Genomic DNA, 72089 nt, shown 5'->3' on the forward strand with positions numbered 1-72089 from the left:
ACTGAACCCCACTGAGACACGGGAGCAAGTGTCTCTTTCCGTGTGGACGGCACTTCCGAGCTACAACTGGCTGTGTTGAAGCCCAGGAAATAGGAGGGTGTAGGCAGAGGCCTACTGTATTTGGAATGTGGTGACAGCAGGAGAGACTGCCATCCACACAGCAGGGGATCAGCTGACGTTACTGAACCCCACTGAGACACGGGAGCAAGTGTCTCTTTCCGTGTGGATGGCACTTCCGAGCTACAACTGGCTGTGTTGAAGCCCAGGAAATAGGAGGGTGTAGGCAGAGTCCTACTGTATTTGGAATGTGGTGACAGCAGGAGAGACTGCCATCCACACAGCAGGGGATCAGCTGACGTTACTGAACCCCACTGAGACACGGGAGCAAGTGTCTCTTTCCGTGTGGACGGCACTTCCGAGCTACAACTGGCTGTGTTGAAGCCCAGGAAATAGGAGGGTGTAGGCAGAGGCCTACTGTATTTGGAATGAGGTGACAGCAGGAGAGACTGCCATCCACACAGCAAGGGATCAGCTGACGTTACTGAACCCCACTGAGACACGGGAGTAAGTATCTCTTTCCGTGTGGACAGCACTTCCGAGCTACAACTGGCTGTGTTGAAGCCCAGGAAATAGGAGGGTGTAGGCACAGGCCTACTGTATTTGGAATGAGGTGACAGCAGGAGAGACTGCCATCTCCACAGCAGGGGAACAGCTGGCAGTGCTGAACCCCACTAACACTTGAACGAATGTGTTTGGCTCTGTGGAGATGACACTTCTGAACACCAACTGACGCTGTTGGAGCCCAGGATTAGGCGTGGAGCAGGCTGGGGCCTACTGGATTTTGGCAGGTGTAGGCAGCAGGAGACTTGCCATCTCCACAGCAGGGGAACAGCTGGCAGTGCTGAAACCCACTAACACTCGAACGAATGTGTTTGGCTCTGTGGAGACGACACTTCTGAACACCAACTGACGCTGTTGGAGCCCAGGATTAGGCGTGGAGCAGGCTGGGGCCTACTGGATTTTGGCAGGTGAAGGCAGCAGGAGACTTGCCATCTCCACAGCAGGGGAACAGCTGGCAGTGCTGAAACCCACTAACACTCGAACGAATGTGTTTGACTCTGTGGAGATGTCACTTCTGAACACCAACTGACGCTGTTGGAGCCCAGGATTAGGCGTGGAGCAGGCTGGGGCCTACTGGATTTTGGCAGGTGTAGGCAGCAGGAGACTTGCCATCTCCACAGCAGGGGAACAGCTGGCAGTGCTGAAACCCACTAACACTCGAACGAATGTGTTTGGCTCTGTGGAGACGACACTTCTGAACACCAACTGACACTGTTGGAGCCCAGGATTACGCATGCCGCATGCAGAGGCCAATGGGCAGCGGTTTTTATGGAGGTTGTTGACTACTACTGATTCTAACCATGCTCCACTTAGGCCTCTGGCTCCACTGTCTCTACTATTTACCCTGGCCTCCAACCCCGCCAGCTACATCTCTGAAGTGGCGTCAGCACAATCTACACTTGTTCCTGTGTTACTGGTGCTCAGTCCCGTCAGTTGATCCCCTGATGTTTGTCCGGAAAGTTCGCCAGCTCTGTCCTCATTCCCACTACTGGTTATGGGAATGTGGACAGAGCAGGAGACCTTGCCGGACACACATCAGGGGATAAACTGATGGGACTGAGCCACAGGAACACAGGAACAAGTGTAGATTGTGCTGACGCCACTTCAGAGATGTAGATGGCGGGGTTGGAGGTCAGGGGAAATAGTAGAGACAGTGGAGCCAGAGACCTAAGTTGGGCACGGTTAAAAATCAGTAGTGGTTTGAATGTTGATGGAGCTGGTGACTTTGCCGTCCACACAGCAGGGGATCAGCTGGCGTTACTGAACCCCACTAACACAGGAGCTAGTGTGTTTCTCTGTGCAGACGACACATCTGAGCGACAACTGGCTGTGTTGAAGCACAGGGATTATAGTTCAGGTGGTAGAAAAATGAACACACCAGCAGACCTGGATCCAGTTGCCAACCACTAATTTAGTCTGTAAGAGGAATGGCAAAGTCTTTGGAGATCCAGGCCTTGTTCATTTTCAGAAAAGTCAGCCGGTCAACATTATCGGAAGATAGTCGCGTGCGACGGTCTGTTAGTACACCACCTGCGGCACTAAAGACACGTTCCGATAATACACTGGCAGCAGGGCAAGCCAGCACCTCCAATGCATACTGGCTAAGCTCTGGCCATGTATCCAGCTTAGAGACCCAAAACTTGAAGGGGGAAGAGCCATCTGGGAGTACAGCGACAGGGCAAGACATGTAGTCTGACACCATCTGACGGAAGCGTTGCCTCCTGCTGACTCGAGGCGTCGCTGATGGTGTAGACAATTGTGGTGGACACACAAAACTTTGCCACATTTGGGCCATAGTGGTCTTGCCTTGTGCTGTGGCGCTGCCTCTGCTCCCTCTTTGTGCAGAGTTTCCTCCACTGCCTCGACGCACAGAGCTGCTTTGTAAAGCACTAGCAACAATGCTGTCGGGTGGAATGGAAAACATTATGGACTGCACCAGTGACTCTTCGTACTCCCGCAGTTTACGCTCCCGGTTCAACGTTGGTATGAGCCTTTGTACGCTGTCCCGGTAGCGAGGATCTAGGAGGATGTACACCCAATAATCAGCCGAGACGAGAATGTGGGCGATGCGGCGGTCATTTCTCAGGCACTGCAGCATGAAATCAACCATGTGCTGCAGACTCCCAACTGCCAAAGAACCGCTGTCCCCTGTTTGAGGCGTGACCTCGGCCTGCTCTGCATCACCCCACCCTCGCTGTACATACTGAGTAGAGGTTTGTGTACCTCCCTCCTCTGGAGAGATGTCTTCCTCCTCCATCGACTCCTCCTCACAAAGTGTCCCCTGCCTAGGCCTTTGTGAGGAAACACGTAGCGCAGACTGTCCAGAAGCAGATGGCATTTGGGACTCCTCATCCTCCACCTCTTCCGAAACCTCATCCCTTAGTGCTTGCAGTGTTTGTTGAAGCAGGCAGATAAGGGGGACAGTCATGCTGACTAGTGCATCATCTGCACTCGCCATCCGCGTGGATTCATCGAAGGCACGCAAAACGAGGCAGATGTCCTTCATAGAGGCCCACTCAATGGTGCTGAAGTGTGAACGGCGCACAGTGCGACTTGTTTGCGCCTGATGCAGCTGGTACTCCATGACTGCTGCCTGCTGCTCACACAACCGCTCCAACATATGTAACGTTGAATTCCACCGGGTGGGTAGGTCACATATGATGCGATGTTCCGGAAGGCCAAATCGTCGCTGCAGAGCAGCGAGGCGTGATCTTGCCGTGCTGGAACGTCGCAAGTGAGCGCACTCTATGCGGACCTTGTGCAACAGTGCATCAAGATCCGGATAGTCCCTCAGAAAGCTCTGCACGACCAAGTTAAGCACATGTGCCAGACATGGGATGTGTGTGAGGTTGCCTAGGCCAAGAGCTGCCACCAGATTTCGGCCATTGTCACACACTACCAAGCCCGGCTGGAGATTCGCTGGCCCAAACCACACATCGCTCTCCAGTTTGATAGCATTCCAGAGCTCCTGCGCTGTGTGGCTTCGATTCCCCAAAGAAATTAATTTGAGTACAGCCTGTTGACGTTTGGCCACGGCTGTGCTCATATCGGTCGTAACAGGCTCCTGCTCTGCTGTTTCTGAGGAACTTGAGTAGGAGGAGGAGTCTATGTGTACAGACTGGAGTCCTGCAATCCGTGGCGTTGGAAGAACACGTACAGCGCCACTCTCCAGATCTGTACCCGGCTCCACAACATTGACCCAGTGGGCAGTGAGGGAAAGGTATCGTCCCTGTCCATGGTTACTGGTCCACGCATCGGTGGTCAGGTGGACCTTGCTACTAACGGTGTTTAGTAGCGCATGTTTTATTTTGCCCTCAACATGTTTCTGCAGGGCAGGGACGGCTCGCCTGCTGAAATAAAAGCGGCTGGGCACGTTGTATTGGGGGACTGCCAATGCCATTAAGTCCCGGAAGGTGTCAGTGTCCACCAGCCTGAATGACAGCATTTCAACTGCCAGAAGTTTGGCAATGCCAGCATTCAGAGACTGTGCTCGGGGATGGTTTGCCGAGTAAGGGCGCCTTTTATCCCATGCCTGTGCTACCGATGGCTGTGATGGATGGGAACGTGCTGCTATGGGTGGAATCTGACAGGGTCTCCGGACAACAGTGGCAGAGGTTCTTCCTTGGCGATCCTGTGAGGAAGCCGAACCAGCAGTGTGTGAGCTGGAGGAAGAGGCCCCAACACGAACTGAAGAGGTGGTAGGTGGTGCTGTACGTTGGCCTACGTCTTCAGGGTGTCTCTGCAACTCCAACTCGTGCTTGGTGCGCACATATTCCACATATTTGTGGTATTGAGGTTGCTGACATTTCTCCCTCTTTTGACTATCTGATGACACAGCTTGCATTTGACAAAGCAAATGTCATCTGCAACTGTGTCAAAAAAGGACCACGCACTGCAACTCTTGTGAGCGCCCGGTTTGCCTTTGGAATGAGGAATGCTCCTAACGGGTGCCGAAGTGGAGGGTACAGGCAACCAAGTCTTCCCCCTCCCTCTGCCTCCTGTTTTGGCCGGTAGGGGAATCTCTTCCTCCGAGCTGCTCCCACCACCTTCCTGTTCCTCACGCCATGATGGGTCAAGGACCTCATCATCTTCCCTCCCCTCTTCAAACAGCTGCTTCTCCGGGGTTGTCTCGCCAGCACCGTACGCACCAGAAAGTGGCAACTGAGTCTCGTCATCATCTGATGCGTACTGAGGTGTGCTGACCATAGGCACTGGCCCACTCGCCTCTTCAGATTCAGAGGGACAAAGAAGTTGAGCATCACTGCATACTCCCTCTTCTTCACAGTCAGGAATGCTGCTTGGCTGGCCCCCTCTTTCCAAGCCAACAGATTCCGAGAACAGAAGTAGAGACTGTGATGGCTCCTGTCCATGTCTCTCTGACTGCCTGGGCACTTTGGCAGGTGGTGAAGAGACAGATGGTTGCTCTTCGGTGCTCTGATCCTGAGAGGATGCGGAAGTAATTGAAGTCGATGCGTTAGCTGCCATCCATCCGACAACGGCTTCAATTTGTTCCTCCCGCAGCAGTGGGGTACGTTGAGGTCCTACAAAGCTGCGCATAAAGGACTGTTGCCTGCTAAAACTGGGGGATGCTGATCCACTGGTGCCCGCAGCAGGCCCAGAATCCCCACGTCCTCTCCCTGCAGAATCCCCACGTCCTCTCCCTGCAGAATCCCCACGTCCTCTCCCTGCTGAAACTCCACGCCCACGCGCCTTACTCCCTGCCTTCTTCATCTTGCCAGACTGCTTAAGATAGGCAGAAAAGTACAAAGGGGGGCCTTAGTGTGCTTATTCCTGAACAGCAGGTTACAGGTACAAGAAACACTAATTTTATGAAGTGTGTGTGTGTGGACTACACTTTAATAGGAGCTGATGTGGCCTACACAAGTTCCAAATGTAGTGTTTGGTGAACTTTTTTTGTGGTTTCTTTGTTGCAAACAAACTCAAAGTATGTGAACAAAGAATTGAAACTGATAGTATCACCAACTTTTTGGAGCTATTACAATGCAAGCAGGTAACCTACAATGCAAAAGATGAGGCTCCAAAAAAATTGGGTAATACTAATCTGGCTGCGCCGGCAGGGCACAAGCCAGAAAAAAAGGCTCCTCTATCTACTCCTATATAGTGTTTGCAACCAACCAATGTTGATGGATACGGATGGATGCACACTAATAGGAGAAGAAAAAATGAGCTGCACTCAAAGACAAATATGTGTGAGGCAGTGACGCACGTTGAGCGTCCTACAACCAGACGTAGCTGCAGGACACTCTACTCAGCGTGAGCTGCACTCACACACAGTCAGAGACCTCTCAGACAGCCGTGAACAGTGCAGCTAAGTGGGCACTGGCACTGACAGGCTGCAGAAAGGCTCCGCTGTGTACTCCTATATAGTGTTTGCAACCACCGTAGATGGAGACTGATGGATGCACACTAATAGAAGAAAAAATGAGCTGCACTCAAATAAAAATATGTGTGAGGCACTGACGCACGCTGAGCGTCCTACAGCCAGACGTAGCTGCAGGACACACTACTCAGCGTGAGCTGCACTCACACACAGTCAGAGACCTCTCTGACAGCCGTGAACAGTGCAGCAAAGTGGACACTAGCACTGAAAGGCTGCAGAAAGGCTCCGCTGTCTACTACTAGTGTTTGCAACCAACGTATATGGATACGGATGGAAGCACACTAGATTGAAATTATGTAAAAAATGCAGCTCAAAAAAATAAAAGATGTATGAGGCAGCAGTGATCACACTGGGTGGCCTACAGCCTGACGTGGCTGCAGGACCCACTCCACAGCGTGAGCTGCACTCACACAGCCCTTGCAGACAGCTGTGAACACTGCTGCTAGGGCAAAGAAGGCTACAGTGGTGGTTTATGTAGCCTGGGTAAAGCACTAGATGTTTGGTGGAATCGCTATTTCTAACTGTCCCTCACAGTCTTCTACAGCAGCCTGTCCCTAACTGAATTCACAGCAGAGTGACCAGAAATGGCGGCTGCGGTGGCTTTTATAGTGCATCATGACATCATTTCGGCAGCCAATCACAGCCATGCCAATAGTTAACATGCCTACATGCCTAACAGGATGTGCCCACACTTCGGAGGATTCCCATTGGCTTAATCAAAGCAAGCAGGCTCATAGCATGATGGGAACTTCCGATTCCGATTCCGGAATCCGATATGACAAAAGTATCGGAAGTCAGTATCGGAATTCCGATACCGCTAATATCGGCCGATACCCGATACTTGTGGTATCGTAATGCTCAACACTACCCCTCACTAAGGAGGGAATTCGCTTTATGTCTGATGTGTTTTCGCTCAGAGTGGGCGCTATTCATGTGGAAAACATAAGTTGTTTTGTGCTGGACAATCTACCTGCAGGGTTGGTGTTGGGCATGCCCTGGTTACAACGCCATAACCCAGTTATTAACTGGAAAACAGGGGAGATTGTTCAATGGGGGTTTAATGATTTTGAGTTATGTGATAAATCCGCACTGCTGGTTGAACCAGTTAAATCTGTGTCTGTATCATCTGTCGAGCTGGAAGGTATTCCGGAATGCCTGAAGGACTTCGAAGATGTATTCTCCGAAAGCGAGGCCGAGACGTTACCGCCACATAGACCCTTTGACTGCGCTATTGAGCTGGTCCCGGGGGCTAAATTACCCAAAGCCCGTCTGTTTAATTTGTCTGATCCTGAGCGCTTGGCTATGAAGGAGTACATTACTGAAAGTCTGCGCAAAGGACACATACGTCCTTCAGTCTCACCTGTAGCGGCAGGTTTCTTTTTTGTAAAGAAAAAAGATGGCGGGTTACGTCCCTGTCTCGACTTCCGGGAGCTTAATCAAATTGCTGTACGGAATACGTACCCCCTTCCGTTGATTCCCGATTTATGTAACCAGCTATCAGGGGCAAAGTGGTTTTCTAAACTTGACCTTCGGGGGGCATATAATTTGATAAGGGTCCGGGAGGGGGATGAATGGAAAACCGCGTTCCTCACGACCGAGGGACTATTTGAAAATTTAGTCATGCCGTTTGGTCTTACCAACGCCCCTGCCATATTTCAGAATTTCATCAACGTGGTATTCTCGGATCTCATTGGTCATTTTGTCATTATCTACTTAGATGATATTTTGATATATTCCCCCGACAAGTATTCTCATTTGGAACATGTACGAACTGTGCTCCAAAGGCTTAGAGAAAATCATTTGTATGCCAAATTGGAGAAATGTGTATTCTGTGTACAAGAGTTGTCCTTTTTGGGGTTAATTGTATCCGGTGAGGGTTTTCGCATGGACCCCAAGAAGGTGCAGGCCATTGCGGATTGGGTGCAACCCCGAGATCTTAAGGGCCTTCAGCGCTTCTTGGGGTTCGCCAATTATTACCGCAAATTTATCCGGGGGTTTTCGCAAGTGGTCAAACCTCTCACGGATCTAACATGCAAAGGTGCGGATGTGAGAAATTGGTCCTCGCTCGCAAAAGAGGCCTTTGCAACGCTGAAAAAATGTTTTATGTCTGCTCCTGTGTTAGTGCAGCCAGATCCGTCCAAACCATTGGTCGTGGAAGTGGACGCCTCTGAGGTGGGGGTGGGGGCGGTGTTGTCCCAAGGGCCTGCCACTCTAACCAACCTCAGGCCATGTGCTTTCTTTTCCAAGAAGTTCTCTGCTGTGGAAAGAAATTACGACGTAGGCAATAGAGAGCTTCTTGCGGTCAAATTGGCGTTTGAAGAATGGAGGCACTTTTTGGAGGGGGCCAGTCACCCGGTTACGGTGATCACGGATCACAAAAATCTGTCGTACATTGAGTCTGCTAAAAGACTAACACCCAGACAGGCCCGTTGGTCACTTTTTTTTCCCGTTTTCAGTTTACGATTACATTTCGTCCAGGGTCTAAGAATGTCAAGGCTGACGCCTTATCACGCAGTTTTCAGCCGGTGTCGCCCCCTGAACCACCGTCCTCCATTCTTCACCCTGGGGTTGTGATAGCAGAGGTCTCATCTGAATTGGAACGGGAGATTCTGGGGGCCCAGTCGCAGGCCTCGGCGGCCAAGCCGGAGGGGAAGTTGTTTGTCCCAGAGCAACTTCGCCTGAAACTCTTGCAGGAGTTCCATGAATCCAAGCTGAGTGCTCACCCTGGTATTTCAGCCACACGTCTGGCGGTGGCTAGGATCTTTTGGTGGCCTACCCTTGGTTCGGACATAAAAAAATTCATTGCTGGTTGTGGGGTCTGCGCTCGTTCTAAAAGCTCTCATAGCCGGCCGGCAGGGGAGCTGATACCCTTGGCAGTGCCCGAAAGGCCATGGACTCATTTATCCATGGATTTTGTTACCAATCTCCCTCCATCTAAGGGTAATACAGTGGTATGGGTAGTGGTGGACAGGTTTTCTAAGCAGGCTCATTTCGTACCCCTGTCCGCACTACCGTCAGCTGAGACGTTGTCCAGGTTGTTTGTGCAGCATGTGATCCGGTTGCATGGGGTACCCCTGAATGTGGTGTCTGATCGTGGTGTGCAGTTTGTGGCTAAGTTTTGGCGTGCTTTCTGCAAAAAATTAGGTATGTCTCTGTCCTTTTCGTCTGCATACCATCCTGAGAGCAATGGGCAGACGGAGCACACTAACCAGTCCCTGGAACAGATCCTCAGGTGTCTAACCTCTGCTAGACAGAATGACTGGTGCGATGCACTGCCGTTGGCTGAATTTGCCTTCAATAGTCGGGTGAGTCAATCCACTGGTAGGTCCCCTTTCTTGATTAACTATGGGTTCAGTCCTCATTTTGGTGAGTTTTCTCGTCTGGATTCGGGGTGTCCCGGGGCTGAGGATTCTGTTCAGCGGTTAAAAGATACATGGGCAGAAGTCCAGCGGCGTATATCTAGGTCTCAAGGCAGGTATAAGTTTTTCGCGGACAGGAAACGAACACCTGGTCCCATGTTTCGGGTGGGAGAGAAAGTTTGGCTCTCCACGCGAAACATTAAGTTAAAGATTCCGTCAGCCAAGTTGGGACCCAAATTCATTGGCCCGTACAAGATTGTGGAAAAAATCAATCCAGTGGCGTATAGGCTGTGCCTTCCACCCTCTTTCAAGATCCCTAACGTCTTCCACAAATCTCTACTGAAACCTTTTGAAGCAGTACGGGGAGACTCCGAGTCTGCTGCTCCTCCGGTTTTGGTCGAGGGGCAGGTGGAGTACGAGGTTGGTCATATCGTAGATTCCAGGTTGGTACGGCGGTCGGTACAGTACCTGGTTCATTGGAAGGGGTATGGACCAGAGGACAGGTCCTGGGTACCAGCCCGGTTGATGCATGCTGATCGCCTGGTGCGGGCTTTCCATGCTAAGTACCCGGGCAAGCCTGGGGGTCCAGAGGCCCCCCGTTGAGAGGGGGGTACTGTCATGATCTCAGTGCGGGTTTGACTCGCACACGTGGGGTTAATGTTTGGAACCAGTGCTGATGACTGGCATTTCTGGGGTTAAAGGTTGTGATCCTGGTGCAGGCTTACCTGCACACCTGGGGCTATGATTGTGGCCTCTCCCTGGTTCTGGGGGAGGCTTCTTATAGCCTCAGGACGCTCCCATCCCTGTCAGTTATACTCTTGCCCTTGGCATTGTGTGGTGACCCCTGAGTGTGTTTGTGCTGTGTTCTGGTTACTTGATTCTCTGTGTATGACTCGGTCTGTTTCCTGGATATCGCTTTGGATTCTGCCTGGTACCTTAAATGTCTGTTTGGTTTTGATCTCTGCTTGGCCCTGATTATCCGCTCTGTCTCCTCCCTGGTACTGTACTGTGATCCTGTGTATGACCTTTGGCTTTGTCTGACCTCCCATCTGTTTATCTCTCCTGTACCTCGCTGGTCTGTACTGTGCATAACCTCTGCTTTGCTTGGACTCTGAGTTCTCTTCCTTCTCTGTGTGCAGGACGCTAAGCCCCGCCCCCTTGTAGTCACATGACCATTCACATGACCATAGGTCCTATGCTGGCTTCCTAAACTTCAGCATCCACAGGTCCTGTGCATCGGTACTTTCTGGCTGTACCTGACCCCGGTACCCCTACATTGCGGGTGAGTCACTGCTCAGCGGAGGCTGCACGCTGGCGCTGACACTCAGGACACGCGCACTGGCTCAGTGAGCAAGTACAGTGCGGTGTTCCTGACACCCTGTACCAGACCTTGCCACGCCAACATTTTCTCTTGCCCCACGAGAAGCATCCTCCTCCCCTACATAATCATCCCAATCATCATCGTCCTCCTCCTCTTCCTCTTCTTCCTCCACCTCGTCCAGGAGAGGTCCCGGAGCAGACAATGGATAACTGTCATCAAGGCTTCCCTCCTCCTCTTCCTCATCCTCCTCGGCTGCAGATGCCTGCTTCTTAATGTGCGTCAAAGTTTGCATGAGCAGACGCATAAGTGGGATGCTCATGCTTATGATGGCGTCGTCTGCGCTTACCAGTCGTGTGCATTCCTCAAAACACTGAAGGACTTTACAGAGGTCTTTCAGCTTCAACCACTGCACACCCGACAACTCCATGTCTGCCCTCAAAGTGCCTGGCCGTGTATCCTCCCACAAATGCATTACAGCCTGCCTCTGTTCACACAGCCTCTCAACCATGTGCAGGGTGGAGTTCCACCTTGTTGCAATGTCGATAATTAGGCTGTGCTTGAGAAGTTGGAGCAATCGCTGCAGCTTCTGCAAACGACTGGAGTGTACGGGCGACCGGCGGATTTGCGAGCACAGTCTTCGGACCTTCTGGAGCAGGCCTGTTAACTCCGGATAATTATTGAGGAAGCAGTGCACCACCAGATTCAAGGTGTGAGCCAGGCAAGGTATGTGTCACAGTTTTGAAAGGGCTATGGCTGCCACAAAATTCCGGCCGTTATCACTAACTACCTTGCCTGCCTCAAGATGTAGACTGCCCGGCCATGGCTCAGTTTGTCTCTGCAAGTAGTCAGCCAGTACCTCCGCGGTGTGTCTGTTGCCCAAACACATCATCTTCAACACAGCCTGCTGACGCTTACCACTAGCTGTTCGATAGTGGGACACAGAGTGTGCAACACTGGCAGCTGCGGATGCAGTGCTCGTGCGACTGCGCTCTGTGGATGAGCTTTTGCTTCTGGAGGAGGAGGAGGAGGATCGAATGTCTACACCCAACTGTTTCCTATACCGTGGGCTAGGCAGCACTGTCCCACCACCGCTGTCCCCTGTGGACCCTGCATCCACCACATTAACCCAGTGTGCTGTGATGGACACGTAACGGCCCTGACCATGCCTACTGGACCATGCATCTGTTGTGAGGTGCACCTTTCCACTCACTGATTGCTTGAGTGCATGGACAATGCGGTCTTTCACATGAAGGTGGAGGGCTGGGATGGCTTTGCGAGAAAAGAAGTGCCGACTGGGTAGGTCATAGCGTGGTACTGCCATGAGTTCGCAGAAAGCTTTGCTTTCAACCAACCGGTAGGGCATCATCTCTAACAAGATTAGTTTGGCAATGTGGGCGTTCAAACCCAGTGTACGCAGATGAGAGGATGAGTACTTTCTTGTCCTACTCATAGTCTCTGGTAGGGCGAGCTGGACTTGAGAGCTGCATATGGTGGAACTAGTGGTGGACATGGCGGACTGAGAGAGGGTTGATGATGGTGATGGAGTTGGTGTTCTTTCTGATGGCCTAGATTCAGTCTTTCGTAGCAATAACATTGTGATTCCCTGACTGCTTTGGCCTTGCGACGACACCTCAACATTTGCTGCTGGTGGTGTGCTAACCGGTGTGCTTAAAGTGGGGGAAACGATGTAGCGTTGCTGACTACCTTCATTGGGAGCAGTTGCACATGTGGTACGTGAGGTTTGGTAGTTCGTCCATGCTTGCAAGTGCATGGTGGTTAAATGTCTAAGCATGCAACTGGTATTCAAATTTTTCCTTTGGCTAAAGGTCTTTGCGTACTTCTTACAGATAACCTTTGCCTGATCCTTCCTACTATGGAAGACATTTTGAGGCCTTGCATGCTGTGCTAATTTGACCGTCTGGCCTAGCTGTCCTGCAACTCTTTTGGTTTTTGTAACCAATTTTTGGACTGCTCCGGGCCTGCCAGATAACAACTGTTGCGATGTCGATGCCTGTTGCGGATGCTCCTCCTCCTCTTCTGAGCTATTGGCAGCGGCACCCTCTTCCCCCAATGGATGCCAATCTGGGTCAACAACTGAGTCATCCATCACCTCCTCTTCAATGTCATGTACACCTTCCTCTGTGTCACCATGTAAGGTGGTATAGTATGTGGGAAGGGGCACCTGAGTTTCACCAGGGTCAGATTCTGGCTCAGTACACTGCGAGGACAATGTAGTGCTCTGAGTGAATGTACCAGCAGATAAATCTAGCAGTGACTTTGCATCAGTGCACTCCTTGTCAGATTCTTCTTGGACTAGGTAATTCTTGATTTGACTTGATAACCCAGGCATGGTATGTGAAAAGAGTTACATGGAGTAATCTGTAGTGTGGGCTGCCGCATCCTTTGCTTTTGGTCGGGGTGAAGGACACAAGGAAAGGTGTTGTTCCTGACCATGAGCCTCCAATGACGACTCAGTGCTTTTATTTTTTGAAAGTTCAGAAGAGGAGGCGATAGAGCTGGAGGCTGTGTCAGCAATGTAAGCCAAAACTTGTTCCTGAAGCTCTGGCTTTAAAAGCAGTTTACCTACTCCCAGAAAAGGGAGCCTTCGAGGCCTTGTGGAGCCAGACGATGACGCAGGCTCAACACCTCCTGCATTAGGTGCTTTTGCCACTACCAGCAGATCCAACACCATCATTACCAGCTGGCAACCCCCGCCCACTTCCATGGCCTCTTCCAACACACTTCCTCATTTTTGGGAAAATGTACCCAAAATACCACCAGCAATATGGTACTGTAACACAAGGTGCAAGGTGTATATAGTATTTGGGAGAATTTGAATCTCCCTACAAACTTGAGGACACTGAACTATTATCTCAGGCCCAGTGTAGATTACACCTCAATATAACAGGCTGAAATTGGATGGTGTATAAAATGTCTATATAGGACTGGGGAGAATTTGAATCTCCCTACAAACTTGAGGACACTGAACTAACATCTCAGGCCCAGTGTAGATTACACCTCAATATAACAGGCTGAAATTGGATGGTGTATAAAATGTCTATATAGGACTGGGGAGAATTTGAATCTCCCTACAGACTTGAGGACACTGAACTAACATCTCAGGCCCAGTGTAGATTACACCTCAATATAACAGGCTGAAATTGGATGGTGTATAAAATGTCTATATAGGACTGGGGAGAATTTGAATCTCCCTACAGACTTGAGGACACTGAACTAACATCTCAGGCCCAGTGTAGATTACACCTCAATATAACAGGCTGAAATTGGATGGTGTATAAAATGTCTATATAGGACTGGGGAGAATTTGAATCTCCCTAGAGATTTTAGCAAGCTGACAATGATGCTCTCAGTCCCAAGTATGGCAGCAAGCAGCCTAATAAGCAGGACTGCTGCACACAAAAGTGTGGAAAAATGAATGCTTGGTAACTCGGCAAAAAAGAGGATGAAAAGTATTTTTGCTTTTAAAAAAGCAGTTTGCACAGCAGTGTGAAAACAGCAATGCAGCTATCAGGGAGCCTTATAAGGCAGCCTAATAACCAACAGAGCTGATGCACCAAAATATAGCCTCCCCTTGCACTGCACACTAACTGGTGTGTTGTACAGGCAAAATCGCTAGCAGCAGAAGCAGTTTTTTGTATCTTCCCTGCCTAACGCTCTCCCTACAGAATCAGCAGCAGCAGCAGCTCTCCCTATTCTGAAATCAGCAGAAGTAAGATGGCGGTCGGTGTGCACACCCTTTTATAGCCCCTGTGACGCCACACAAAGCAAGCCAATCACTTGCATGCCCTTCTCAAAGATGGTGGTGACCGCTGCCCATGTCATCGCGTTGCCCATAGTGTGTGTCCTCCATCATTGGCTGAAAAAGGGCGCTGGAAGCATCTTTTGAAATGCGACTTTGGCGCTCTGGTCACCGACCTCATGGCCGACCTCACGCTATGGTCGGGTTTCATTTCATGAAACCCGACTTTTGCAAAAGTCGTCGACTTTTGAATTTGACAGACCCGTTGCGCTCAACTCTAGTGCTCACTTTTCTCTAGTTACTAGAGATGAGCGAATTTGTTCGGTTCCGAATACCATTGGATTCGAATTTTGTTATTAGAGTCAATGGGAGTAGAAATTACCGACTATGTTCGGAACCGATCATACATTCGTCACGAATAGTATTGAGCATTCCAATACCACAAGTATCGGGTATCGGCCGATATTAGCGGTATCGGAATTCCGATACTGACTTCCGATACTTTTGTCATATCGGATTCCGGAATCGGAATCGGAAGTTCCCATCATGCTATGAGCCTGCTTGCTTTGATTAAGCCAATGGGAATCCTCCGAAGTGTGGGCACATCCTGTTAGGCATGTAGGCATGTTAACTATTGGCATGGCTGTGATTGGCTGCCGAAATGATGTCATGATGCACTATAAAAGCCACCGCAGCCGCCATTTCTGGTCACTCTGCTGTGAATTCAGTTAGGGACAGGCTGCTGTAGAAGACTGTGAGGGACAGTTAGAAATAGCGATTCCACCAAACATCTAGTGCTTTACCCAGGCTACATAAACCACCACTGTAGCCTTCTTTGCCCTAGCAGCAGTGTTCACAGCTGTCTGCAAGGGCTGTGTGAGTGCAGCTCACGCTGTGGAGTGGGTCCTGCAGCCACGTCAGGCTGTAGGCCACCCAGTGTGATCACTGCTGCCTCATACATCTTTTATTTTTTGAGCTGCATTTTTTACATAATTTCAATCTAGTGTGCTTCCATCCGTATCCATATACGTTGGTTGCAAACACTAGTAGTAGACAGCGGAGCCTTTCTGCAGCCTTTGAGTGCTAGTGTCCACTTTGCTGCACTGTTCACGGCTGTCAGAGAGGTCTCTGACTGTGTGTGAGTGCAGCTCACGCTGAGTAGTGTGTCCTGCAGCTACGTCTGGCTGTAGGACGCTCAGCGTGCGTCAGTGCCTCACACATATTTTTATTTGAGTGCAGCTCATTTTTTCTTCTATTAGTGTGCATCCATCAGTCTCCATCTACGGTGGTTGCAAACACTATATAGGAGTACACAGCGGAGCCTTTCTGCAGCCTGTCAGTGCCAGTGCCCACTTAGCTGCACTGTTGACGGCTGTCTGAGAGGTCTCTGACTGTGTGTGAGTGCAGCTCACGCTGAGTAGAGTATCCTGCAGCTACGTCTGGTTGTAGGACGCTCAACGTGCGTCACTGCCTCACACATATTTGTCTTTGAGTGCAGCTCATTTTTTCTTCTCCTATTAGTGTGCATCCATCCGTATCCATCAACATTGGTTGGTTGCAAACACTATATAGGAGTAGATAGAGGAGCCTTTTTTTCTGGCTTGTGCCCTGCCGGCGCAGCCAGATTAGTATTGCCCAATTTTTTTGGAGCCTCATCTTTTGCATTGTAGGTTACCTGCCTGCATTGTAATAGCTCCAAAAAGTTGGTGATACTATCAGTTTCAATTCTTTGTTCACATACTTTGAGTTTGTTTGCAACAAAGAAACCACAAAAAAAGTTCACCAAACACTACATTTGGAACTTGTGTAGGCCACATCAGCTCCTATTAAAGTGTAGTCCACACACACACACTTCATAAAATTAGTGTTTCTTGTACCTGTAACCAGCTGTTCAGGAATAAGCACACTAAGGCCCCCCTTTGTACTTTTCTGCCTATCTTAAGCAGTCTGGCAAGATGAAGAAGGCAGGGAGTAAGGCGCGTGGGCGTGGAGTTTCAGCAGGGAGAGGACGTGGGGATTCTGCAGGGAGAGGACGTGGGGATTCTGCAGGGAGAGGACGTGGGGATTCTGGGCCTGCTGCGGGCACCAGTGGATCAGCATCCCCCAGTTTTAGCAGGCAACAGTCCTTTATGCGCAGCTTTGTAGGACCTCAACGTACCCCACTGCTGCGGGAGGAACAAATTGAAGCCGTTGTCGGATGGATGGCAGCTAACGCATCGACTTCAATTACTTCCGCATCCTCTCAGGATCAGAGCACCGAAGAGCAACCATCTGTCTCTTCACCAACTGCCAAAGTGCCCAGGCAGTCAGAGAGACATGGACAGGAGCCATCACAGTCTCTACTTCTGTTCTCGGAATCTGTTGGCTTGGAAAGAGGGGGCCAGCCAAGCAGCATTCCTGAATGTGAAGAAGAGGGAGTATGCAGTGATGCTCAACTTCTTTGTCCCTCTGAATCTGAAGAGGCGAGTGGGCCAGTGCCTATGGTCAGCACACCTCAGTACGCATCAGATGATGACGAGACTCAGTTGCCACTTTCTGGTGCGTACGGTGCTGGCGAGACAACCCCGGAGAAGCAGCTGTTTGAAGAGGGGAGGGAAGATGATGAGGTCCTTGACCCATCATGGCGTGAGGAACAAGAAGGTGGTGGGAGCAGCTCAGAGGAAGAGATTCCCCTACCGGCCAAAACAGGAGGCAGAGGGAGGGGGAAGACTTGGTTGCCTGTACCCTCCACTTCAGCACCCGTTAGGAGCATTCCTCATTCCAAAGGCAAACCGGGCGCTCACAAGAGTTGCAGTGCGTGGTCCTTTTTTGACACAGTTGCAGATGACATTTGCTTTGTCAAATGCAAGCTGTGTCATCAGATAGTCAAAAGAGGGAGAAATGTCAGCAACCTCAATACCACAAATATGTGGAATATGTGCGCACCAAGCACGAGTTGGAGTTGCAGAGACACCCTGAAGACGTAGGCCAACGTACAGCACCACCTACCACCTCTTCAGTTCGTGTTGGGGCCTCTTCCTCCAGCTCACACACTGTTGGTTCGGCTTCCTCACAGGATCGCCAAGGAAGAACCTCTGCCACTGTTGTCCGGAGACCCTGTCAGATTCCACCCATAGCAGCACGTTCCCATCCATCACAGCCATCGGTAGCACAGGCATGGGATAAAAGGCGCCCTTACTCGGCAAACCATCCCCGAGCACAGTCTCTGAATGCTGGCATTGCCAAACTTCTGGCAGTTGAAATGCTGTCATTCAGGCTGGTGGACACTGACACCTTCCGGGACTTAATGGCATTGGCAGTCCCCCAATACAACGTGCCCAGCCGCTTTTATTTCAGCAGGCGAGCCGTCCCTGCCCTGCAGAAACATGTTGAGGGCAAAATAAAACATGCGCTACTAAACACCGTTAGTAGCAAGGTCCACCTGACCACCGATGCGTGGACCAGTAACCATGGACAGGGACGATACCTTTCCCTCACTGCCCACTGGGTCAATGTTGTGGAGCCGGGTACAGATCTGGAGAGTGGCGCTGTACGTGTTCTTCCAACGCCACGGATTGCAGGACTCCAGTCTGTACACATAGACTCCTCCTCCTACTCAAGTTCCTCAGAAACAGCAGAGCAGGAGCCTGTTACGACCGATATGAGCACAGCCGTGGCCAAACGTCAACAGGCTGTACTCAAATTAATTTCTTTGGGGAATCGAAGCCACACAGCGCAGGAGCTCTGGAATGCTATCAAACTGGAGAGCGATGTGTGGTTTGGGCCAGCGAATCTCCAGCCGGGCTTGGTAGTGTGTGACAATGGCCGAAATCTGGTGGCAGCTCTTGGCCTAGGCAACCTCACACACATCCCATGTCTGGCACATGTGCTTAACTTGGTCGTGCAGAGCTTTCTGAGGGACTATCCAGATCTTGATGCACTGTTGCACAAGGTCCGCATAGAGTGCGCTCACTTGCGACGTTCCAGCACGGCAAGATCACGCCTCGCTGCTCTGCAGCGACGATTTGGCCTTCCGGAACATCGCATCATATGTGACCTACCCACCCGGTGGAATTCAACGTTACATATGTTGGAGCGGTTGTGTGAGCAGCAGGCAGCAGTCATGGAGTACCAGCTGCATCAGGCGCAAACAAGTCGCACTGTGCGCCGTTCACACTTCAGCACCATTGAGTGGGCCTCTATGAAGGACATCTGCCTCGTTTTGCGTGCCTTCGATGAATCCACGCGGATGGCGAGTGCAGATGATGCACTAGTCAGCATGACTGTCCCCCTTATCTGCCTGCTTCAACAAACACTGCAAGCACTAAGGGATGAGGTTTCGGAAGAGGTGGAGGATGAGGAGTCCCAAATGCCATCTGCTTCTGGACAGTCTGCGCTACGTGTTTCCTCACAAAGGCCTAGGCAGGGGACACTTTGTGAGGAGGAGTCGATGGAGGAGGAAGACATCTCTCCAGAGGAGGGAGGTACACAAACCTCTACTCAGTATATACAGCGAGGGTGGGGTGATGCAGAGCAGGCCGAGGTCACGCCTCAAACAGGGGACAGCGGTTCTTTGGCAGTTGGGAGTCTGCAGCACATGGTTGATTTCATGCTGCAGTGCCTGAGAAACGACCGCCGCATCGCCCACATTCTCGTCTCGGCTGATTATTGGGTGTACACCCTCCTAGATCCTCGCTACCGGGACAGCGTACAAAGGCTCATACCAACGTTGAACCGGGAGCGTAAACTGCGGGAGTACGAAGAGTCACTGGTGCAGTCCATAATGTTTTCCATTCCACCCGACAGCATTGTTGCTAGTGCTTTACAAAGCAGCTCTGTGCGTCGAGGCAGTGGAGGAAACTCTGCACAAAGAGGGAGCAGAGGCAGCGCCGCAGCACAAGGCAAGACCACTATGGCCCAAATGTGGCAAAGTTTTGTGTGTCCACCACAATTGTCTACACCATCAGCGACGCCTCGAGTCAGCAGGAGGCAACGCTTCCGTCAGATGGTGTCAGACTACATGTCTTGCCCTGTCGCTGTACTCCCAGATGGCTCTTCCCCCTTCAAGTTTTGGGTCTCTAAGCTGGATACATGGCCAGAGCTTAGCCAGTATGCATTGGAGGTGCTGGCTTGCCCTGCTGCCAGTGTATTATCGGAACGTGTCTTTAGTGCCGCAGGTGGTGTACTAACAGACCGTCGCACGCGACTATCTTCCGATAATGTTGACCGGCTGACTTTTCTGAAAATGAACAAGGCCTGGATCTCCAAAGACTTTGCCATTCCTCTTACAGACTAAATTAGTGGTTGGCAACTGGATCCAGGTCTGCTGGTGTGTTCATTTTTCTACCACCTGAACTATAATCCCTGTGCTTCAACACAGCCAGTTGTCGCTCAGATGTGTCGTCTGCACAGAGAAACACACTAGCTCCTGTGTTAGTGGGGTTCAGTAACGCCAGCTGATCCCCTGCTGTGTGGACGGCAAAGTCACCAGCTCCATCAACATTCAAACCACTACTGATTTTTAACCGTGCCCAACTTAGGTCTCTGGCTCCACTGTCTCTACTATTTCCCCTGACCTCCAACCCCGCCATCTACATCTCTGAAGTGGCGTCAGCACAATCTACACTTGTTCCTGTGTTCCTGTGGCTCAGTCCCATCAGTTTATCCCCTGATGTGTGTCCGGCAAGGTCTCCTGCTCTGTCCACATTCCCATAACCAGTAGTGGGAATGAGGACAGAGCTGGCGAACTTGCCGGACAAACATCAGGGGATCAACTGACGGGACTGAGCACCAGTAACACAGGAACAAGTGTAGATTGTGCTGACGCCACTTCAGAGATGTAGCTGGCGGGGTTGGAGGCCAGGGTAAATAGTAGAGACAGTGGAGCCAGAGGCCTAAGTGGAGCATGGTTAGAATCAGTAGTAGTCAACAACCTCCATAAAAACCGCTGCCCATTGGCCTCTGCATGCGGCATGCGTAATCCTGGGCTCCAACAGTGTCAGTTGGTGTTCAGAAGTGTCGTCTCCACAGAGCCAAACACATTCGTTCAAGTGTTAGTGGGGTTCAGCACTGCCAGCTGTTCCCCTGCTGTGGAGATGGCAAGTCTCCTGCTGCCTTCAGCTGCCAAAAGCAACAGGCCCCAGCCTGCTCCTCGCCTAATCCTGGGCTCCAACAGCGTCAGTTGGTGTTCAGAAGTGTCGTCTCCACAGAGCCAAACACATTCGTTCGAGTGTTAGTGGGTTTCAGCACTGCCAGCTGTTCCCCTGCTGTGGAGATGGCAAGTCTCCTGCTGCCTTCACCTGCCAAAATCCAGTAGGCCCCAGCCTGCTCCACGCCTAATCCTGGGCTCCAACAGCGTCAGTTGGTGTTCAGAAGTGTCGTCTCCACAGAGCCAAACACATTCGTTCGAGTGTTAGTGGGTTTCAGCACTGCCAGCTGTTCCCCTGCTGTGGAGATGGCAAGTCTCCTGCTGCCTACACCTGCCAAAATCCAGTAGGCCCCAGCCTGCTCCACGCCTAATCCTGGGCTCCAACAGCGTCAGTTGGTGTTCATAAGTGACATCTCCACAGAGCCAAACACATTCGTTCGAGTGTTAGTGGGTTTCAGCACTGCCAGCTGTTCCCCTGCTGTGGAGATGGCAAGTCTCCTGCTGCCTTCACCTGCCAAAATCCAGTAGGCCCCAGCCTGCTCCACGCCTAATCCTGGGCTCCAACAGCGTCAGTTGGTGTTCAGAAGTGTCGTCTCCACAGAGCCAAACACATTCGTTCGAGTGTTAGTGGGTTTCAGCACTGCCAGCTGTTCCCCTGCTGTGGAGATGGCAAGTCTCCTGCTGCCTTCAGCTGCCAAAAGCAACAGGCCCCAGCCTGCTCCTCGCCTAATCCTGGGCTCCAACAGCGTCAGTTGGTGTTCAGAAGTGTCGTCTCCACAGAGCCAAACACATTCGTTCGAGTGTTAGTGGGTTTCAGCACTGCCAGCTGTTCCCCTGCTGTGGAGATGGCAAGTCTCTGCTGCCTTCACCTGCCAAAATCCAGTAGGCCCCAGCCTGCTCCACGCCTAATCCTGGGCTCCAACAGCGTCAGTTGGTGTTCAGAAGTGTCGTCTCCACAGAGCCAAACACATTCGTTCGAGTGTTAGTGGGTTTCAGCACTGCCAGCTGTTCCCCTGCTGTGGAGATGGCAAGTCTCCTGCTGCCTTCACCTGCCAAAATCCAGTAGGCCCCAGCCTGCTCCACGCCTAATCCTGGGCTCCAACAGCGTCAGTTGGTGTTCAGAAGTGTCGTCTCCACAGAGCCAAACACATTCGTTCGAGTGTTAGTGGGTTTCAGCGCTGCCAGCTTTTCCCCTGCTGTGGAGATGGCAAGTCTCCTGCTGCCTTCACCTGCCAAAAGCAACAGGCCCCAGCCTGCTCCTCGCCTAATCCTGGGCTCCAACAGCGTCAGTTGGTGTTCAGAAGTGTCATCTCCACAGAGCCAAACACATTCGTTCAAGTGTTAGTGGGGTTCAGCACTGCCAGCTGTTCCCCTGCTGTGGAGATGGCAGTCTCTCCTGCTGTCACCTCATTCCAAATACAGTAGGCCTCTGCCTACACCCTCCTATTTCCTGGGCTTCAACACAGCCAGTTGTAGCTCGGAAGTGCCGTCCACACGGAAAGAGACACTTGCTCCCGTGTCTCAGTGGGGTTCAGTAACGTCAGCTGATCCCCTGCTGTGTGGATGGCAGTCTCTCCTGCTGTCACCACATTCCAAATACAGTAGGCCTCTGCCTACACCCTCCTATTTCCTGGGCTTCAACACAGCCAGTTGTAGCTCGGAAGTGCCGTCCACACGGAAAGAGACACTTGCTCCCGTGTCTCAGTGGGGTTCAGTAACGTCAGCTGATCCCCTGCTGTGTGGATGGCAGTCTCTCCTGCTGTCACCACATTCCAAATACAGTAGGCCTCTGCCTACACCCTCCTATTTCCTGGGCTTCAACACAGCCAGTTGTAGCTCGGAAGTGCCGTCCACACGGAAAGAGACACTTGCTCCCGTGTCTCAGTGGGGTTCAGTAACGTCAGCTGATCCCCTGCTGTGTGGATGGCAGTCTCTCCTGCTGTCACCTCATTCCAAATACAGTAGGCCTCTGCCTACACCCTCCTATTTCCTGGGCTTCAACACAGCCAGTTGTAGCTCGGAAGTGCCGTCCACACGGAAAGAGACACTTGCTCCCGTGTCTCAGTGGGGTTCAGTAACGTCAGCTGATCCCCTGCTGTGTGGATGGCAGTCTCTCCTGCTGTCACCACATTCCAAATACAGTAGGCCTCTGCCTACACCCTCTTATTTCCTGGGCTTCAACACAGCCAGTTGTAGCTCGGAAGTGCCGTCCACACGGAAAGAGACACTTGCTCCCGTGTCTCAGTGGGGTTCAGTAACGTCAGCTGATCCCCTGCTGTGTGGATGTCAGTCTCTCCTGCTGTCACCACATTCCAAATACAGTAGGCCTCTGCCTACACCCTCCTATTTCCTGGGCTTCAACACAGCCAGTTGTAGCTCGGAAGTGCCGTCCACACGGAAAGAGATACTTGCTCCTGTGTCTCAGTGGGGTTCAGTAACGTCAGCTGATCCCCTGCTGTGTGGATGGCAGTCTCTCCTGCTGTCACCTCATTCCAAATACAGTAGGCCTCTGCCTACACCCTCCTATTTCCTGGGCTTCAACACAGCCAGTTGTAGCTCGGAAGTACCGTCCACACGGAAAGAGATACTTGCTCCCGTGTCTCAGTGGGGTTCAGTAACGTCAGCTGATCCCCTGCTGTGTGGATGGCAGTCTCTCCTGCTGTCACCTCATTCCAAATACAGTAGGCCTCTGCCTACACCCTCCTATTTCCTGGGCTTCAACACAGCCAGTTGTAGCTCGGAAGTGCTGTCCACACGGAAAGAGACACTTGCTCCCGTGTCTCAGTGGGGTTCAGTAACGTCAGCTGATCCCCTGCTGTGTGGATGGCAGTCTCTCCTGCTGTCACCTCATTCCAAATACAGTAGGCCTCTGCCTACACCCTCCTATTTCCTGGGCTTCAACACAGCCAGTTGTTGCTCGGAAGTGCCGTCCACACGGAAAGAGACACTTGCTCCCGTGTCTCAGTGGGGTTCAGTAACGTCAGCTGATCCCCTGCTGTGTGGATGGCAGTCTCTCCTGCTGTCACCTCATTCCAAATACAGTAGGCCTCTGCCTACACCCTCCTATTTCCTGGGCTTCAACACAGCCAGTTGTAGCTCGGAAATGCCGTCCACACGGAAAGAGACACTTGCTCCCGTGTCTCAGTGGGGTTCAGTAACGTCAGCTGATCCCCTGCTGTGTGGATGGCAGTCTCTCCTGCTGTCACCTCATTCCAAATACAGTAGGCCTCTGCCTACACCCTCCTATTTCCTGGGCTTCAACACAGCCAGTTGTAGCTCGGAAGTGCCGTCCACACGGAAAGAGATACTTGCTCCCGTGTCTCAGTGGGGTTCAGTAACGTCAGCTGATCCCCTGCTGTGTGGATGGCAGTCTCTCCTGCTGTCACCTCATTCCAAATACAGTAGGCCTCTGCCTACACCCTCCTATTTCCTGGGCTTCAACACAGCCAGTTGTAGCTCGGAAGTGCCGTCCACACGGAAAGAGACACTTGCTCCCGTGTCTCAGTGGGGTTCAGTAACGTCAGCTGATCCCCTGCTGTGTGGATGGCAAAGTCTCCTGCTGTCACCTCACAGTCGTACCACTACTGATTTTTAACCGTGCTCCAATTAGGCCTGTGGCTCCACTGTCTCTCGTATTTCCCCTGTCCTCCAACCCCGCCAGTTACAGCTCCGAAGTGGCGTCTGCACAATCCACACTTGTTCCTGTGTTACAGGTGTTCAGTCCGGTCAGTTAATCCCCTGATGTGTGTCCGGCAATGTCGCCTGCTCTGTCCACATTCACATAACTAGTTATGGGAATGTGGACAGAGCAGGCGACATTGCCGGACACACATCAGAGGATTAACTGACCGGACTGAACACCTGTTACACAGGAACAAGTGTGGATTTTGCAGACGCCACTTCGGAGCTGTAACTGGCGGGGTTGGAGGACAGGGGAAATACGAAAATCAGTGAAGCTTGGTTAAAATTAGTAGAAGTCTACAACCGATCTTAAAATTTCTTCAATGCAGCCTCAGCCTGCTCCGTGCTTGTCCCTGGGCTTCAACACAGCCAGTTGTTGCTCGGAAGTGCCGTCTTCACAGAGTAAAACACTAGCTCCTGTGTTTGTGGGGTTCAGTAACGTCAGCTGTTCCCCTGCTGTTTTGATGGCAATCTGTCCTGCTGCCTCCCAATTGACAGCACATCAGGCCTCAGCCTGCTAAGTGCTTGTCCTGGGCTCCAACATCGCCAGTTGCTGCTCATAACTGACTTTGGCACGGGTACTCCCTCCTGCCCAGCTTGGTTCCAGCCCTGCCTGCTGTTTCCGGGAAGTGTCAATGTCAGTTTGCCACCCCAAGTTGCCATGTCGTGTTGCGGTTGGGTTAGCCGAGGCTAGGGTGCCAGCAGTTTAGGTGCTTCCTATGTGGACTGCGGGTTCTGGTAAGAAAGGCTTGTTCCGTAGTGCCAGTAGGACAAGCACCCCCTGTAGGACCGTGTGATTCGGTAACTGCGGCCAGCTTGCGGCATGCCAACTTTGCTTTTCAGGGGTAACTTCTGCTACCCCTCCGGGTTCCAGCACCGTCAGCTGGTTCTCGTCAGAGCCTTTGGCCTAGGTGCCTCCATCTCGGTATCCGAGTTCCGGCAACGTCTGCTGGTCCTTGGTAGTGCTTTGTAGCACAGGTACCTCCTGCTTAGTAACCGGGTTCCAGCACCGTCAGCTGGTCCTCGGTTGTGCCATTGGCTCTTATTCCTTCTGCTGCCCCTCCGGGTGCCAGCACTGTCAGCTGGTCCGCGCTATTTCCATTTGCTCTTGCAGCTTATGCTACCCCTCCGGGTTCCAGCACCGTCAGCTGGTTCTTGTCAGAGCCTTTGGCCTAGGTGCCTCCATCTCGGTATCCGAGTTCCGGCAACGTCTGCTGGTCCTTGGTAGTGCTTTGTAGCACAGGTACCTCCTGCTTAGTAACCGGGTTCCAGCACCGTCAGCTGGTCCTCGGTTGTGCCATTGGCTCTTATTCCTTCTGCTGCCCCTCCGGGTGCCAGCACTGTCAGCTGGTCCTCGCTATTTCCATTTGCTCTTGCAGCTTATGCTACCCCTCCGGGTTCCAGGACCGTCAGCTGGTTCTCGTCAGAGCCTTTGGCCTAGGTGCCTCCATCTCGGTATCCGAGTTCCGGCAACGTCTGCTGGTCCTTGGTAGTGCTTTGTAGCACAGGTACCTCCTGCTTAGTAACCGGGTTCCAGCACCGTCAGCTGGTCCTCGGTTGTGCCATTGGCTCTTATTCCTTCTGCTGCCCCTCCGGGTGCCAGCACTGTCAGCTGGTCCTCGCTATTTCCATTTGCTCTTGCAGCTTATGCTACCCCTCCGGGTTCCAGCACCGTCAGCTGGTTCTCGTCAGAGCCTTTGGCCTAGGTGCCTCCATCTCGGTATCCGAGTTCCGGCAACGTCTGCTGGTCCTTGGTAGTGCTTTGTAGCACAGGTACCTCCTGCTTAGTAACCGGGTTCCAGCACCGTCAGCTGGTCCTCGGTAGTGCCATTGGCTCTTGTTCCTTCTGCTGCCCCTCCGGGTGCCAGTACAGTCAGCTGGTTCAAGAGGACAAAGAACAGGAAGACAACCACCAAGATGCAGAACAACAAGAGAGAGAAGACAAAGAAGCATAAAAAAACAAAGCAGAAGAACATTAAGCATAAGACTAATACTCTGAGCAAATTATATTATCTTATTTATAAGCAGAAGAAGACTAAGCAGTGTATGGGGGTGAGTCCGTTCCTCCTCGTGGTGCCCCTGGAAAAGGCCTGCTGCTGCAGGCCAAACTGAACGCGGACAAATCCTGTTGTAAATCTTTTGTGACAGGCAGAACTGAAGGTGTAAACTTCTAACTTTTCTAGATAACAACTACAGGAATGCCTGACACAAACAAGAATATGATGAAGAAGAATAGGAAGAAGATGAAGAAGTTGAATATGTAGAATAATAATTGTTGAATAAGAAGAATATGAAGAATGTAAGAAAAGGAAGAAGAAGAATGTAAAAAAAGGAAGTAGAAGAATTTAAAAAAAGGAAGAAGAAGAATGTAAAAAAAGGAATAAGAAGAAGAATGTAAAAAAGGAAGTAGAAGAATGTAAAAAAAGGAAGTAGAAGAATGTAAAAAAAGGAAGAAGAAGAAGAAGAATGTAAAAAAAGGAATAAGAAGAAGAAGGTAAAAAAAGGAAGAAGAATAAGAAAGAAGAAGAAAGAAGAAAGAAGAAGAAGACATACATGTCTGGCAAAATATAAATGAGGCTAACATAGTCAATATCTTTGTAACTCCTAACGTCTTTGAAAAAAAAGTTTAATTCCTGCTATTCCATTTGATTGGGCTAAACCTCTATGGCTTTAATGTCTCCTCCACCTCCCACAATACATTCTACATTATTCTTAGTTGTTTTTCTTCATGTAGAATTAACCTACAAGGAAAGAAAGGGTTTTTTTTAATTCCGATATTTTGGCCCCATTGACTTGCATTGGTTCCCGGTATCGGAATCGGCGATACCGATCCTTTTTTTTAAGATCGGCCGATCCATTCCGATCCGATATTTTCAAGTATCGGCTGGTATCGCTCAACTCTAGTCACGAATAGTGTTCAAATATGGTTCGAATATGTGAAAATCAGATTCGGGGACAAAATCTGAACAAATTCGCTTATCTCTACTAGTTACCAACAGTTACTTTCCTTTTTTTCCAATCCAGAGGTTGGAGTTACTTTGACAATAATAAGGCTGTGCTTGTATTAAAAAGCATGAAATAAGTTCTATAAACTCCAATGAGACCTGCAAGTGTTATACATTTGCTTTTATGGCAATTAGAGGCTTGCAGTATTGCTATAAATTCGCAGCAAATCAAGTAATTTTGGAAAAATCGATGAATTAAAATTTCCAATGTTCATCATCTCTATATTACAAATTATGCATTATTTGCAACTTTGTATTAAGTGATCTTAGTTGTGTTCATTTAGATAATTCAGTAAAATTAGTCCTGACACTTTTCACCCCTTGAAGTCCTTGACCTGTAGAATGATATCAGGCATACTCACTTTAAGTGGTCCAGCATTTAAGCACTTTGTACCTCTTTGCGTCTTCCTGAAGGCCCTCTTAACCTCAAATACAAATTGCCTAAAAGTGCTATTGATAACATTCACAGATATGTATAAATGGACAATGCTTGGCATGACACACTGCAGCTCAGCTTAAAGCACTATGTGACGAGAGCAGCTATTTCATGACATGCAGAAAGGACGATAATTTTTCTGTGACTATTAAGAAAGGATTTGGCTGTGCCCACACTGTCATGTCCACCAAGCTGGAGTTGACTGAAACTTTTTAAAAGAATAACGGTTTTTGTTGCTCATAGAATCTTTTTTTTTTTTTTTTTTTTTTTTTAATATTCTGATCTTGAAAAATAAGTGTTGTGATTTGTTGCTATTGGCAAAAAAGAGAGTTATTCTTTTAGGCAATGTCAGTATCACAAATGTTGCCTCCATGTCTTAGGTTTTGCATTCTGTCCTGATTAATTTCTCAGTAGATCTTCATAGCAACCAGAGTTATATTGTTTTTTAAGGAAAGCCCTAAATCAGCTCCAATTATTCAAGCTCAATGTATGAGCTAACCATAAGGTCCATTTTTATCAAAGAGTATAAAAACCGCATTTATCACCTACAATGTCCACAGGAAAGGTGATAAATGTACGGTCAATGAACTGCTATAAACATGCCTTGAAATAGAATTTTTATGAACACGGTTTGTGTGAACCTTGCCTTCTTTTGGTCCAGGAAGAAGCATATTTACCAGAACTTATCCCAAGAATGAGAACTCAGTGTCCCCTCTTTGCTGCATTGCTCAAACATGCATATAACTACTTTATTCAATATCTATGCGACTGATGGAGACTATAGAGTGCTGCTCTTGATTATCGGCATCAGTTCCACTACTCCATTCAAAAAGGGGACATACACCCTCCCAGTTCTCGTGGTCATTAAGAGTCTCAGATGTGTGACCCCCAGTGAAAGGACCATCTTTCTCGTGAGTCTTGTTGTTCCTAGTAGTTTAATGCCCAATAATTATACATAAATAATCTATTCACAAAATAGCTGATAACTGTTTGCAATCAAACCCCTTTGTGTAAGGAGAGGATATGTAGAGATGAGACAGAGAAATTAAAGTACTGAAGCTATCAAGATGTGTCAAGAAATAAATTAGTATGTAATGTTTGATTGGGCAGTTCCCTAAATAAGCATCTACAGTTTGCAGTATCACCTCTATGCCAATGACACGCAGATCTACCTATCTGGACCCAAACTCGCCTCCTTACTGACTAAAATCCCACAATGTCTGTCTGCTATCTCAGCCTTCTTCTCTGCTTGCTTTCTCAAACTGAACATGGACAGAACAGAATTCATCATCTTTCCCCCATCTCACTCTACCCCTCCACCAGACCTATCCATCAGTGTCAATGGCTGCTTTCTTTCCCCAGTCCCGCACGCTCGGTGCCTTGGGGTGATCCTCGACTCTGCGCTCTCTTTCAAACCACATGTCCAAGCCTTCGCCTCCTCCTGCTGCCTCAAACTCAAAAATATTTCCCAGATCCACTCATTCCTCATCCACGAGACCACAAAAGCACAAGTGCATGCTCTTATCATCTCCCGCCTCAACTACTTCAACCTCCTACTCTCTGGCCTCCCCTCTAACACTCTGGCTCCGCTCCAGTCCATCCTACACTCTGCTGCCCGACTAATCCACCTGTCTCCCCACTATTCCCCAGCCTCCCCCCTATGCCAGGTCCTACACTGGCTTCCTATTGCCCAGAGTCTCCAATTCAAAACCCTAACCATGACATACAAAGCCATCCACAACCTGTCTCCTCCATACATCTGTTACATGGTCTCTAGGTACCTACCTGCATGCAATCTTCGATCATCTCAAGATCTCCTTCTCTACTCCCACCTTATATCTTCTTCCCACCACCGCATACAAGACTTCTCCCGTGCTTCCCCCTTACTCTGGAACTCTCTGCCGCAACACATCAGACTCTCACCATCAACGGAAACCTTCAAGAAGAACCTGAAGACCCACCTGTTCTGACAAGCCTACAACCTGCAATGATCCTTGGTCTACTGAACCACCGCACGACATGCTCTACCCTCTCCTACTGTATCCTCACTCATCCCTGTAGACTGTGAGCCCTCGCGGGCAGGGTCCCCTCTCCTTATGTACTTGGGTGTCCCTTGTCTTACACATGTTTATTATACTTGTCTATATTTCCCCTTTTCACATGTAAAGCGCCATGGAATAAATGGCTCTATATAAATGCATAATAAGAATAATAATAATAATAATAATAACTGTCATGGATTGCAATTATTGGTGAGCTAATGTGCTTGGATAAGGTGTTATATGATCACGGTCATGTGCTAATCGATTGTCTTCGGCGTTCTCAAATAATATGTTTGCGTCCCCGCACCTGCATGTCTTTTGGCTGTTTCACAGCTGCAACACATGCAAGGATTGCCTATCAAACAGGCGATCCCTACATGTGTTGGGACTGTTGAACAGCCGCAAGATATGCAGCCGCAGTGACCCGAACATATTTTTCGACCACGCCGTAGACACACGATTAGCACACGAGCATGCTCGGATAACAACTTACCTGAGCACATTCGCTCTTCACTTATTACTATAAATCTTTTTACCTCCAAGCAGTAAGCAGGTAAAATTACTACTTACTGTCAGCTGTAGTTACATTTGGTTAACATTATACACCCCATAACTTTGCAGAACTAACTTGTAGGGATGAGCGCATCCGTGGAAGTTCGGTTTCTGATACCTGACATAACTTTATGTCCAAAGTTCGGTTCGGATACCATAGCTTTACCTAAACTTGAACATGAACCCAAACCGCATTGAAATGTATGGAGATCCGAACTCTGGAACTGGGAAATTTTTTCTCTCTCCTTCCCCCAGATCTCCTAACATTAAGTTTGGGTCCGCTCATCTCTACAAACTAGTCCCTCTTTTTCCTATTCTCATGCAAAAATATTAAATTGATTAAAAAAAAAGGTGAAGTTAGGCATTGACATAACTTATCTGCGCTTGCCCTTTCTGGCGCCATGGGAGTGATTCAGAAACGCTTCAGGTACAATTTGCATTTAAGGTGGTCTTGCTTTTAATACATTTAGGAGGCCGTAATGGCACAGCAAAAATAAAAAAAAGTAGAGTAGGACTGCCCCATGTGAGAATGCCTTGGCATGGTGGGGTGGCTCAAAGAATTGATCAATGATTTACTAAATGTCTCATTTTGAAATACAGTTAGAAATCAATATGTGCATATGCACTTTCTGTATTGTGTTCTGGCCATAGGCATTTCTGGCTTCTCTCTCTTTTTTATTTGATATTGGTTGTGGTTGACCACCACTGTTGCCGAGCATGCTGGGTTATGCACGCCATACTTTCTGTATTCATTGTGATTGATCTAGGCTGCTGTACACACATACAGCAGCCCTGCCCTGTCCCAGGCTCTGTTTGATTGTGCACCTGTGTCTGGGCCTGTTTCACCCTTCATCTGTGGTTGCTGGTCAGGCAATATGGAGGTTGGTCCTGAAATGTCTGTCTGGACCTGGTCAACCTTTATCTGCGTCGTCCTTTCTGGCACCATGGGAGTGATTCAGGAACACTTCAGGTACATTTTGCATTTAATGTGGTCTTGCTTTTAATACATTTAGGAGGCCATAATGGCACAGTGAATATAAAAAAAGTAGAGTAGGACTGCTTCATGTGAGAATGCCTTGGCGTGGTGGGGTGGTTCAAAGAATTGATCAATTATTTGCTGAATGTCTCATTTTGAAAAACAGTTAGAAATCAGTATGTTCATATGCACTTTATGTATTGCATTCTGACCATAGGCAGGGCTGGCTTCTCTCTCTTTTTTATATGTTTTGCCTTGAAGTATATACTCTTTTTACCATTTTTGTATAGATCCAAAAATGGTGGTAACTTGTTGCTTGTGTACCCAATGCAACACTGTAACAGACTCCTCAGCTACTTATAATTTATAGTACTGGTCTCCTCAGATTGAGTAGAGAGACTATTTGGCCCCTCTTGTATTTATGTCACTGAATCCCTGTGAACAAATTCATATCCCAGACCCATGGGCACACTAAGGATAACTTCATAAAAAAATAACCAAGTTCTCTTCATATTTTTGGATGTGGGACAAACAAATGTGCAGAAGAAACCCTAACAAATGTAGAGCAGATTAAAACTCTACGCAGATGTAGCCTAGGGATGATTCGAATCCAGGACCCATTACTGTGTTTTGATCTGCCATAGGCTGCATGCATATTTTCTACAGGTTTGTTGCACTAGTTTTCTAGTGGCATATCTACAGCATAATTCAGTACCAGCAATGCGGATGAACTGACCTCATTTTCATGTTGTGAATAATTTCTGCATGTAAATTTACAGTATGCTAATTTTTTTGTGGAATTTATTACGGACCCTTACAATAGTTGGGATGATAAACAATAACTCAAGCACAGAACACATAATAAATGGCAAATTCCTAATCTTCACTACCTAAGATTGGGTAAATACCCTATGGAGCTCCTCCTAACTGAGAAACACACAAAGCAATGGAGCCTCTAATCCATAATAAAGAGTCTGCATAATTTCATGAGGTATGAAAATATTTTCAATTATATAAATACAAGTAAGCAGACAACAATTATTTAATTCATGTGATAACCAAAACAGAGAGCTGATGGTGTAAGTCAAGGTACACCGGTTAAGAACATAAGCGTACTCCTACATGGACCTACAACACAGGCAAAAAGATCCCCACCCAAAGATGTAAATGCATCGTGAAAAGTTCACATATTATATAATGCTAGTGCCATGTTGAACATCACTAAATAAACAGAAAGGGAGGGGGGGAGGAAAAGACCACACTATACTTTATTCCCACCAAAATAATTCATCCTGCAACTCGTGACAGATTGTCTCCTCCCATCAAGAATTCTGCCACTGAAAGTGACCGTGGGGTAAAAAAAGTAAGAGGGATAGAGGCGATCTGATGGTCAATTACCTGTGCTGGAGTCCATGAATGAGCACGCGCCCCTACGAGCGTTTTGCGTTTGCTTCTTTGGGGGGAAAGGAAAACCGGGTATGCTGAGTGTCCCTGACATGCCTCTTAAATGCCCGACCCAACCGTACCTTGGTGGCGCGTGTCACGGGTTTGCGGGGGCGGCACAAAGCGACACCCCTGGCGTCAAAATGGTGGCACGGTCCACACTGCGCCTGCGTGAACCATGACGTCACAAGAAGACACTGGAAGTGACGCTGGCCACAACGTCCGCACCCGGGGCACGCTCACTGGTGAGGGAAATAGTGCGCCGCCATATTGTTTAAGGGCAAATAGTGCCCACTATTCATCCGAACGCTAAACAACAGCACAGAATCAGAAACTTTAAAGATAGATACAGATCTATCTAGTTAAGAATGTAAAGCGCCACCATGTTGTTTAGGGGCACACAATGCCCACCATTCATCCAAACAGTAAATAGCAGCACAGAATCAGGAACCAAAATCTAAATACATATCCTCAATATTAGAGGGGGCAAATATCAGTTATATTTCAATTAAATAATCGCAATAAATAATGCATATTAAAAATGTATAGAAAATTTTTTTAAAAATATATAAAGATGCAGGAAATACATATAATCTATCATTCCTGATGAGTCCAGCTAGAAGATAGAATATTAGAAGATTCAGGCAACTCCATCCTCCATCATTTCAAGGATTTCAAAAGGCCAGGCAAGGAGGAGATTCCAAAAATATAGTATCACAGACTAAATAAAGTAGATAGTTGGGATGATGCCTGGTGTATGTACAAGGAGCTTTAGGGCTTGTTCCAGCATCTATTCTTTCAGCATTTTTGCACATTTTCCCCATTGAAGTTTAAGAGGCTTAATGCCAAAAAATGCATTATAGCACATGACAAAAGCGCATAGAAAATGCATGGAATTTCGGCTGAGATTTTCTGTCAATAGACTGCATTTTACATTGAACCACAGAAAGGGAGGAAGTGTATAGACTACCACCAAAGAGTATAATCCTTTAAAAATTCAATTTTATTAAATAAACCACTAAAAAATTGGTCATGAATAAAATAAAAGACTGCTGGACACCAACAAACTTGGACAGATGTTACCCATACAATACAGAATGCAAAAAAAAATCCAAAAATCAGATAAGTTAATAGTTAAATGTGCAACCAAATGCAAGGTAGATTTAGCAGCAAAGATTGAAAAAAAGTGCAAATTCAAAAAATCAATTGATGCAGGGTAAGAATGATATCAGATAGAAACAATAAATCGGATTGTAGGATGCTAATGGAGCAAATCACGAAGTAACTGCCTGAATGGAAAAGGGGAGCACTAAAAATTAAGACTATTGCTGGGTAGTAATACTAGTCCAGACAGTGGCTAATGAAGCCTTACCAAAGATACACAATGCTAGCTACAAGGAAAGTGCACAGTCCTGGAAAGAAATAGTCAAAAAGTGGGTTGCAAGTGCTAGACCCACATACTGGCTAAGACAAAACCTAATAAGGAAATAATACATAAGGCAGAAAGATAAACTTACTGATTTGGATCTGGCAAAAGAGATGTCCCCGCCTCCCCAAAGCACGTTTCGTTAAGAACTTCTTCAGGAGGTGAAAAAGATGTAGAAAAAAATGTGCCAAAAACTGTGTGAACATACCCTTAGTGTGATTGCACACAGTAAGTGTGTGTTTCATGCATTTTGTTACACCAAATCCAGAAGTAATTCAATAGGAATGTATGGCAAGGATTATGCTCTGCCTTCCTTCTGGATTTAATTGTCAGTTTTTATTGAGAATGTTGTCTTCATCAAAAAAGTTCTGGAGTGAAATACACCAAATTTATAACAAAAAATGCCTATTCAGTCAAATAAACTTTCTACATCTTCAGCTGTCCACCACGCACAAGACATTTCTAGTAAGTTATTTTGGCACCTGATAGTGGTCATGCCTCTCCCACTAAGATCTGCAGAAGGCAATAGAAAAATTTCAAATTTGAAGTTCAAGAATAACTTGCAATAATTCACACTGCTTTTTAATACTATAGTTGTAACTCAAGGCCTTTGATAAATACATTTCTCTATGTAGAAACAGGAAGTCTCTTTTCCCTGTATGAGTAGGTATATATTCCGAGTTAAAATCAAATAGTACATGGACCAATGATATTGAATAGGGCTGTTCGCATTTTTTTTAAACAGACCAAACATCCAAGTGGAAAAAGGTCACAGTATGCACTGTACTCTTTCACAATTTGGATGAGACTCGTCTATATTTGAGTCTATGGGTGAGCAAAAAATAATCTAATCCCATTCTAATCTTCCATGAAGAATCCAATTATTATTGATACATTGCCATTATTTCCATAAGAAACTGTATTTGATTATGTACATTTAAAACGGTTACTTTATAAAATGTTTGCCACATGGTTGTAAAAATGGATTAACAGATTACACATGACTTGAGTACAGATGACAATGTGGGTCAAAATCTTCCACATTTTTTTAGAAAACACATCTTCACACGTCTTTTTTTTATGTCCATATGCAGTCCATTTTTTAAGGACCGCAAATATGAACACATGCACATCAATTGTATTCAATGGTTGTGCGCACATGTCAGTTTTTTCACATAGACAGTGTATCTGTGTGAAACACCCGCAGATATTTCCTTTTCTTAATGCACCACACACAAAATATGTGCTGCACACATGCACTCTGATGACATACATAAGACATCCATGTGTCATCAGTGTGACAGTTAACAGCGCTTGGGAAAAGCAGTACAATTAGCACTGTTTCCAAGCACCAGGTGCTGAATGCAGCTCTTATCATTGTCACCTTGTCTCCCTGTAATCAGCCAGATCAGGCGATGCTGATGGGAGTCAGCACCCACTGTGCGTGTATATGATGCATTGAAATAAACAATCATAATTTTAAAAAAATGGCTGGGGTTCCTTCTTCATTTTCCTTACCAGCTGAGGAAAAATCAACAGCTTGTGGCTGGTGTTAACATTCTGGGAAAGGGCCAATAGCACGCAGCTGCATGTGGCCAGCGGTGATGTCATTAAGGTTATGCCTGTCACAGGCAGAAGTTCTCATGCTCAGCTCAGTGTGTTCTAGCTGGCATGGTGAGAGGTTGCATCACTGATGTGTCTGCTCACGAAACCATCCAGATCGCCGTGGGACATGGGCATTAATGGATTATTGGCAAAAAGGTGAGCATAAATTTACTTTTTTATTTTTGTTTTTTGGTGAATAAATGGGTAAAAGAGGGTCAGGGAGTGTTTATTTCAACTAAAGAGCTTTACTCTGTTACTTTAATAAATTTGACCATGGCAAGAGGAAGAGCGGAAGGTATGTGACAGATATTGTACATCTAATAGATCCAATATTTCTGAGGTGGCCGAGGGCTGAAATTCTTAGTCTGTGTGGGGACCAATATCCATGGTAGCTTCCTAGGCTATTAATTTCAGCCCACAGCTGTCTATTTAACCTTTGCTGGTTAGTAAATATAGAGGAGACCCACATCATTTTTTTGGGGTCGATCTCCCCTATAATAACCTGTAAAGGCAAACCAAACACCTGTGAGTTGACATTAACAGCCTTTATGACTATTGGCCCTTCCCAGAATATTAACACCAGCACTCAGCTGTCGACTGTCCCTCAGCTGGTTATGAAAATTAAGGGGGACCCCACGCCATTTTATTTACACAAACAGCACATGAACCCATCGGTGTCCCACGGACACAAACCATGGATCTCACGGATCTGTTTTTTCCTGGTACAGGAATCACCAATGATGTGTGAAGGGACCTTAGGCTGGTTTCACACATCAGTTTTTTTTATTCATATCCTGTTTCTCATTTGAAAAACGTCCTTTTTCTCATTTGGAAGAAAAAACACTAAACACAGTAAAATATGGAAAGCACATGGATATCATCCTTGTGCTATCCATTTTTTTTTCACTTGGCCATTAACTTGCATTGGCGAGTTTGATCAGCAACACGAATGAAAATAAGACGGGTTCATTTTTCTCTCTCTACTCTTTCTCTCTAGCATCGGACACTAACTGTCCGATATGCACACTGAACTTTTAACTTCAGATCTGGTCATCCCTATGTGCGATGCATCAGTGAAAATATTTGATTGAACAAATATCAAAAGAATTAATTTGTGAAACCCGCTTTACACACAAAAGAAAAATCAATTTAATTGAAAGTATTATTAGCAGAATATAAATATATGGTAGAAGACATTTTTGGTTTGGATTTCACCTCTATTCATTATGGATTGTATGTTAGACACATGTAAGAACAGCTTGATATTGTGGATAAAGAGAAAGAGGCAGATTGTTCTGTTTTTAAAATTCCACATGGCAACTTTGTATCAACTCATAACACTCAACGTTGCCAGAGTTCTGTCAAAACTTTATGTTTCCTTTGTTTATCCTGAGCAGCATTGAAAGGTGTGTGTGTGTAGCGCTATTTGAAATATTCCCTGAATACCGCACACAATGGCTCCGGCAAAGGTTCCACTCTGCTCTTTACAATCTTTCAATACCTATCTCCGTGCACAGGTGCAAGGGAATTATCTTAAGCAAATCTCAGCCTGTTTACCTTTTGTGAGACTGCCTGAGAAATCACAGGCCGGGACAATGACAACTGCCTTGGCTGGTTGACAATGAATGGATTCCTAACAAGGGAACAGATTTCTGGAAGAAAAGACAGGCAGAGAAAGGAAGTTTCTTTAAATCACATTGTAAAGCAGCGCCACAATGACACATTCTAAAGGAACTTATTTGCTTTTTTTTTTTTGTGAAAGGCAATTGAAAAAAATGTTCTTTCTCTTTCCCTATTGCAGTCTTAGGGTACATACTCATTTGCGAGGAATAAGGACAAGTGCAATCCAATAAAAGATTGGATTGCACTCGAACCAATGTTATTCAATGGGTCACATCTCATCTGCGATTTTTTTCTCAGCTGAAATCGGACTGAGAAAAAAATTGCAGCATGCTGCGTATTGCTGTATGTCTCAGATGAGACTCGCCAATGCAAGTCAATGGGTGCGAGAAAATAATCGCACAGCACTCGCACCATGCGAGTGCTGTCCAATTTTTACGCACCGGTGTCATTTGAAAAGAAAGCAATTCATGTGCGGTGTACAGTAAAATCACACGCAATCAGACGCAGAGCAACTGAAAAGATGCTGGAAGAGTGCCTAATGCCATCTGTCAAGCATGGTGGAGGTAATGTGATGGTCTGGGGTTGCTTTGGTGCTGGTAAAGTGGGAGATTTGTACAAGGTGAAAGGGATTTTGAATAAGGAAGGCTATCACTCCATTTTGCAATGCCATGCCATACCCTGTGGACAGCACTTGATTGGAGCCAATTTCATCCTACAACAGGACAATGACCCAAAGCACACCTCCAAATTATGCAAGAACTATTTAGGGAATAAGCAGGCAGCTGGTATTCTATCTGTAATGAAGTGGCCAGTGCAGTCACCAGATCTCATCCCCATTGAGCTGTTGTGGTAGCAGTTGACCGTATGGTACGCAAAAAGTGCCCATCAAGCCAAACCAACTTGTGGGAGGGGCTTCTGGAAGGTGAAATTTCTCCAGATTACCTCAGCAAATTAACTGCTAGAATACCAAAGGTCTGCAATGCTGTATTTGCTGCAAAGGGAGCATTCCTTGACGAAAGCAAAGTTTGAAGGAGAAAATTATTATTTCAAATAAAAATCATTTTTTCAAACCTTGTCAATCTCTGGACTAGATTTTAAATTCATTTGGCAACTCATTTGATTAATAAAAGTATGAGTTTTCATGGAAAACACAAAATTGTCTGGGTAACCCCAAACTGTTGAACGGTAGTGTATGTGTATATATATATATATATATATATATATATATGTCAGTGACACACACACACACACATATATATATATATATATATATATATATTGATATATTGTCACGATCCATTTTTGGATCTGTGTCAGTCTGGACTCTCGTATATAAACCTTTCTCCTTTCTTGTCCTCGGGGGTTAATATGGGTTTTTGCCCCTGGTGGCCGCTGGTGTTACTACAAGTTTAGTGGGTCTGCTGCTGGGTTTTCCCCCCTGGTGGCCGCTGGTGTTACTACATGTTAGTCAGTCAGCAGGTGGGCCAATCCCTCCCTCCTATAAAGGGTCATCAGGTGCTGCACTCACAGTTGGTGATATTATTCCTCAACCAAGCTGGACTCAGCAGACTGTGTTGTGGTGGAGCTCCAGCTATCCCCTTGTTCTGGTGCCTTACTCTGCTGCTCGGAGCATTAGCAGCAGAGAGAAGCTAAGTCTTGTTTTTTAGTTTGTTTTACCCTTAGGTGTCTGTCATATATATCCTTGTTTGTTATTTGGTGTAGTACATGTTTTCCCTGTCTCACCTCCTGGGGAGGGGGATGGGGCTTTAGCTCTGGGCTAAACAGGAGACAGGGACAGGTCGGGGACTTGGATCTCACTACCATCAAGTGTACCCCCAAGTTAAGGAGAGTCAGGGCACCCCTTAGCCTGAGGGGTATTTCAGGGGCCCAGGTTCCACGTCTCCTGTTTTCCCCCTTCTGCCCCATGACATATATACCGCATATACTTGAGTATAAGCCTACCCGAGTATAAGCCGAGGCCTCTAATTTTGCCACAAAAAAAATGGGAAAACTTATTGACTCGAGTATAAGCCTAGGGTGGGAAATGCAGCAACTACTGGTAAATTTAAAAAATATAAATAGATACCAATAAAAGTAAAATTAATTGAGACATCAGTAGGTTAAATGTTTTTGAATATCCATATTGAATCAGGCGCCCCACATAATGCTCCATAAAATTCATGATGGCCCCATAAGATGCTCCATACAAAATATGCCCCATATAATGCTGCACAAAGGTTAATAATGGCCCCATGCAATGCTTCATAGAATAATATGCCCCATATGCTGCTCCATAAAGGTTATGGCCCCATAAAATGCTCCATAGAATAATATGCCCATATGCTACTCCATAAAGGTTATGGCCCCATAAGATGCTCCATAGAATATGCCCCATATGCTGCTCTGTTGTGAACTCATTTTCTGGTTTACCTCTGGCTTCTGGTGAGGGTGGTGGAGCTGGCTGTGTTGACAGAGGAGTTGTGAGTTCCCCATCCGGGCTCCCTCTAGTGGTGACAGTAGGTAATGAAGCTGATCTAAATGGCAGAGACCTGCCACCTGAGGAGGAGGACTGTGAGTGGACATCAGGAGTCTCTGACTGGATTTAAGACAGCCGACTCCCTAATTTTGTGCAGGTGATTTTTCCTGCTCTGAGGTCCTGGTTTCCAGTTCTGTTCCTGCCTTCTCAACTAAGTGTGCTCTGCTATTTTTTCACATGAGATTTGGTCTGGTTTACTCAGTTTTTGTGGTCAGCCAGCCCCTGCTGGGGCTGTGCTGAATTTCCATTCATATGTCTCTGTTTTTGCCAGTTTGCTATTTGTCCCTGATCAGATTGGTCTCTTTTTGCTCTGTCTTCAGAATATACCAGAGTGCTGATATATGGAATTGAAGTCTAGCGACTTCAGGGTTTTTGTTATCTGAAAGTGTTGGACATTTTTTGGCAGGGTTTTGTGCGTGATTGCAGACAGCATCTTTCCTTTCCTGTCCTTTCTAGTTAGTGTGGGCCCCATCGTTTGCTCAGCCTATTTTTCTATCTGTGTTTGTGTTTTCATCTTGTCTTACCGACAATACATATTTGGGGGCTGTCTATTGCTTTGGGGTCTGCTTTGGGGCAGTTTAGATTTCCCCTTTTCTTGCTTTAGGCTTATTTAGTTCTCCGGTGGTGACGAGGCGTCTAGGATCATCGTAGGTACGCTCCACGGCTACTGCTAGTTGTGTGGATAGGATCAGGGGTCTGCAATCCGCTTAGTTACCAACCTCTCTGGTTTTCTGTGGCTTAGATTGTTTTTGTTTTTCCTCCTCGGTGACTCAATGATAACAGAATCACCAGCCATACCGCAGATTCTAGGGTACTCAAAAGCAGGAAAAAAAAATTGTAAAAAAAGTGTCAGAATTTTTTTTTATAAGTATTTTTTCCTCTTTTTCTCTTGGGCCATAGGAGGATCTTTTCCTTAATGGAGATTAAGCAATTGTCTGATCGTGTGGCGCAGCTCGCTGTTGAAGTGCGGGGAATTTTCGTCTATCTCGCTCAATCACATGCTGTTGAACCAAAAATCCCTACTCGATGTATTTTCTGGGGATCGGTCTAAATTTTTGAATTTTAATAATAATTGTAAATTATTTCTTGCCTTGAAGACTAACTCATCGGGGAGCTCTGCGCAGCAGGTTAAAATTGTCATCTTCTTGCTGCGCGACGATCCCCAGGATTTGGCGTTTTGTTTGACACCTGAAAATCCTATTCTGACTAATGTGGATGCATTTTTTCAAGCCTTGGGGTTGTTGTATGATGAACCTAATGCTATTGATCAAGCTGAGAAAGCCCTGTTGGCATTGAACCAGGGTCAGGATTCTGCAGAGTTATTGTCACGGTCATGTGTGTCTGGACGCAGCGAGTACCGCAAGGCGAACCCATGACACGCGTGACCCTGGATACACCGCCTCCAGTAGGGCGAATTTAAGTAATAAAACGTGCAGCTGGATACACCGCCTCCAACTGGCAAATTTAGGTAATACATGTTATATATACAGTAGTCTGGAAACCCCGCCTCCAGTAAGGCGAATTGAAATAATAAAGGGGAAACCTGGGTAAGAATAACAACGGAGGGCCCTGCGGTAGGGAAACGGGGAAGTGGAGACCTCCTGCACTCCCCTGAGCCAGAGTCCCAGCACTCCTAACGTTCCCTATGCAGTTTCCGCTCTGGGCGGCGCACGCGTACCTTAAAACCCTGACTTGCCCTGCACCTAAACCCTCACTAGGGAATTGGTCGGTGTGGAAACTAATCCCACCACTGCACTAAACACACATAAGGGAAAATGACAAAACAGGGGGACACCACTTAGCTTTGCTCTGTTGCTTACGTTCCCAGCAACAGAGTCCACCACCTGCGTGCATCTTCTTTTTTTTTAAGTTTATGCTTAGAACACTGCCCTTCACCTCTCCAAACAAACTTATTTCAACACCCTCATCATCTCACTGTCCAATAACCAGAAGCGTCTCTTTGACACTTTTCATTCTCTACTCAATCCAAGAGTACAGGCCCCAACCACGGAGCTCCGAGCTGACGATCTGGCCAATTACTTCAAAGAAAAAATTGACCAGATCCGACAGGAAATTATCTCCAAATCCCCTCATACCATGCACTGTCCTCCCTCCCCCACTGCATCTAACTCACTCTCTGATTTTGAACCAGTCACAGAAGAAGAAGTAAGCAGGCTCCTTGCATCTTCTCGCCCAACTACTTGCACCAGTGACCCATTTCCGTCACATCTCCTCCAGTCCCTTTCCCCTGCTGTCACCCCTCACCTAACTAAAATATTTAACCTCTCTCTCTCTGCTGGTATTTTTCCCTCCTCATTTAAGCATGCCATCATACATCCACTACTTAAAAAACCATCCCTCGACCAAAACTGTGCCGCTAACTATAGACCTGTCTCTAATCTTCCCTTCATCTCTAAACTCCTGGAACGCCTGGTCCACTCCCGTCTTATCCGCTATCTCTCAGAAAACTCTGTTCTCGACCCTCTCCAATCCGGTTTCCGCTCTTTACACTCCACTGAAACTGCCCTCACTAAAGTCTCTAATGAACTGCTAACAGCTAAATCAAATGGTCATTACTCCATGCTAATTCTCTTGGATCTCTCTGCAGCATTCGACACTGTGGATCATCAGCTCCTCCTCACTATGCTCCATTCCATTGGCCTCAAGGACACCGTTCTCTCCTGGTTCTCCTCCTATCTCTCCGACCGCTCTTTACTGTTTCTTTTGCCGGTTCCTCCTCCTCTCACCTTCCCCTTACTGTTGGGGTTCCTCAAGGATCGGTTCTAGGCCCCCTCCTCTTCTCCTTGTACACTGCCCCTATTGGTCAAACAATCAGTAGATTTGGTTTCCAGTACCATCTCTATGCTGATGACACCCAATTATACGCTTCTTCTCCTGACATCACGCCAGCCTTTCTAGAAAACACTGGCGATTGTCTAAATGCTGTGTCTAATATCATGTCCTCACTATATCTGAAACTGAACCTGTCAAAGACTGAACTCCTTGTGTTTCCTCCCGCTACTAATGTACCTACACCCGACATTGCCATTTCCGTCTGTGGTTCCACTATTACTCCCCAGCAACATGCCCGCTGTCTTGGGGTCATACTTGATTCCGAGCTTTCCTTTGCCCCCCACATTCGATCACTGGCTCGCTCTTGTCATCTGCACCTCAAAAACATTTCTAGAATTCGACCTTTTCTTACTTTTGACTCTGCAAAAACTCTTACTGTTTCTCTTATTCATTCTCGTCTCGACTATTGTAACTCTCTTCTAATCGGTCTCCCTCTTACAAAACTCTCCCCTCTCCAATCTGTCTTGAATGCTGCAGCCAGGATCATATTCCTCACCAATCGTTACACCGATGCCTCTACCTTGTGCCAGTCATTACACTGGCTACCCATCCACTCCAGAATTCAGTATAAACTTATTACCCTCACCCACAAAGCCCTCCATGGCTCAGCACCACCCTACATCTCCTCCCTTGTTTCAGTATACCACCCTACCCGCGCCCTCCGTTCTGCTGATGACCTGAGGTTAGTATCCTCAATAGTCAGAACCTCCCACTCCCGTCTCCAAGACTTTACACGTGCCGCGCCAATTCTTTGGAATGCACTTCCCAGGTCAATACGATTAGTCCCCAATCCCCACAATTTTAAGCGTGTCCTGAAAACGCATTTATTCAGACTGGCCTATCGCCTCAACACATTAACCTAACCTATCCCTGTGTGGCAGAGCCAAAAGTTTTACCATAACCAGGTTCCCAGCATCATGTTCCCACATGCTTTATGCATCCATTAGCCCTCTGTGTCTGTACTGTTACACACTTAACATTATGGCTGGTCCATACAATCAGGGCAACTGTTACCACCCACCTTTCGTGTCTACCTCTTTCCTCATAGACTGTAAGCTTGCGAGCAGGGCCCTCACTCCTCTTGGTATTTGTTATAATCTACTGTATGTGATTATTGTTATGCTGTAATGTCTATTGTCTGTACAAATCCCCTCTGAAATGTAAAGTGCTGCGGAATATGTCGGCGCTATAAAAATAAAATGTATTATTATCTTCTCCTCCAACCGGATCCATCACCATAGCCGGATCCATCACCATAGTGCAGCCTTGGATCAGAGTCCACCACCAGTTGCAGCTGTCCAGTAAACAGTGTCCCAAAGATGAGTCCAGCTTCTGCCAAAAAGTCCAGCATGCTTAAGTCCAATTTTTCTGCCAATAAGTCCAGCATGCTTAAGTCCAGTTTTCAGCAACCAAGCCCAGCATGCTGAGTGCAACTCTCACCATAGTTGCCACTCCACCAAGCCATGCAAGCACTTCCTGCTGACACCATAAACTGCGACTCCACCACGCCATGCCAGCCCTTCTTGCAGACCACATCATTGGACTCCACCAATCCATGCCAGCACTCCCTGCAGGCTCCATAGCTGGCACTCGTCCCCTCTCCCCTCTGGCTGGGCTGCCCAGGACTCCTGTTCAGCTCCATCTTTCACCCAGGCTTACTTGTGAATAACTAGCTATCACCAACAGTGATCAAACACACCTGACACTCTTTTATAGAGCATCACACCTGTTTTATAATTACGTGCACATTAAACCAAAGAAACTAAAGTGCACTACCGCTCACCACCACCGGGGCAACTTAGAATGAACGACACCACGTGTAATAATTCTAATGGCCACTGGGGGCAATCACACCACTTTGGCACTCAGCCAAAGTAAAAAAAAGTTCACTTTGTCCATTTACTTGTCAGATCCACCTTGGATCATCACAGTTATACTGTCAAAAATTCCAAAAGTGGGCGGTCCTTACTACATGGAATGATGGTGCCTTGGCAGCTCTCTTTCGCAAGGGTTTATCAGAAACCGTAAAAGATATTATGGTGGGATTTTCTGTTCCCTCTGGTCTTGACAATTCTATGTCATTAGCCATTCAAGTTGATCGGCGTTTACGTGAATGTAAAACTACACGAGAGGTGTTGCCACCTTTTCAACAAATGTCTGAACCTATGCAATGTGATAGAGTTTTGTCTAGGGGGCAACGTCAGGAGTATAGAAGGCGTAATAAGATGTGTTTTTTCTGTGGAGATGCCTCATATTATTTCTGTCTGCCCTAAATGAGAGAAACGTTTTGCACACACATTTGCTGTGGGTGGCGTACAACCTAAGTTTCTTTTGGCAATTACTCTGATCTGCTCCTTATCCACAATTTCCACAAAGGCTTTTGTGGATTCAGGAGCGACTTTGAATCTGATGGATTTGGATTTTGCTAAACGTTGTGGTTTTCCCATGATACCTCTGCGGACGCCTATTCCTTTGAGGGGTATTGATGCTACTCCTTTGGCGGAGAATAAACCTCAGTTTTGGACCCAGGTGATAATGTGGGTCGCCCCAGACCACCAAGAAAATTGTAGATTTTTGGTACTGGATAATTTGCATGATACTATTGTTCTTGGTTTTCCCTGGTTGCAAATCCATAATCCAGTTTTGGATTGGAAATCTGTGTCTGTGGTGAGTTGGGGCTGTCGGTGTGCTCTTGGTGACACTCCTGTTTTCTCCACCTCTCCCCAGTCTCATGATGTTCCTGACTATTTGGCTGATTTTTATGATGTATTTAGTGAGAGTAAGTCTGCGTCCCTGCCTCCTCATAGGAGTTATGACTGTGCAATTAAGTTGAGGCCTGGGTGTAAATTTCCCAAGGGTCGGCTTTTCAACTTATCTGTACCTGAACACGAGGCTATGCAATCTTATATTAAGGAGTCGTTGGAGAAGGGTCATATTAGACCATCCTCTTCACCCTTAGGTGCTGGTTTTTTTTTCGTGACTAAGAATGATGGTTCATTAAGGCCTTGTATTGACTATCGTTCCCTTAACAAGATTACGGTTAAATATCAGTATCCGTTACCCCTGATTTCTGATTTATTCTCCAGAGTTAAAGGTGCCTGCTGGTTTACTAAGCTTGACCTCAGGGGGCGTATAATCTTATTCGCATCAAGCATGGAGATGAATGGAAGACCGCGTTTAATACTCCGGAGGGACATTTTGAGTACCTGGTGATGCCTTTTGGGCTCACTAATGCCCCTTCTGTCTTCCAATCCTTCATGAATGATATTTTCCGGGACTTTGTGGATACGTTTTTGATCATCTATTTGGATGATATTCTGATCTTTTCCAGTGATTGGGATTCTCATGTGGAACATGTTCGGACTGTGTTCCGGATTTTAAGGGAGAATTCCCTGTATGTTAAGGGATCCAAATGCCTTTTTGGTGTACAGAGAATTTCATTTTTGGGATTTATTTTGTCTCCGTCAACTATTGAAATGGACCCGGCCAAGGTACAGGCCATTTATGATTGGGTTCAGCCCACTTCTTTGAAGGCTCTCCAGAAGTTTTTGGGTTTTGCTAATTTTTATCGTAAATTTATAGCTAATTTTTCTGGTATTGCCAAACCACTAACTGATCTGACCAAGAAGGGCGCTGTTGTGCTGAATTGGTCTCCAGAGGCTGTTTTGGCATTTCAGGAGCTGAAGCGGAGGTTCACTTCTGCTCCGGTTTTATGGCAACCTGATGTCTCACTTCCATTTCAGGTAGAGGTAGATTCTTCAGAGATTGGTGCAGGAGCTGTTTTGTCCCAAAAAGATCCGGTGACTTCTAAAATGAATCCCTGTGCCTTCTTCTCCCGAAAGTTCTCCCCATCTGAACGCAACTATGATGTGGGGAATCAAGAATTGTTGGCCATGAAGTCGGAATTTGAGGAGTGGAGACATTGGTTGGAGGGAGCTAGACATCAAGTTGTAGTCCTCACTGACCACAAGAATTTGATTTACCTGGAGTCGGCCAAACGCTTGAATCCTAGACAGGCTAGGTGAGCCTTGATTTTGTGGTCTCCTTTCTTTCGGGCACTAAGAATGTTAAGGCAGACACCCTTTCTAGGAGTTCCTTTGCTGATTCTCCTATTGTGACCAAACCTACTACCATCCTAGGTGAGGGTGTAGCTCTTTCTGCCATGTCGCCCGATTTGAGACGTACCCTGTAAGAATTTCAGGAGGACAAACCTGAGCGTTGTCCTAAGGGAAAATTGCATGTTCCTGACCAGTGGAAGAAGAGAGTGATGTCTGAAGTTCATTGCTCCGTGTTGGCTGGTCATCCAGGTATTTTTGGTAGCAGAGATTTGGTGAGTCGGTCTTTTTGGTGGCCCACCTTATCTCGTGATGTCAGGAATTTTGTGCAGTCTTGTGGGACTTGTTCCTGGTCTAAACCCTGTTCTCGTTCTAGTGGGTTGTTGATGCCCTCACCGGTGCCCAAGAGGCCATGGACCCATATCTCAATGGATTTTATTTCTGATCTTCCTGTCTCTCAGAGAAAGACTGTTATCTGGGTGATTTGTGATAGATTTTCTAAGATGGTCCATCTTGTACCACTCCCAAAGCTGCCATCTTCCTCAGAGTTGGTGCCCTTGTTTTTACAACAGGTGGTTCAGTTGCATGGGATTCCTGAGTACATTATGTTGGACAGAGGAGTCCAGTTTGTCTCCAGATTTTGGAAAGCTTTTTGTTCCAAGCTGGGAATTCAGTTATCCTTCTCCTCTGCGTTTCACCCACGGACCAATGGGCAGACTGAGAGAACAAACCAGACTTTGGAGTCCTCTTTGAGATTTTATATCTGCTGATCAGGATGATTGGGTCTCATTTTTGCCCTTGGCTGAATTCGCCCTAAATAATAGAGCTAGGTCAGCCACATTGATGTCGCCCTTTTTCTGTAACTTTGGGTTTCATCCTCGATTTTCTTCAGGTCAAGTGGAATCTTCAGCCTTCCCAGGTGTTGACACTGTGGTAGAGAGAATGCAGCAGATTTGGGACCAAGTGGTGGATAAGTTGTCCCTCTCTCAAGAAAAGGCCCAGCGGTTTTCCAACCGGCTTAGGACCATTGGTCCCCGGTTTAAGGTGGGTGATATGGTTTGGCTGTCGTCAAAAAATATCCCTATGAAGGTTGCGTCTCCAAAGTTCAAGCCAAGATTTTTTGGACCTTATAGAATTTTGGAGATTCTTAGCTCGGTTTCTTTTCGATTGGCTCTTCCAGTTACGTTTAAGATCCATAACGTGTTTCATAAGTCTCTGTTGAAGAGGTTTGTTGAGCCAGTGGTTCCTATGGCGGCACCTCCTGACCCTGTGTTGGTTGAAGGTAACGTGGAATATGAGGTAGAGAAAATACTTGATTCTCATCTGGCTAGACGGAGACTCCAGTATTTGGTTAAGTGGAAGGGTTATGGCCAGGAGGACAATTCTCGGGTCTCTGCCTCTGACATTCATGCCGATAGATTGGTTTGTGCTTTTCACCGGGCCCATCCTGATCGACCTGGTGGCGTGGATGAAGGTTCGGTGACCCCTCCTCAAAGGGGGGGACTGTTGTGAACTCATTTTCTGGTTTACCTCTGGCTTCTAGTGAGGGTGGTGGAGCTGGCTGTGTTGACAGAGGAGTTGTGAGTTCTCCATCCGGGCTCCCTCTAGTGGTGACAGTAGGTAATGAAGCTGATCTAAATGGCAGAGACCTGCCACCTGAGGAGGAGGACTGTGAGTGGACATCAGGAGTCTCTGGATTTAAGACAGCCGACACCCTAATTTTGTGCTGGTGATTTTTCCTGCTCTGAGGTTCTGGTTTCCAGTTCTGATCCTGCCTTCTCAAGCTATGTGTGCTCGGCTATTCGTTCACATGAGATTTGGTCTGGTTTACTCAGTTTTTGTGGTCAGCCAGCCCCTGCTGGGGCTGTGCTGAATTTCCATTCGTATGTCTCTGTTTATGCCAGTTTGCTTTTTGTCCCTGATCAGATTGGTCTCTTTTTGCTCTGTCTTCAGAATATACCAGAGTGCTGATATAGGGAATTGAAGTCTAGCGACTTCAGGGTTTTTGCTATCAGAAAGTGTTGGACATTTTTTGGCAGGGTTTTGTGCGTGATTGCAGACAGCATCTTTCCTTTCCTGTCCTTTCTAGTTAGTGTGGGCCCCATCGTTTGCTCAGCCTATTTTTCTATCTGTGTTTGTGTTTTCATCTTGTCTTACCGACAATACATGTTTGGGGGCTGTCTATTGCTTTGGGGTCTGCTCGGGGGCAGTTAGATTTCCCCTTTTCTTGCTTTAGGCTTATTTAGTTCTCCGGCTGTGATGAGGCATCTAGGATCATCATAGGTACGCTCCGCAGCTACTGCTAGTTGTGTGGATAGGATCAGGGGTCTGCAATCTGCTTAGTTACCAACCTCTCTGGTTTTCTGTGGCTTAGCTTGTTTTTGTTTTTCCTCCTCGGTGACTCAATCATAGCACTGCTCCATAAAGGTTATGGCCCCATACGATGCTCCATAAAGGTTATGGTCCCATAAGATGCTCCATAGAATATGCTTCATAGAATAATATGCCCCATATGCTGCTGCTACTGCTATTAAAAAACAGCCTTAGAATCACTGGGATATGTTTAAGTGTTCCAGAATTATTACCACAAAGGCAGGATATTGCATTGGATGCAATATGCTAATAACACTCAGCACCAGCTCTGATATGATCGGGAGTTGAGTGTTAGTGTACTGTGCTCCGATCCTCTCACATGAGAGAGGATCACAGCACAGCTGCAGAGGAGACAGAGAAATTAATTTCTCTTACTCCTTTAATGCTGGTGTCGACGGGAATTTCACTGCACTAGGATGGTATGCGAGTGCAGTGCTATGTTTCACACACATCCATAGGCTTATATGGGTGTGTGCGATCCGAATTTAACATACAATCATAGCATGCTGCTTTTTTTTCCCTGTCTGATCGCGATACGATCTCAGCAGGAAAAAAAATGCCTTTAAGAGTAGAAGCACAGGATTAAATTGGTATGACTGCAATCCGATTTTTGGTCAGAATTTAACAAGCTGGAATGGTAAATAGGGTGAAAATAGGCTGGGTGGTGAAGGGATCAAAATACAACTCACTAGCAGCAATAAAAAAGAATGCTCATAGTGATGAGTGAACGTGCTTGGATAACATGTTATCCGAGCATGCTCGGGTGCTATCTGAGAATTTTGGGTGTGCTCTGTTAACATGTTCGAGTTACTGTGGCTGCATGTTTTGCGGCTGTTAGACAGCCACAATACATGCTGGGATTGAATATTTGTTAGGAGTTAATTGCATATGAACCCTGCTCAACTTTACCACATCACTGTGAGGCACTGAGCTGAGCAAGCATGCGCAGCTCAGTGTCTCTGCTGGATGGAAGGTTGTATAGTTGCATCATGCAACAATGCAGCCTGCCATCTAGATGTAGCAGAGCTAGAAGAGTCATGGGAAAATTGGATTATTACCTTCTCGCCGAACGGGTGAAGAATATGTTTATTTATTATTTTAATCCTTTTACTTGGGACATTAGCTTCAGTGGATTGAGCATTGAGGTGAGCATACATGTTTTGGTCAATTTATATTCATGAAAGGAGTCTGTGTCATTATTTAAAATAAATGACTTTATTCTGTGTGTTACTTTTTTTTGCAAGTTGACTATGGGGGTTAGCAATGGGGCATCATATAGATGCCTTTACATTACTAACCTCTGGGCTTGATGTCACCTGACAAAACAAAGGAGGCATCAACCCCAATGCTATCACCCCACTTGCCACTGCACAAGAGCAAGTGGGAAGAGTGAGGGTAAGTGCCAGAAATGGCGCATTTTATGGATGTGTCATTTCTGGGGCAGCTGAGAGCTGATGTTTTTAGTCTGGGAGGGGGGCAATATCTATGGCCCCTTCCTAGGCTATTAATATCAGCCCTCTGCTGTCTGCCTAGCCTTTGCTAGTTATCAATTATAGGGGGTCCCTATGTAATTTTTTTTGGGGGGGAGTATTTTAATAACCAGGAAAGGCTACGCATACAGCTGTTTGTTTATATTAATAGTCCATGAGCATTACCCCCCTCCCAGGTTATAAACATCTGTCTCTAGCTGTCCATTTTCCCTCTGCTAGTTAATAAAATTTAGAGGGAATCCACGCCAATTTTTTTTGGAAAATAATTTATTTAGCAATAAAATACATGTACACTAAGTTACACAAGCAATGCACTCATTATATATCTCACTCACATATTTATATATATCTTTCTGTATCTTTCTATCTGTATATCTATGCAATCTCTCTCTCTGTATATACAGTATATATACGTATATATATATATATATATATATATATATTCTGTGTATATATATATATATATTTATATATGTATATATATATATATATATATATATATATATATATACTTCCTTCTCACCCCTCAATGGGGGTGTTTTTTTTTTGTCCTTTCTCATTCTCGGATCCTCTACCAGAGGCCTGGGAGTTTGAGGGTTCTGTGCAGGATCTTAGTTGTTCCCAGCATTGCGCTTTTCTGGACAGAGACTTCAGATGTTGGTCCTGGGATCTGTTGTAGCCATTTTCCCAACTTAGTGCTCCAAGTGCTCCTCTCACCACTGGAATCACTGTTGCCTTCACCTTCCACGTCTTCTCCAGTTCTCCTTTGAGGTCCAAGTATTTCTCCAACTTTTCATATTCCTTCTTTCTGATGTTGCTGCCACTTGGCACTGCTATATATTGAAGAATATTTCCTTGGAAAACAATGTGCAAAGGACTTAGAAAATTGCTCTATGTAAAAACTAATTTTAAAATTGCATTGCAATCAGATCGCATTCAAATTTAAATTAATCAGATGTCGGTCGGATGTTCGTGGAGAAAATCGCATTGTACTAGCATGAAAATCACATGACACTTGCATGACACTCGTCCCACTTTTCTGGACCGACATTGTACCATTATTTTTAATGGTGATGGATATGAGATAGCAGATACACAGAAGGATGGTATGTAAAAGCGACCTACTGCCATTTTGTGTGTGAATGCACTTTATTAGGGCTTCACCGTGAAGTGGTCAAAGGTCGCTTCGGGATACTTTTTTTTCCTGTATCTTCTATACATGAATAAAGCAAATTGAATGGACATTTGCCATGGATTATATTCTCTGAAATTACAGTAGGTTAAGGCCACGTTCACACATTTAGTATTTGGTCAGTATTTTAACTCAGTATTTATAAGCCAAAATAAGGAGTAGAACAATCAGAGGGAAAGTATAATAAAAACATGTCACCACTTCTGCACTTTTCACCCACTCCTGCTTTTGGCTTACAGACACTGATTTGAAATACTGACCAAATACTGAACGTATAAACGTGGCCTTAAAAAAACAACTCATCTTCCAAAAAACAAGCCCTCGTACAACTTTTCAGATGGAATAATCACCAAGTTATTCCTCTAGGTTAGGAGCACTGTGATGAAGGAAAAATTGTCATAAAGGCTTAAAATAGGTGTTTTCTTAAGGGTTTAATAATAATAATAATAATAATAAAGAAAATAATAATATATTTCAAGCTTTTTTTTATTTTGCAACATGATCTTTTACAGAAAGTAAATTCTGGACAACCCTATTCAGTTTGTATAGAGTATGTTCCAACTCCATGCAAAAGCTACATTAGTTTCTATGAATGTGGGACTCAGGGCTCAATTATACGAGCATATTATACAGTCGTGTTGTAAAAGTAAAGTTGGAATCGCACACTGAGCATTGTTATCTCTGACTGGTCAACTGACACAGCATGCCCTAGTCTCATCCATTCATGTCTACGGGTGCGCAAAAAAATCAGATCCCATACAAATCACCTGTGTTGCATCCAGTTTTTATGGATACATTACTACTATTAAGCTAGAAAACTGAATATGATCCTGTACAGTGTTAAATGTTGGGCAGCACGGTGGCTCAGTGGTAAGCATTGCAGTGCTGGAGTCCTGGGTTCAAATCCCACCATGGACAACATCTGCAAGGAGTTTGTATGTTCTCCCCGTGTTTGCGTGGGCTTCCTCCCACATTCCAATGACCTACTAATAGGGAATGTAGATTGTGAGCCCCATCGGGGACAGTGATGATAATGTCTGTAAAGCGCTGCGGAATATACTAGCGCTATATAAAAATAAAGACAATTATAAAGATTAAATGTTGGATAAATACAGATGTCTCATGGATATAAAATATGGACACATAGATGGGGGGCAGATGAAATTGTTTGAGTTTTCTGGATGAAAAGCATTCACACACTCATCTGACAGGTTTTATAATGCAATAACTGGGACTTTCTCACTACATTAGTACTGTTTACACTCAGAAATCCATTCACATGGCTGAAAATGTGTCTAATTAATCACTTATGTCCTCAATCTGTGTTTTTCCATTTCAGAGTTTGGTAACCAGGTTTGCTATTCATCCGGTCCACTGCTAAGTGAACTTTCTCACAGTTCTCCTCATCTTAATTTAACAAGGAAAGTAAATGGCTCTGCAATGAATGACACTGTGCAAAAACTGAAAGAAGATGGAGAAGCAAAGAGATGCAGATTTTGCTCTCCTCATTCTCATTCGGAATGCTTTGTAACCCACCATACTAGGCCTCTGCTCCTCCATTCAGATGTCAAATGCAGCAGTTATAAGGGGCTGAATGGGACTCCCTGATGGGAAATGGATGGCCTTTTAACCTGAAGGCTCAAGCTGTTCCTCTTTACATTTTTTTTTCTCCAGAGCAACTTTTCAGCAGATGTTTTGTTCAAGTAAAGGAATGAACTCTCTTCCACCTGGTTCCAGCAATGTCCTGGGAGTGAAATCATTTCTCCAGCCCCCTTCAGGACTTTTCAGCAGCGGTTTTTTTCTTTTTTTTTAAAGCAAAATGGTTTCCCATGCATATATTTACTGAGAACAAATGAAAACCATAACAAAAAGTGATTTTTTTTTTAACTATTTTTCTCTACTCTAAGAGATTTTTCACATGTCACTAGTTTCTAAATGAAGAGATCCTACTGTAAATTTAAGGATCCATGATAATTACATTGCGATCTCAAAAACATCGTTAGGACATACTTATCAATACTGTCTTATTGAAAAAAATACTAAACTTAAGCTCAACAGTCTAATAATGTGTCACATTTATCACATTGGTTGATTCTGTTAAATAAATGTACTACTTTTGATTGTTTAGTCCAAGGCCTCCATTCATCATTTGGGTTTTTCTAAGTAATTTTCTTGTCCTGGCTTTCTTTTTGCACTAGCAGATTTTGTCCTAACTTTAATAATTTGGCCCAAAATGTTCACTTAATTTGAGATAAATTCAAAGATGATATTATGGCAATCTGTTCACTACCATTAATAGCATAGACTAATACACTATGTCATACTTTACATTTTGCTGTGAGCGGATGTAAAAAAAACGCCAGGTGAAGGTCAAAAGCACACTTTTTTTTTGCATCTGTCAGACTAGTGAAGCTCTTTAGATACACTTTGCATTTACATGGGTTTCCTCAAGTACATGCTAAGTGATGGGTCTTAAGGAGAAAAATTTCACTTAGTGTATTAGCTCATACTATATAACAGTGGTCTCAAACCTTTTCTACCTTGAGAGCCACATTAGTCTCTGAGAAATGGTTGTGAGCCAAATTCAGCTTCCCCCTCTCCGTAGTGACACCCTGAGCCTCCCATTACTGGAATAACGGCCAGGCTTCCCCCACAGCAGGCACTCTGGGCAAGGTTGCCAACCATCCAGAAATTCCTACACAGTCCGTAAAGATATGGCACATTTTCCTTGTGTCTGTGATTTTTTTTTTGAAGCTAGAGAAACTCATAAACATTTTGATGACTGTAATTATCATCATTTTACAATTTAGTGAATTCAGCTGACATTTTCATACCAGAATTATGAGCTGTAGACAAGTAGCAGTTAAAATCTCAATGGTTTATTATGGTTTTCTAATGTGTCCATAAAAAAGCTGTCTGTCAGTGATTTTTTGAGACGTAGTCCTGAAAAAAAAAATAAAGTTGGCAACCCTGACATAGAGACCTTGTGCCACCTCCATTATATGCAGTAGACTCACATCCAAGGGTTTCTACTTTCCCCCTATTCGGAAGTCTTGCAACAAGCAGTCCCACCACACTTTCGCATCCAGCTTCAAGCACCTCTCCAACTGGCAGTATCATCCTATCACCAGCCTACCATATTTATCTTTCTTCATGGCCAGTAAATGCACAGATCTTCACCTCTATGCATAGTTACTTAGAAAAGTCATCATTTGAAGCTGGAGCAGACAGATGTTTGCCCCCTAGTGTAGTTTTGTTTCTCATTGTGGTTTATACTGAATATTCAAGTGTCCTTTAATAATGAGTTCTGGTTATAACCGATGAGCAAAGATAACTCCACTGATGTAATAAACATCATTTATTAAAATTGTTATAAAAAAGCCCTGGCCTTGCTGCCAATCTCAGCACATCAGAAATATATTTTGTCTTGTATGTTCTCACTGTATTTTAATGTGTTTCCAGAGGGGTTTTCCAGTTTCCTCCCACACTCCAAAAAATATATTGTTGGGTTACCTGGTTTGCAATGTTGAAATTAAATTGTGAGCCTGTAGGAACAGCGGCTGATGGGAATAATGGCAATTACTATACAGCAATGTGGAATACGTTGATGTCATCCCAAAACTTGAATGTTAGAATCTGAATTGCTGAAAATAGAAAAATTGTCTAATTGCAAGTAATTTTTTGATATAAAAAAGTGCTCCTCCATCTCTTGACATGAGTGTAGAGACACAAAAAGCAGTAATAGAATGGCAAAGGTGCTAATGCAGAGCATCCGACAGCCGCCACAACAGCATACTTTTCAAATCGATTGTTAAAGAGAATCTGTCACCTATTTTTTTGTATATAAGATACGGCCACCACCATCAGGGTCTTATCTACAGCATTCTGTAATGCTGTAGATAAGCCCCTGATGTAACCTGAAAGAGAAGAAAAACGAGTAATATTATACTCACCCAGGGGCGAGTATAATACAATGAAATAGGTGACAGTTTCCCTTTAATGTCTGTGCAGTTTTGCAATTCAGTAACAGTTTTAAGATATGTTCACACAGTGTCTTTTTTAAAAGCAGGGAAGCTCATAGAAACACCAGAAACAGTGTAGTCAAAATGTTGTAAAGATTGTCCCATTCATTTGTTTGAAGAACCAACATACTGCTCATATGTTCAGGCTTTCAAGCATTGAAATGAAGTGACTTGTCCATTCTTGAGACATTTTCTATTAGACTTTACAATGTAAGTCAATGGCAAAGCTGAAAAGTCACTCAGAAGTGTTTTTTCCTAAAAGAATACTGCTTCTTCATTTCTTTGTGGATTTTAAAAACCATCTGGAAAGTGTAAGCTAAAAGGAACAAGAAAATGCTAAAAAAAAAATCCACAGACTAAAAACATTGCTAAAGAGAAGCATAGAAAAAGTGCTTAGGAAACAACCAAAAATGGGGAAAAAATCAGAGAAAGACACTTCAGGATTATAAAAGGAGCGATTCATGATACATCTTCTGCTTGAAAAAAATAAAATTTTTGACCTGCGGAAGGGTTTTGGAGAAGATCTAGTCCAAAAGCGTCTTAGAAAATCTCTGTGTGAACATCATCACCTTACCTGCCAAGCCGTGGAGATGAAAAAAATCTGAAAAACGTACTAGATTTGCATGTCAGCACAGACTTCAGCCAGACTGTGACCACTACAAGTGCCTTTACCAGTAGGATTAACCAGAAGACTGACATCTGACATGGTTAGAACATTCACATTACATTACCGGGACATGTTTATGAATATTACAAACAACTCTTTCATAAAAGGGAATGATATCTTAGTTACATTTTTTACTTTAAGAATTGGATCATGAAGTTATGTCCGGGATATAGCATTTTTGGACCATATTCTTCTTAGCGTACACTTCTTTTTAAACCACTGTCTCACATTTAAAAGTCTGAATGTGATTATTGAAGTTTAAGGCTCTAGTCACACCATTTTGGCCATACAGTTGTAAGGATAAATCTGGAAATGATTTGCCAAATGTGTCCTTTTGCATATGTTAGACAGGTTTTACACTTGAATATCTTTTGTCTGTGTAGGAACAGGAGCAGTATTATAATGAAGAAGATACCTCTGTAATTCAATACGCCTCCCTGACTAGTATTAGCTTTATATGACCTGGGCAGTAGTGCTTCACCTCTCATCACTAAAGATGGTGTTTCATGGCTTAAACTGGGGTGAATACAATTGTTATATGGAAGGAATAATGGAACGGCAACCTGGTCCTGTTTACACTGTCCACTGAGGTGAACAAGTGTGACCCAGTTGAAAGCAGCTGACTGGAGCACTTTTTGGATTTTATACTGACCCCAGATGAGGTATACCATAACAGTTATACATATACTGTTATTTGGAGGGCTTTGATACTTGGATTAGGGCAAGATTTACCTGAAACTGCACATAGTATTTAACAGTTTTATAGGGAATATTTTAGTGTGCATTTGGAACAAGTTTTATATGTATCATATAATTTTAAATTTCAGCTTACAATGCTAACCTTAAACCCTCCCTCATGCGCAAGAGGAAGGACCACTGACTATCACTTGACATATCCTTAAAGAACTTGTGGGCAGCATAGTAGCAAAGCATTTAAGGCTGAAGGAAGACTTTAAGTCCATCTAGTTCAACCCATAGCCTAACATGTTAAACAAGATGAAGGCAAAAAAAACCCATGTGACAAACACTAAGCACCACATTGGGGGAAAAAATTCCTTCCCTACTCCACATACGAAAATCAGACTAGTTCCCTGGATCAATGCTATATCAAGGAAACTAGTGTATATAACCTGTAACATTATACTTTTTCAAAAAAGGCATCCAGTCCCTTCTTAAATTTTAGGACTGTTCATACCTTATAAAACCTGCCCTCCTTCTTTTCCCCGATACAAAGAAAACAATACAAAAACCAAGAATTTCAAAACACAACTTTATTAGCGAGTAATCAAATACAACTTCGCTAATCTCTTTAACACCCAAAGTTGGGGGGTAAGGGTACCGTTACACCTAGCGACTCACCAGCGATCCCGACCAGCGATATGACGCGGTCAGGATCGCTGGTGCATCGCTAGGTGGTCGCTAGTGAGCTGCCACACAGGCAGATCTCACCAGCGACATCGCTGGGGACGGGGATCGCTACTTACCTGTCAGACGCGGCGATCTTGCGTCCTCCCGCCCGGCTCCACGCGTCGCTCGTCGTCACAGCAGGAAGCACTGCAGGAAGTGACCGACGAAGAATGATCCAGGAGCTTCTCGCGCGATCAGCGATAACCAGCGGGGGAGCCGGTCGGAGGTAAGTATCAGACACAGCGATGTCGCTAGCAATATCGCTGCTACGTCACAAAATCGGTGACTTTACAGCGATATTGCTAGCGATATCGCAGTGTGTAACGGGGGCTTTAGGTTGCAGCTTATCATGTTACACCATCCATAAATTTTTGTGGGGATATGTCACCGGACTCCCGGCACATGTTACCCAGCCTTGTTTTCTTCCGCCAACACTGCGACTTCATACAACTCTAAACACCAAAACGAAATATAACACTAAAATAACAAACAAAAGGGAGGGAGGGTGGGCCGCTCTCGAACACCAAGATCAAGGAGGGAGGGATCACCGGAACACACCAATAAATACCCCTTGAAAAGGGGAGGATCCATTACCAAGGTAACCCAATCTTGCCCAATGAAACTTTGCCTACCAACCAGGCAAGGTCAAAATTAAATTAACCCTTTTCTTTGCACCCCAGGGAACAAGAAGGCAGGCAGAAATTAACCTTTTAACCACCTTGCTGACCAGTCAGGGGTCCCCGACAAATAAAGCCAGGCCCCCTCATAGTGAATCACTCATTACAGCATCATATGGCAGGGAGTTTCATAGTCTCACTGCTCTTACAGTAAAGAATCCATGTCTGTGAGTATGCTTAAACCTTCTTTCCTCCAGACGTAGAGGATGCTCCCTTGTCCCTTTCTCAGGTCTAAGAGTAAAAAGATCATTAGAAAGGTCTTTGTACTGTCCCCGCATATATTTATACATTGTAATGAGATCACCGCTAAGCCTTTGTTTTTCCAAACTAAATAACCCCAAGTGTAATAACGTGTCTTGGTATTGCAGACCCCCCAGTTCCCTAATATCCTTGGTCGCTCTTCTCTGCACCCTCTCTAGTTCAGCTATGTCTTTCATATACACCGGAGACCAGAACTGTACACAGTATTCTAAGTGTGGTCACACTAGTGACTTGTGCAAAGGTAAAATTATGTTCTCCTCATGAGTATCTATGCCTCTTTTAGCTGCCTGACACTGCTCACTAAGTGTGAGTTTGCCATCCACCCATAAACCCAGGTTTTTTGTTTTTACAGTTTTGCCCAGTGTTTTACAATTAAGCACATAATTATACATCTTATTTCCTCTGCCCAAGTGAATGACCTAACATTTATCCCCATTTAAGCTCACTTGCCATTTAGCAGCCCAAGCTTCTAGTTTACATAAATCTTCCTGTAATATTAAATTGTCCTCCTCTGTATTGATTACCCTGCAGAGTTAATGTCATCTGCAAATATTGAAATTCTACTCTGTATGCACCCTACAGGGTCATTAATAAATATGTTAAAAAGAAGTGGGCCCAATACTGACCCCTGTGGTACCCCACTGCTATCTGTGACCCAGTCTGTGTGCTCCATTAATAATCACCCTTTGTTTCCTATCCCTGAGCCAACTCTTAACCCACTTACACATATTTTCCCCTATCCCCATTGTTCTCATTTTATGTATCAACCTTTTGTGTGGCACTAAATCAAAAGCTTTTGAAAAGTCCATGTACACCACGTCCACTGCATTTCCTTGGTTCAGTTCAGAACTTACCGCTTCATAGAAGCTTATCAGATTAGTCTGACAGGAACGGTCCCTCGTAAACCCATGTTTATATTGAGTCATGAGGTGATTCTTCTTCAGATACTCCAGTATAGCATTTCTTAGAAAGAGAGTAGTACTGTTGTTTTGTGGCTCAGGGGTTCTGGGTTCAAATCCCACAAAGAACATTTGCAAGGAGTTTGTATGTTCCCCCTCATGTTTGTGTAGGTCCGCCTGGTACTCCTGCTTTTTCCCACACTCCAAAGACATACTGATAGGGAATTTAGATTGTGAGTCACAATTGGGACAGCAATGATAATGTATGTAAAGCGCTGTGGAGGTAATAGCGCTATATAAGAAAATCATAATAAATAATGAAAAATAAATACTGACATGTCAATGTGCCTCTTGAACAGTAACCTACTCTCTCAGATCTACTCGGTGGATGAACTCACTATATGAGCAGGCCGCTCAATGAGCAACAAGACTGATATCTTACTTTATCTTGGGCCCCCTTCACGCGTCCATATGATTCCTGTACTGAAACAAACAGTACTGGGGAGATCTGCAGTCCATGACTGTTTGATATCCATGTGTACATATGTAAAATCTGTGTCTGTGTGAAATCAATGTGTACGTATGTAACATCCGTGTGCTGTCAGTGTGACAAATGTGGAATAAAATGTAGCATAAAAATTAAAAGAGTTTTATGTATTATAGATCTTCAAAGATAGAGATAAATAGCGCTGAGGAACATGATAGATTGATTGATTGATTGATTGATTGATTGATTGATAGATACATTGCAGAGAGAGAAAGACAGAGAGAGAGAGAGAAAATCAAATGGACACATCCTATTTTCATTTGTGTTGCTGATCAAACACTCGCCAATATAAGTCAATGACCAAGTGAAAAAAAATGGATAGCTCATGGATTTTATCCGAGTGCTTTCCATATTTTATTATTTAGTGGGATTTTTTTTTTCAAATGAGAAAAAGGATACAACAAGATTGTAAAAACTTAAAGATTGACCAAAAATGGGCACAGCACACAGGACAGAAAAAACTGACAGTTTTTCACATATGAATAAAAAAGCTGATGTGTTTAATCAAACTAAAGCCTACGACAGTTTTTCACATATGAATCAAAAAGCTGATGTGTGAAATCAAACTAAAGCCTACTTCACACATCCTGGTGAATCCTGTACTAGAAAAAACAGTACTGGAGAGATCTGTGGCTGTATCCATGTTCTGTCAGTGTGCTACATATTGAATGAAATACAGCATAGAAATTAAAGAGTTTTATGTATTAAAGATGTTCAAACATAGAGATAGATAGCATTGAAGAACATGATAAACGATGATAGATCGAGAGATAGATAGATAGATAGATAGATAGATAGATAGATAGATAGAAATATGTCAGCGTGATTTATTACACAGGTCAACGAAAAAAATTTTTTTTTCTGGTGTCCAAAATATTTTAATGAATTTGGGGTATTTTTGGGGTGCTGATTCTGAATATGTCATCAGTTTTGCCAGATTGGCTCAAGTTTTTGAGATTTTTGGTATCTTATTTATAGCACTTGTTGGTAAATGCGACGCATCATCTCATTAATTTCTTTGGATTAGTACTTGAACTGAGCAGTTCTCAATATAGTTTTGTGTTAATTAGTGTTCTAAAAGTTTGTTCATAGCTTGATTTTTGCACTAACTTTATGTTGTTGTCTGTTTTCCAGTGAAAAGCATGAACTCATCATGAAGAAGTTGTCTTAACGATCCAGACTCATTCTGTTACATTTGTGGTGAATATACACTGCCAAAACATAGAAGAAACATAACACACTTCGTAAAAAAAGTGTATTTTGCCTATTTTGGGGTTATGCTTGGGGACCAAGACAAGTTTTGGGCACCACACATAGTGTGCAAAGCATGTATCGAATTATTACGAAAATGGAGCAAAGGACAAAGAAAAAGCTTCAAATTTGGTGTTCCAATGGTGTGGAGAGAGCCAAAAAATCATCATGATGACTGTTATTTCTGTGCAGTGCAAGTGCAAGGATTCAATAAGCATAAGAAACGAAAATGGGAGTAACATGGAATCTGCAAGAAGGCCTGTCCCTCATTGTGAAGATGTGCCTGTACCTGTGTTTACCATAAATAACAGTCATCATGATGATTTTTTGGCTCTCTCCACACCATTGGAACACCAAATTTGAAGCTTTTTCTTTGTCCTTTGCTCCATTTTCGTAATAATTCGATACATGCTTTGCACACTATGTGTGGTGCCCAAAACTTGTCTTGGTCCCCAAGCATAACCCCAAAATAGGCAAAATACACTTTTTTTACGAAGTGTGTTATGTTTCTTCTATGTTTTGGCAGTGTATATTCACCACAAATGTAACAGAATGAGTCTGGATCGTTAAGACAACTTCTTCATGATGAGTTCATGCTTTTCACTGGAAAACAGACAACAACATAAAGTTAGTGCAAAAATCAAGCTATGAACAAACTTTTAGAACACTAATTAACACAAAACTATATTGAGAACTGCTCAGTTCAAGTACTAATCCAAAGAAATTAATGAGATGATGCGTCGCATTTACCAACAAGTGCTATAAATAAGATACCAAAAATCTCAAAAACTTGAGCCAATCTGGCAAAACTGATGACATATTCAGAATCAGCACCCCAAAAATACCCTAAATTCGATGAAATATCTTTGGCACCAAAAATGCTGTTGACCAGTGTTATCATTGTATTGCCTACTTATTTTTCTGTACTTGAATTTAATGTTTAAATAAATAAATAAATTGAAAAATTGGCGTGGGGTCACCCTTAATTTTTATAACCAACTGAGAGAAAGCAGGCAGCAGGGGGCTGGCGTTACTATTCTTTGAAGGGGCCAATAGCCATAAAGGTTCATAACACATTAATAAGAGCACACAGCTGTTTGCTTAGCCTTTACTGGTTTTTATAGAGGGGATCCTACAAAAAATGGCATGGGGTCCCCCCTATATTTAATAACCAGGAAAAGTTAAAGAGACAACTGTGGCCTGACATTAATAGGTTGGGATAGGGCCATACATATGGACCCCATCCCATACTAAGAACATCAACATTCAGCTACCCCAGAAATGGCACATCCATTAGATGAGCGAATTCTGGCTCTTAGCCTCTGCTCTTCTGACTTGACCTGGTGCAGTGACAAGTGGGGTAATACTTGTTGAGTTGATGTCAATTTTTTTATGTCCACTGACTTCAAACCCAGGGGTTAGTAATAGAAAGGCGTCCAATAACTCACCCCCATTACTAACTCCATAGTCAAATTTATTAAAAACACAGAGTAAAGTCCTTTAATTGAAATAGTAATGGGGGTGTCTTATAGATGCCTCACTTTTACTAACCCCTGGGATTGATGTCAGAGGACATAAAACAGCTGACATCAACCCCACAACTATTACCCCACTTGCCACTGCAAACACAATGGGTGCTGACTTCAACTACCATCAGCGACACCTGGTCTCCCTGATTGCAGAGAGACCAGGTGACAATGATGAGAGCTGCATTCAGCACTCATTGCCAGGGTTAATTGTACTGATTTTCCCTGACACTGGAGCTTTTCATTCCGGTACGTGTCGCAATAATGACACACAGATGTCATCCATGTGTCATTACCATCCATGTGTACAGCATACATTTAGTTCATGCTGCGTTAAAAAGGACATCTACAGGTTTTTCACACTGACACACGATCTGTGTGGAAAACCTGACATGTGCACACCACCATTGCATACAATGGGTGTGCGTGTGTCTGTATTTATGGTCCTTAAAAAAGTGAAGGCACAGACATAAAAAAAAAGGCCTTAGGATGGGTGATTTCACTGCCCATTATGTCCCAACAATAGCTCCCAGGTTTTCAAATTCTTTCTCTTTATCAATTCATTGGTATTTCTTTTGGCGACAACACCTGGGTCTACTACACCAGTGCCACTCTGCACTCTACTTCTAGTCTTTCATTCTAGCATAGTCTCAAGTCAGCTTCTCTTGGACCATGCTGCAAAAGTTCTTTAAAGTATTACTTTTATGGGACCATGCTTGTGTGGCACCCTGTGTCTTTGCCGCCACAAAATTATCAAATATGTACTCTGTTGTTTGTGTTTTGTAAATGATGGGAGTTATGCTTTCTCTGCTGGAGACAACTGCACACACACAATTTTACCTCACTCCCTTATTTCCCTGAAGCTTAGAGCTTTGGAGAGCTGCCCTAACTGGGAGGGGGAGGAGTCGAGTTGTTGTTCTGTGAAGAAGACAGTGGAGAGAAAATGGAGAACATTCCTGGAGCAGAAACATGTGCTCCCTCCAGGAGCAATGCTGAGAGGAATCAGGGAATCAGCCCCTAGACCATCTATACTTTTAGAGTTGGATGGTAAGCTGAGAGACTGTGAGGGTCATACAACCAACAGCAGAGTGTCTTCCCCAGGAAGACTACAGCAACTGAGGATCAGTGAAGGATTGTGCAAGAAGAAACTTGGGCTTCACACAGGATTCAAGCTGTAAGTTGCCGGGGGAGAAAGCACAGTGAGTAAGTGGCTGCACTGGAAGTTGCAGACTCTGGGAAGCTTTGGTCCCTGAAGGGGTTAGGACAGCAGGAAGTTTACACTGAGTCACAACAGAGAGAAGGATAACTCCCATCTTGCAGAGCAGACTGTAACCCTGGTGAGAAAGTTATATTTTATCCTCTGACCTGCATCTGAACTTCAGTAAATGATAAAGTGACTTTCCTTGTCTCCTGCCTTATTACTCCGTGCCATCTACTTCCATCACAATCTCTGGGGGTCAGCCCTAGTTGGAGAGGGTTAAACACCTGCACTGCCATCACCATCTACCCCCCAGGGATCATCTGCAGTGCCAGCTATCTTACAGTCGAACACTCCAATTGGCGTCACGAATCCTTTTTCAAATTTCTTTTATTTTTACTTTATTTTTCAACCTTCATTTCACTGTCTCTGGAGCACAGGCACTGGGCACGTCTGCCACCCCCGTGACCTCCTGAATCTAACACTGCACGGCGACCTGAGTACTCCGCTCTAGGTGAGACACTTGCTCTTGACAACTCCTCCTACATCTTTCTGGCAGCCAGGAAACCGTGTTTCGCAGTGCTATGCCTACAATGGCTGGGCTGTCCTTTACAATTTAAGGGTCACAAGAGTTTGTAAAGGGGAATACATACTATTTTCCTATAGGGGGTGATGGAATACTTAACCCTTACAAGTTATTATGGTAACAAAAGTAATACTTTTGTTGTATGAGCTGTCAAACTATGATTTTTTGTAAATAATACCTATCCTACCATGATACAATGTACTAAAATTAAATAGCAAATCAATAAAAATATAACCTTTCAAATATTAAGTAGAATTATTAAGTAAAACTCTAAAATTACATGAGTTTTTGATAGCTTCTGGGTGGGAATTACCTAGAGCATTAGATTTGTTTGTGCGTCATTGCTGGTGATGAACACATTTCCCCTTTAATATGTGAGATTTTGCTGCTTACTAATAGTCCCACCCAATGTTCTCACCCCCACGCACACCTGGCTGTGGTTGGTCTGTTATAGGCATGCACAAAGAAAGAATATGTTCTGTTATGACCCAGCAATTACTCTGACCATGTTCGATGTCAACAACATTAAGGGCCTTTGCCCTCCACACAGGACCCTGTCTGTGCACGGAACGTCTGGCATCTTACAAAGACTTGTTGTTGGAATACAGTACCACAGTTGTTGAGCTGAAGAGCCAACTTTTCCCCCAGGAGAGCAGAGTTACGACACTAGATGTGGTTGCAGAACTTGCTTCTGTTGTTTTCACAATATTTTTTCACATATTTTAATATCGGCACGTTGGTTTCAAATTGGCGTCTAGTAAGTGAATTCCAAATTTGACAGCTGCTGAGATTAAGACAATGAATCAGGTGAGACTGAGCATAAACGAAAAGTATCTGGGTAGTTATTGCTCAATCTTTACACATAGAAAATAAACATTTGTTCCTGTCATAATGTAGGGATTTTTTTTTATTTCTTAAGTCTTTCTTTAAGTCTTTCTTTACACATACTGCTTTCAGCGTTTTAATTACTTGGAAAAAACTCCATGAACTTCAGCGTTTTTATGTAGTTTTTTACAAGAGTTTTTTTTTATTGCTTTTGTTTTTTTAAAAGTGCAACTTTTTTCCTTTCCTTTTTTCATGCTGTATGGAGAAGACTAAAATTCCAAAGAAAAAGCCATGCACAGAGCATTGCTATGCTTTTCCGTTTAGCAAAACACACTCAATTTTTCTTCCCAGTAGAAAATAATATTAACGTATCCAAATATGCAGATACTGATGAAATATTGATGCAGGGCTCTTTCTATTTTTGGACATCAGTAGAATGATGTGTTTTACCAAAAAGCTCTTTCTTGGACACAACACACTTTTCCGGAAGGATTTTGGCTTATTCACGTACATTTTGGCAAACTGCAGTCCAACTTTTCTATGTCTCTGTGTTAGCAGTGGGGTCCTCCTGGATCTCCTGCCATAGTGTTTCACTTAATTCAAATGTTGAGATATCCTTCTCCCCGACACAGATGCACTCTGAGCCTGCAGGACAGCTTGAATTTCTTTGGAACTTGAAGGGGAATGCTTTTCTACCATCTGGATTAATCTTCAGTGCAACCTTTCATTAATTTTTCTCTGCGGTCCACAACTAGGGAGATTAACTACAGTGCCATGGGTTATAAACTTCTACATTATGTTGCACAATATGGACAAAGGAACATCAAGATCTCTGGAGATGGACTTGGAACATTGAGATTGTTGGCTTTTTTTCAATAGTTTTGGCTTTCAAGTCCTCAGACAGTTCTTTTCTTCTCTTTCGGTTCTCTATGCTTAGTGTGGCATACACAGACACACAATGCAAAGCTTGAGTCAACTTCTTCTATTTTTATGTGATTTTAGGTGTGATTTTCTTATTGCCCACAGCTGCTACTTGCCACTGGTGAGTTTAAATGAGCATCACATGCTTGAAACAAAGTTGTTTACCCACAATTGTGGAAAGGTGTCAACAACTTTGTCCTGCCCATTTTTGGGATTTTGTGTCAAATTATGTCCAGTTTGTCTTTTTTTCTGCTTTTTTTTGCGTTGTTCCAATACACGCAAAGGAAATAAACAGATGTAGAATAAAACGTGTGTAACTGCAATAATTTTCTGGTAGAAAACCTTAATTTTCTTGAACAATTTCAAGGGTGCTAACAGTTTTGTCCATGACTGCATATAAGATAACCTTTAAATTCCTCTAAATATCAACACATTTTCCATTAACACATCAACACATTCCTTATCCCTAATAGACATGAGTCATGGTTTACACTGTTGCAGTGATCACTTGCGTCATCTCAACCCATGACTTTGGTAGTCACTGGCCATAGTGATGATGTCAATAACCTGCATTGCAAGAGCGAGAACTAGAAGATGATCATGGATAAATGTTTTTCCCTTTCCCATAGACTGCTTTTTAGTAATTAGCATTGGTATTGTCACATCGCTGTCAGAATCAGGGCCTGCTGTTCCGGTTTCGGCCACTAGGAGGTGCCGCACTGGCACGTAGCCACCAGACTCAGGGCCTGCTGTTCCGGCTTCGGCCACTAGGAAGCGCCGGACTGGCACGTCGCTACCAGACTCACGGCCTGCTGTTCTGGCTTCGGCCACTAGGAGGTGCCGGACTGACACGTCGCTGCCAGACTTGGGGCCTGCTGTTCCTGTCTCAGCCACTAGGAGGCGCCAGACCGTCACGTCGCCGTCGGACCCGGGGTCGACTGTTCCTGCCTCGGCCACTGGGAGGCGCCGTGGTTCGCCCCAGGGTGAGGGTGGTGACAGAGAAGAGGCTCCTGCGCAGGCATCTGGTGGGCGCAGGCTCCGCCCCTCTGTCAGTCATGTAGGGCTTACTGCATCTCCATCTGGTCTGGTCCTGGGGGCGGTCCTAATTACATCATAAGTCCAGGAACCTGTGAGGGATGACCTGATCCCTCAAATACCTTGGGACTGGTCTTGCAAGCCGCCGGATATATTCTTGGTTCCCCTACGTGCTACTGTGTGATTTGCTAAAGTTAACTCTGACCTCAGCCTGGATTTCTGACCATTCTATTGCCTGCTGTTTTTGTACCTTTGCCTTTCTCCCGATTATTGACGCTGACCTTGGCTTGGATTCCTGACTATGCTACTGGCTAACAATTTTGTACCTTTGCTGCCCAGCTGGTTAAGACTCGGATTCCTGACTACGCTTTTGTCCCATTTTTAACCCCTCTCTGGCGACCGTCCTGCTCTGGCCCGCTGCTCATATTCAGATAGCGCCTCCTGTTATGATTGAGTCACCGCAGGAGGCAAAAACAGAAATGCAAGCTAAGTCCAGAAAACCAGAGAGGTTGGCAGCTATCGGATTGCAGACCCCTGAACCTATCAACACAACTAGCAGTAGCCGTGGGGGGTTCCTACGATGCCCTAGACCCCTCGATCACAGCCGGAGGACTAGATAGCCTAAAGACAGAAAGGGAAATCTAAACTGCCCCAGAGCAGACCCCAAAGCAAAAGGCAGCCCCCCACATATAATGACGGTGAAGCAAAAAAAAAGAACACAACACAGACAGAAAGATAGACTGAGCAAAGACGGGGCCCAAGCTAACTAGATAGGAAAGGACGGGAAGGCTGCTGTCTGCAATCTGTGAAAAACCCTATGAAAATAAGAGCCAACAGACTGACAGTGAAAAAGGCCCTGAAGACGCTAGGCTTCAAAAAGACTATGTCAGTACTCAGGAATATTCTGAAGACAGAGCAACAGGCAAAAGGAGATTAAGCTCACCCCAGCAGGGAATGGCAGAATCCAGAAAAGCAAGGCAAAGAACAAAACACAAATGCAAAAAGACAAAGCAGCAAACTTAGCTTTAGAGGAGCAGGAATCAGACTGGTGTCCTAGAAGTCCACAGAGAAATCACCCGCAGGGCAGAAGGGCGTCGGCAGCCTTATATCCAGTCAGTGACTCCACTCAGCCAGTCATCATCATTAGGCTCAGGTGCCTGATAATCAGGCTCACTACCTTCCCTCACCAGAATAGGGAGTTCACCAGACCTCAGTGACGAAGGGGAAAATGAACTCACAACAGCCTCCTGGGCTCTGCTGTAAATCCAGATCCCTGTATAGGGGTAAAGCGTATCGGGGTTGCTCGGGGTGCTGTCTTACTGCAGCCCAGACTTGCAGACAGACGTAAGATTATATCCGGCCCAAAATACTGCTTTTCGTGTATATGTCCATCATATATAAAAGCAGTCTCCTGAATTTTTTTTTCCCTTCTCCAGCTTGAGCTGATTGCTTGGCCTAACACCTGCTCCAGTGCACAGCCTGAAGGAACACTCCCATCTTCCTATACCAGCATGCTGCAGCCTGGAGACTTCAAGGGAAATGCTGAGTGTCAGAAATCCACATTCCTGGGACATCGGCCTCTGGGTAGCTCTGGTCGTGCTGGCCCAGAGGCTCAGGTATTGCCGCAAATGCGGCTAAACTTTTGTTATCCATCTCACACTCATTTTCTAAGAAATCTCTATGTGTGAAAGCTTATGTGGATTGTGGTTCTGCAGGCAACTTCATGGATTTTTTGCTTGCAAGGAATCTTGGTGTACCTTTGCTAAGACTTAATGCCCCTATGTAAACCACTGTGATTAATGGTACATCCATTATCCAGGGTGGAGTGGAATTTGTTACTACAGAAATTGCTATGTCAGTGGGGGCATTACACACAAAACATATGTCGGTTTTTGTTATTCACAATTTATCACATGCAGTTGTTTTAGGTATGCCATGGTTGCGCCAGCATAATCCTATTATTGACTGGCACCTAGGGGATATCGTGCACTGAAGTCCACAGTGTCAGAATCACTGTATGTCGCTGTCAGTGAACCAAATTAAAATTAAAACACCCTGCATTCAGGGACTATGAGGATGTCTTTTCCATAGTGGAGTCAGAGAAATTACCTCCTCATAGAGAGTATGACTGTCCTATAGACTTGGTCCCAGGTACTCGTCTCCCTAAGGGGAGAATATTTAACCTCTCTGGTCCAGAGCGTGTAGCCATGAATGACTACATAGCAGACAGCTTGCAAAAAGGTTTTATTAGACCCTCCACTTCACCTGTAGGGGCTGGGTTTTTCATTGTGGAAAAAAAAGATGGTGGACTCAGACCTTGTGTTGAATGCTATTACTGTAAAAAATCAGTATCCGCTTCCACTCATCCCTGATCTGTTTAATCAGCTACTGGGAGTCCGTTGGTTCACTAAGCTTGATCTCCGGGAGCTTACAATCTTGTCCGCATAAGAGATGTAGATGAGTTTAAAACCGCATTTAACACACCCCTTGGTCATTTTGAGTATCTTGTGATGCCGTTTGGGTTAAGTAACTCACCTGCCGTGTTCCAACACTTTGTGAATGATATCTTCAGGGATATCTGTGGGGTATATGTAGTGTTTTATTTAGATGACATCCTGATCTACTCCGCTGATGTTCTTACACACACGCAACATGTCCGTTCTGTGCTCCAGAGACTTAGAGAGTATTCTCTATTTGCCAAGCTGGAGAAGTGTGTTTTTATGGCTGAGGAGGTACAATTTTTGGGGTACATGATTTCTGCTAAGGGGTTTCGCATGGACCCTGCCAAGATCCGACCCATTAGAGAATGGGTGCAACCCAAAACTCTAAAAGCGCTGCAGCGATTCTTGGGACTTACAAATTACTACCGTAAATTCATCAAAGGCTTCTCTGAGATCGCCAAACCGCTCACGGATCTGACCCGGAAGGGGGCAGACATGGTTAATTGGAAGCCTGAGGCACTTCGGGCATTTTCTGTTTTAAAGGATTGTTTTTCTGCCAACCCAATACTAATTCAGCTTGATCTAGACTGCCCCTTTGTGGTAGAGGTTGATGCCTCTGAGGTTGGAGTAGGGGCAGTGCTTTCCCAAAGCACTGCCTTCCTCACTCAACTCCGTCCATGTGCCTTCTTTTCCCGAAAATTCTCTCCTACTGAGAAAAATTATGATATAGGGAATCGGGAATTGCTGGCCATAAAGTGGGCCTTCGAAGAATGGCGCCACTTCCTTGAAGGTGCTAAACACAAGGTTACAATGATCACAGATCACAAGAACCTAACCTACTTGGAGTCAGCTAAAAGACTGAATCCTAGGCAGGCTAGGTGGGCTTTGTTCTTCTCAAGGTTTAACTTTGTGATCACGTTTCGTCCAGGGACTAAAAATGTAAGGGCTGATGCCCTCTCTCGAAGTTTTTGCCCCTCACAGGCTGAGGACTCGGAACCACTTCCAATACTGGCCAATCAGATCGTTGTGTAGGCCGTGTCTCTGGACCTTCTGGAGGAGATCCGTAGGTCCTCAGAACCAGTCCCGGACATGACACCCCCCCAGAAATTGTTCGTTCCAGCCCCGTTTCGTCTACAAGTTCTGAAGGAGTCGCATGACTCTGTCCTGGCAGGCAATCCTGGTGTTAATAATACCGCCAGACTAGTGACTAGGAATTTTTGGTGGCCGACGGTGGTTAAGGACTGTAAAGATTACGTACTAGATTGCGAAACTTGTGCTCGTGCTAAGTCTCCCCATAATCGGCCTGCCGGCTGGCTCCAGTCCTTGCCCGCCCCAGAGAGTCCATGGACCCACATCTCCATGACTTCATTACGGACCTGCCGCCCTCAGAAGGGAAGACATGTATCTGGGTGGTGGTGGATAGGTTCAGTAAGCAGTGCCATTTTGTTCCCCTGTCTGGACTACCTAATTCAGAAACTTTGAGTAAGTTGTTAGTCATTCATGTAATACGACTGCATGGCGCTCCGGTGAATATCGTGTCCGACCAAGGTACCGAGTTTGTTTCTAAATTCTGGAAGGCATTCTGCAAACGCATTGGCGTTGAATTATCCTTCTCCTCCGCTTACCACCCTGAGACCAATGGTCAAACTGCTGCTATGTCTCGGAAAACATCAATCCGATTAGGTGGAACATCTCCCATTAGCCGAATTCGCCCTAAATAACCAATACCAAGAATCCATCAAAACCACCCCGTTCTTCTGCAATCATGGTTTACACCCACGTTTTGGTTCATTTTCGCCTAAGATGTCGGAGCTCCCGGGGGTAGAGAAATCCATTCCATACATCACTTAAGGACCATCTGGTCGGAGGTGAACTCAAACTTGAAAGGCTCCCAGGTCAGACAGGCTACGGCCGCAAATAAATGGTGGTCCAAGGGGCCACACCTGGGA

General features: G+C 45.4%; 1 long non-coding RNA gene across 1 annotated transcript; it reads left to right on the top strand.

Moving 5' to 3' along the window:
• The first annotated feature begins 10292 nt into the window (after positions 1 to 10292).
• On the top strand, positions 10293 to 53997 carry LOC141083970 (uncharacterized). Its single transcript, XR_012230875.1, has 2 exons — positions 10293 to 10663; positions 53217 to 53997. It is a non-coding gene; the product is annotated as an uncharacterized lncRNA (long non-coding RNA).
• Positions 53998 to 72089: the final 18092 nt, after the last annotated feature.

The sequence above is a fragment of the Dendrobates tinctorius genome, unplaced genomic scaffold (genome assembly GCF_039654945.1).
Source record: "Dendrobates tinctorius isolate UK_male_01 unplaced genomic scaffold, ASM3965494v1 ptg000022l, whole genome shotgun sequence".
Lineage (NCBI taxonomy): Eukaryota > Metazoa > Chordata > Amphibia > Anura > Dendrobatidae > Dendrobates > Dendrobates tinctorius.